The following is a 72,089-nucleotide window of genomic DNA, read 5'->3' on the forward strand; positions in this document are numbered from 1 at the left end:
GCATGGCCTCGTGATATTAGCACTTGTGCAACAAACAGACCAGGAATTGAAGAGGGATTAGGTGACTCTTCATTTCTGTGAATAAGGTATGTCACAGTCTCAGAGACAACTGCAACTTTGATCCCCCTCCTGGTCTTCTTTGAGGGTGCCCACTTAAGGTTCAGGCTCCCAGCCATCACCTCCCTCGGGCAGAGACCTGTGTCTCTCTCCCACCAAACTGAGGTTAGGTACTTCAGTGCCACTGCACTTCATTTGATTTCCCCAGCAGGTCTGCCCAGCATCTAGCACTTCTGATTAATCTTTCTTGAGGGGCAACAACAACATATACCTGCTACCAACCAATCTTCCAAAAGCAAAGCACCTTTGTTCCTAGGGTGAAAGCATTACAGAGGAAACATATACAAAACAATAAGTCCCTATACACATGCTAAAAGCTTTCCAGAGGTAACCCTCAGTCTTATGGGGTCCTAGTAAGCCCAAGGCTTCCCAACCCTTCCACAAAGGTTAGTGCCCCCTTGGGCAGAAAGCCCTGTCCATTTGCTGGATCACAAGAAGGAAAAAGAAGGCTGGATCAGTTCAGACTCAGCCTGTTGATGCCAAAAGCCCTTTCCTTGTCTGTTAGCCTCTGGAAACCCAGTTGGTACCAGTACGTTCAAACCTACCCCACGGTGGAACCTCTCTGGATGTTTTTTACAGCTTGAGTGATTCACCTCAATGACCCCTTACTGATTATAGTTCCTGGAGCTGCTGAGGTGACCCTCCCCACCTAGAATTGCATACAATCCTTGGCCCACAGTTATACATAAACGACTCACCGCCTTGATACAATATGGTCCCCAAAGATGCTGCATCCGGTTGCAATGTCTGTCATAGAGATGACTGATTCTAATAAATTATTTGTTTCCCAACCCTGCAAACATTTCAGATTGAGGCCCTAATCCCTCTGCAATGTCTTTGTACTATTGAATCACTCCCATTACTCCTTGCAAGTCTCCCCAAAAGACGTTACACACAGTGTTGTGGTCACTGTAACTAGCTGAAGCAACTTATTTCAGTCAGCTGGGACTAAATTGAGAACAGCTTCTCCACTCGTGTCTCCTAGAACTGGCATTGAAGGTGTCAAGGCTGCTTCCCCACTTTGAACTTTAGGGTACAAATGTGGGGGCCTGCATGAAAACTTCTAAGCTTAACTACCAGCTTAGATCTGGTCCGCTGCCACCATTCCCAAAGCTAATTCCCTTCCCTGGGAAGCCTTGAGAAACCTTTCACCAATTCCCTGGTGAATACAGATCCAAACCCCTTGGAACTTAAAACAAGGAGAAATTAACCATCCCCCCTTCTTTCTCCCACCAACTCCTGGTGAATACAGATCCAACCCCCTTGGATCTAAAACAAGGAAAAATCAATCAGGTTCTTAAAAAGAAGGCTTTTAATTAAAGAAAAAGGTAAAAATCATCTCTGTAAAATCAGGATGGAAAATAACTTTACAGGGTAATCAAACTTAAAGAGCTCAGAGGACCTCCCTCTAGCCTCAGGTTCAAAGTATAGCACACAAAGATAAACACTCTAGTAAAAAGTACATTTACAAGTTGAGAAAACAAAGATAAAAACTAACACGCCTTGCGTGTCTATTTACTTACAAGTTTGAAATATGAGAGACTTGTTTAGAAAGATGTGGAGAACCTGGATTGATGTCGGGTCTCTCTCAGTCCCAAGAGCGAACAACCCCCAAAACAAAGAGCACAAACAAAAGCCTTTCCCTCCCCCCCCCAAGATTTGAAAGTATCTTGTTCCCTTATTGGTCCTTTGGGTCAGGTGTCAATCAGGTTACCCGAGCTTCTTAACCCTTTATATGTAAAAGGATTTTGGAGTCTCTGGCCAGGAGGGATTTTATAGTACTGTACACAGGAGAGCTGTTACCCTTCCCTTTATAGTTATTACACGCCCCCCAAATCACAGATAGTGGTGGACAGCCAGTTCCACACTGGCTGTGATTTCTTCCTGGAGCTCTAGGAGAAAACAGAGTTAATAAGACACATGTACCTTTAGACATACTACTGATTATATAAAAACTAACAATACGTTCCAGTCCAAGAACAATTTTTAACCAGTTGACTCTGGGAAACTTTCCCGGGAGAGTGCATCAGCCACTTTGTTAGAAGCTCCTGAAATGTGTTGTATTTCAAAATCAAAATCTTGGAGAGCTAAACTCCACCGAAGAAGTAATTTGTTATTCCCCTTGGCGGTATGAAGCCACTGTAGCGCAGCATGGTCTGTTTGTAGTTGGAAACGCCGTCCCCAAACATATGGGCGTAGCTTTTCCAGCGTGTACACAATGGCGTAGCATTCCTTTTCGCTGATTGACCAGTGGCTTTCCCTCTCAGACAGTTTCTTGCTGAGAAACACGACAGGATGGAATTCTTGATCCGGTCCTTCCTGCATTAAAACTGCTCCCACGCCCCGCTCGGACGCATCTGTGGTTACTAGGAACAGTTTGTCAAAGTCTGGGGCCCTTAGCACAGGGTCAGACATGAGTGTCGCCTTAAGCTGGTTAAAGGCCTTTTGACAGTCATCAGTCCACTGAACTGCATTTGGCTGTTTCTTTCTGGTTAGGTCTGTCAGCGGGGCGGCGATTTGGCTGTAGTGTGGTACAAATCGCCTATAATATCCGGCCAAGCCTAAGAAGGATTGGACCTGTTTCTTTGACTTTGGAACCGGCCACTTTTGGATAGCATCCACTTTGGCCTGTAGGGGATTTATAGTTCCTTGACCCAGCTGGTGCCCCAGGTAAGCCACTCTGTTTTGGCCTATTTGACACTTTTTAGCCTTAACAGTTAGTCCTGCATGCCGGATGCGCTCAAAGACTTTTTCCAGGTGCTCCAGGTGTTCTGTCCATGAATCAGAAAAAATGGCCACATCATCAAGGTAGGCAACTGCAGATTCTCCCACTCCCGCTAAGAGACCATCTACAAGTCTTTGGAAGGTGGCGGGTGCATTTCGCAACCCGAAAGGGAGTACATTGAATTCATACACCCCTGCCTGGGTGACGAAGGCTGACCTTTCCTTAGCGGGTTCATCTAGTGGTACTTGCCAGTACCCTTTGGTTAAGTCTAAAGTAGAGATGAATTGGGCATGTCCCAATTTCTCCAATAGCTCATCTGTGCGTGGCATTGGATAGTTGTCAGGACGAGTTACAGCATTTAGCTTACGGTAGTCCACGCAAAAGCGTATTTCCCCATCTGGTTTGGGAACTAGAACCACTGGAGATGCCCATGCACTCTTAGAGGGGCGGATTATACCCATCTGTAGCATGTCCTGGATCTCCCTTTGTATAGCAGTTTGGGCATGAGGTGACTCCCGGTAGGGTGGGGTTATAATTGGGTGAGCATTACCTGTGTCAATGGAGTGGTATGCCCGTTCGGTCCGTCCTGGAGTGGCTGAGAAAATTGGTGCAAAGCTTGTGCACAGCTCCTTGATCTGCTGTTGCTGCAGACGTCCAAGGGTCGCGGAGGGGTTCACCTCTTCCACGCCACCCTTTTTTCCTTCGTAGTAGACACCTTCAGGCCACTCCGCGTCATCTGTTTCCTGGGCTGTAAACTGGCAAACGTTTAATTCTCTGGAATAAAAGGGCTTAAGAGAATTAACATGGTATACCTTAGGCTTTATGTTGGAGGTGGGGGAGGCTATGAGATAGTTAACAGCTCCTAGGCGCTCCTGGACCGTGAATGGTCCTTCCCACGATGCTTCCATTTTATGGGCCTGGAGCGCCTTTAAGACCATGACTCGGTCTCCTACTTTGAAGGACCGTTCTCTGGAATGTTTATTATACCAGGCCTTTTGCTCTTCCTGAGCATCCTTTAGGTTTTCTTTAGCAAGGACTAAAGAGTGTCGGAGGGTGCTTTGTAGGTTGCTTACAAAGTCTAGAATGTTAGTTCCTGGAGAAGGCGTAAACCCCTCCCGTTGCTGCTTCACCAACTGTAATGGCCCCTTAACCTCGCGGCCATACACAAGTTCAAATGATGAAAACCCTAAACTGGGATGTGGTACAGCCCTGTAGGCAAAAAGCAACTGCTGCAACACTAGGTCCCAATCATTGGAGTGTTCATTTACGAATTTACGTATCATGGCCCCCAAAGTTCCATTAAACCTCTCCACCAGGCCATTGGTTTGATGGTGGTAAGGGGTGGCAACCAAGTGATTCACCCCATGAGCTTCCCACAGGTTTTTCATGGTCCCTGCCAGGAAATTAGTTCCCGAATCTGTAAGGATGTCGGAGGGCCACCCTACCCTGGCAAAAATGTCTGCTAATGCCTGGCACACACTTTTAGCCCTGGTGTTGCTTAAGGGTACTGCTTCCGGGCATCGGGTTGCAAAATCCATGAAAGTCAGTATGTACTGATTTCCTCTGGGTGTCTTCTTTGGGAAAGGACCCAGAATATCCACAGCTACTCGCTGAAATGGGACCTCAATTATGGGTAGTGGCTGGAGAGGGGCTTTAACCTGGTCTTGGGGCTTTCCCACTCGTTGGCACACCTCACAAGACCGGACGTAATTAGCAATGTCCTTGCCCATTCCCTCCCAGTGGAAGGACTTTCCCAACCGGTCTTTGGTTCTGTTCACCCCAGAATGGCCACTGGGATGATCATGGGCTAAGCTCAAGAGCTTTACCCGATACTTAGTGGGAACTACCAACTGTCTTTGAGGATGCCAGTCTTTCTGGTGCCCACCAGAAAGAGTCTCCTTGTATAAAAGTCCTTGATCTACAACAAACTGGGATCGGTTAGAAGATCTGAGAGGCGGTGGGGTGCTCCGTGCCGCCGCCCAAGCTTTCTGAAGGCTGTCATCTGCTTCCTGCTCGGCCTGGAACTGTTCCCTTGATGCTGGAGACATCAGTTCCTCCTTGGACTGTGGACTGGGGCTTGGTCCCTCTGGAAGCGATGCAGGTGCTGGGGCTGTTTCCATTGACTGTGAACCGCTGTCCGCTGGTGCACTATGTGGTATTTCAGGCTCTGGCTGAGCCTCTTGGGTAGGGTTATCTGCTGCTTCAGCCAGTTCAGGCTCGCTGGTGCCCTCTGGCGTTGGAGTGGTAGACGGGTTTGCAAGCGCTGGACTCAGTGCTGGCAATGGTTCTGGTGCTGGTTGCGTTGCCAGTTCCGGTTCTGGGATTGGCTTTGACTGGGTCTCTGGGATTGGATCCACTACGGCTGTTGCAGTCGTTGGCAGGGGATCCGGTTCCACCACCTTTGTTTGGGTCTCTGGTAACACAGACGGGGCCCTGGTGGATGGCTCAGGAACAGGGATGGGGGTGAAAGCTTGCTTAGCCTGGCTGCGGGTGACTATTCCCACCCTCTTGGCTAGCTTCACATGGTTGGCCAAGTCTTCCCCCAGCAGCATGGGGATGGGATAATTGTCATAGATTGCAAAAGTCCACATTCCTGACCAGCCCTTGTACTGAACATGCAACTTGGCTGTAGGCAAGGTTACAGACTGTGACATGAAGGGTTGAATTGTCACTGGAACCTCCGGGTTGATGAGTTTGGGGTCCATTAGGGATTGGTGGATAGTTGACACTTGTGCCCCAGTGTCCCTCCAAGCGATAACCTTCTTTCCGCTGACTCTTAAGGTTTCCCTTCGCTCCGAGGGTATGAGAGAGACATCTGGGTCTGGGGATCTTTGGTGTGATTGTGGTGTAATGAACTGTAATCGGTTGGGGTTCTTGGGGCAGTGAGCCTTTATATGTCCCAGTTCATTACATTTAAAACATCGCCCTGCTAAGGTATCACCGGGGCGATGTTGGTTGGTGGAGACTGGTGTGGTGGGGTGAGAAGGCGTCTGGGGTTTCCCTTGGGATGTGGGTGGGGCCTTGGGTTGTCCCCAGTGGTAACGTTTTGTTTCGGCTTGCCCCTTCTGATATTCGCTCCAACTGCTACTAGTTTTTTTCTTTTCTGACACCTCCACCCATTTGGCTCCAATCTCCCCCGCCTCGGTTACAGTTTTGGGCTTCCCATCTAGGATGTACCTTTCTATTTCCTCAGGAACACCCTCTAAAAACTGCTCCATTTTTACTAGGGAAACCAGATCTTCCAGAGATTTAACATTTGCTCCTGATACCCAGGCATCACAATTTTTGTCAATGTGGTAGGCATGTCGGGTAAATGACACGTCTGGTTTCCACCTTAGGGCTCTGAACCGCCGATGGGCATGCTCAGGTGTTAGCCCCATTCTGAGTCTGGCCTTGTTTTTAAAAAGTTCATAACCGTTCATGTGTTCCTTAGGCATTTCAGCCGCCACCTCTGCTAAGGGTCCACTGAGCTGCGGCCTCAGCGCTACCATGTACTGGTCTGTAGTGATGCTGTATCCAAGGCAGGCCCTTTCAAAATTTTCTAAGAAGGCCTCAGTATCATCGCCTGCCTTGTAGGTGGGGAATTTTCTGGGATGGAAAGGGGTACCTGGAGAGGGGTTTCTAGGATTGGCTGGTATATCCGGCCTAGCCCTTGCTAATTCCAGTTCATGCTTCCTCTCTTTTTCCCTCTCCTCCATCTCTTTTTCTTTCAGCTCCATAGCTCTCTTGTGGGCCTCCTCTTTGGCTTTCTCTTCAGCTTCTTGCTCGAGTTTTTTTAATTGAAGCAGTCTCTGATGTTTTTTTTTTCATTTTCTTCTGCTTCTAGTCTGGCCAGTTCTAGTTTGTTAGCTACTTCTTTGGTAGTCATTTTCCTGTTTTCTTGTGCTGGGCCACACCCCTCTGCAGTTGACTGAAACTGGGATGCACTCAGCTCAGGCTGCTGCTGAGGTAACAGAGACTTTCTAACTAGCTATCCCCGAGAGGTAGAAAGAAAACAAACAATTCAGCTTGTAAATTCCTTTTACCAGCTGTTTGCTCACTGACTGAACCCTTCTCTTAACAAAGACCCTTGTTAAAAAAAACTTAACACCTCTGCCTTCAGGCAAGGAGAAATAAGATATGCATCTACCTTCAGCTCTGCTTTCCAAGCAGCTAGAAAGGAGAAAAAAAAATCTTACTTGCTTTTGGTTTAAAATGATCCCACCGCTCTGCCACCATGTCAAGGCTGCTTCCCCACTCTGAACTTTAGGGTACAGATGTGGGGGCCTGCATGAAAACTTCTAAGCTTAACTACCAGCTTAGATCTGGTCCGCTGCCACCACTCTCGATGCTAATTCCCTTCCCTGGGTAGCCTTGAGAGACTCTTCACCAATTCCCTGGTGAATACAGATCCAAACCCCTTGGATCTTAAAACAAGGAGAAATTAACCATCCCCCCCTCCTCCCTTCCACCAACTCCTGGTGGATCAAGATCCAACCCCCTTGGATCTAAAAACAAGGGAAATCAATCAGGTTCTTAAAAAGAAGGCTTTTAATTACAGAAAAAGTTAAAAATCATCTCTGTAAAATCAGTATGGAAAATAACTTTACAGGGTAATCAATCTTAAAGAGCCCAGAGGACCCCCCTCTAGCCTTAGGTTCAAAGTTACAGCAAACAGAGGTAAACACCCTAGTAAAAGGTACATTTACAAGTTGAGAAAACAAAGGTAAACTAACACGCCTTGCCTGGTACTTACAAGTTTGAAATATGAGAGACTTGTTCAGAAAGATGTGGAGAGCCTGGATTGATGTCTGGTCCCCCTTAGTCCCAAGAGCGAACAACCCCCAAAACAAAGAGCACAAACAAAAGCCTTCCCCCCCCCCCAAGATTTGAAAGTATCTTGTCCCCTTATTGGTCCTTTGGGTCAGGTGTCAGCCAGGTTACCTGAGCTTCTTAACCCTTTACAGGTAAAAGGATTTTGGAGTCTCTGGCCAGGAGGGATTTTATAGTACTGTACACAGGAGGGCTGTTACCCTTCCCTTTATAGTTATGACAAGTGATAACTACACAAGCAGGGCTAAACCAACAAAACATACATTATTAAAGGTTAATACCTAAGGTAGAAAGGAAAACAGAGAGAGAGAGAGAGAGAGAGAGAGAGAGAGAAGGGGATCTCACCGGTCCCTGAAGCTTGAACTGGTCGGGGTTCCCAGGTGATGGTGGTAGCTGAGGGCAGGAGACAGGCAGAGTCCCCAGCACGATCAGTCAGGAGAATATGGAGTCCCAGTGGAACTGATGCATAGTTTGGATCTAAGCATCAGAACCCTGACTAGAGGGTGAGTAGGGATTTTTGTAGAGAAAATACAATGGTTCAAGGAAGAACACTAGATTTGTTTATGGGTAAACTGATGACTCAAGGGTTTTCTTTAGGCTAGACCAGGGGTCGGCAACCTTTCAGAAGTGGTGTGCCGAGTCTTCATTTATTCACTCTAATTTAAGGTTTCGCGTGCCAGTAATACATTTTAACGTTTTTAGAAAGTCTCTTTCTATAAGTCTATATATTATATAACTAAACTATTGGTGTATGTAAAGTAAAGAAGGTTTTTAAAATGTTTAAGAAGCTTCATTTAAAATTAAATTAAAATTCAGAGCCCCCCCCCCCCCCCCGGACCAGTGGCCAGGACCCAGGCAGTCTGAGTGCCACTGAAAATGAGCTTGTGTGCCGCCTTTGGCACCTGTGCCATAGGTTGCCTACCCCTGGGCTAGACAATAGGATCTGATCACTCTTGGCTATGGGTGGTGTTTTCTTCCAGGGAGCTTACAATGCAACTAGGCTGCTTCAGTATTTTGGATATCAATCAAAGATTCATTACTAGAATTGGTCTGATAATTGCTGAGCTGGGTGTGTGCAGGTGTAGGTTCATTAGCATCTGGAGCAGAGATTACCATGATGCAGTACTTTCCTGCTTTTTCTGGTCCCAGAGTTTAGTGCGGTTCTGTGTTCTCCATTCCGTATGCAAATTGAGATGTCTCCCTGTCCCATCTTTCATGCAGATGAGGCTAAGGGTATGTCTACACTACAGGATTAATCCGAATTTATATAATTCGAATTTAGGAAACCGATTTTATAAATTCGAATGTATTCGGCCACACTAGGCACCATTAATTCGGTGGTGTGCGTCCAAGCTACCGTAGTAGCATCGATTTCCAGAGCGTTGCTCTGGAAGGGCTCTTTAATTCGAATTAAAGGGCTCTTTAATTCGAATTAAATGGCTTCGTTGTGTGGACGGGTCAAGCGTTAATTCGAATTAAAGCAGCTATATCCGAATTAAAGTCGTAGTGTAGACCAGGCCTAAGGGAGTTGTCTCTGTTCTTCATTCTGTATGCCCATCACATTCACCGCACCTGAAGCGACAAGACAAAGGAAGTATTCACTGGATTCTTGGGAGAAAGGGTCCTGACCGAAGAAGTCTGGTCAGTGAGACTGCTGAAGCATTTGGATCTAATGTAGCTTCTTAAGTAAGGCAACAGTAAACATTTTATCTCTATTTTTCTTGTAACCATTTCTGACTTTTATGCCTCATTACTCGTAGTCATTTAAAATCTTCTTTTATTGTTCTATCTAATCCAGTGTATTTAAATTGAAGTATTTGGGAAATTCCACTTGGAGTGGCAAGTTATGAGCATATTATTAATGATTAAGTATTTATTAATTATTATTATTCTGCATTATTATTTCTGTGGGAACTTTAGAATTAGTTGAACAGCTAAAGTGAATGTTAAGCTACTCCATGAACAGGGAGATTTCCTAGAATGGATGCAGCTGAAAGAAATCGGAGCTAGCTCTATTACTGCCATAATATAATGAACTTGTACAGTTAGGTGACTGCTTTGAGATTCAGAAATGTGCTGAGCTGCAGCCTGCCCAGGTGCCCAAAGGATTCATTTCTGTCTTTCAAAAGGAGCAGAGACCTGAAAAGAGAAATGTGTCACAATTGTCACTTTTAAGAATAAAGAGTTTCAAATTTGGTGTTCGATTGCCACTGGTCAACAATAATTTGCTAATACTGCAAAACCTGGGTGAAAATCATTGTGCTGTGCTGGTTGCACTCCCAATGCCAGTATGGCACAGCGTCAAGAGTGTGCATGGCCCCATGATATTAGCACTTGTGCAACAAACAGACCCAGGAATTGAGAGGGATTAGGTAACTTCATTTCTGTGAATAAGGTATGTCCCAGTTTCAGAGACAACTGCAACTTTGATCCCCCTCTTGGTCTTTTTTGAGGGCGCCCACTTAAGGTTCAGGCTCCCAGCCATCACCTCCCTCGGGCAGAGACCTGTCTCTCTCTCCCACCAAACTGAGGTTAGGTATTTCAGTGCCACTGCACTTCACTTGATTTCCCCAGCAGGTCTGCCTGGAATCCAGCACTTGTGGTTAACCTTTCTCGAGGGGCAACAACAACATATACCTGTTACCAACCAGTATTCCAAAAGCAAAGCACATTTGTTCCTAGGGTGAAAGCATTACAGAGGAAACATATACAAAACAATAACAGTCCCTGTACACATGCTAAAAGCTTACCAGAGGTCACCCTCAATCTTATGGGGTCCTAGTAAGCCCAAGTCTTTCCAACCCTTCTGCAAGGGTCGGTGCCCTGTTGGGCAGAAAGCCCTGTCCATTTGCCGGATCAAAAGAAGACAAAAGAAGGCTGGATTAGTTCAGATTCAGCCTTTTGATGCCTTTCCTTGTCTGTTAGTCTCTGGAAAACCCAGTTGGTGACAGCACATTCAGTCCTCCCCAGGGGTGGGACCTCTCTGGATGTTTTTACAGCCTGAGTAATTCACCTCAATGACCCCCAACCCCCCACTGATTATAGTTCCTGGAGCAGCTGAGGTGACCCCTCCCCTCGGAGTTGCATACAATCCTTGGCCCACAGTGATACATAAACCATTCACAACCTTAATACAATATGGTCCCCAAACATGCTGCATCCATTTGCAATGTCTGTCAAGGTGACGACTGATACTAATAAATGATTTGTTTCCCAAACCTACAAACATTTAGGATTAAGGCCTCAATCCCTCTGCAATGTCTTTGTACTCTTGAATCACTCCCGTTACTCCCGGCAAGTCCAGGGGCTCACTAATTCCAGCGCAGGCGTCCTGCTTTCCCTATACTGAAGGAGCATCTCTCTTTGGCTAACTGCTCTTTAAAGTCTCTCGAAACCCTCCAAATGCCCGTTGTTACATTCAGCTGCCATATTTTATGTTCCTTTCCATTGACTTCACTGGAGTTGGAAGTCGGCTTGTTTAGTTTGAAAAACCTCTTGATTCTTGCCATTTAACCCTTCTGCTTCCTTTCTGGTTTAGGGCTATGCACGCCTTCTGCAGCTCTGTGGTATAGGTGAGTAACCTCCATGCTGAATCTAAGGATTGTAATTCCCTCACTTTTGGCTGTAGGGTCTTTACTGTGAGCTTCCCCATTTTTAACAACCTCACTCCCTCCAAATGTCAGTGTCATCAGGATAGTTCTGGCAGAATCTCTCCCCTAAAGATCAACAGAGAGTCCCGTGGCACCTTTAAGACTAACAGATGTATTGGAGCATAAGCTTTCGTGGGTGAATGCCCACTTCGTCGGATGCATGTGAAGTGGGCATTCACCCACGAAAGCTTATGCTCCAATACATCTGTTAGTCTCAAAGGTGCCACAGGACTCTCTGTTGCTTTTTACAGATCCAGACTAACACGGCTACCCCTCTGATACTTGTCCCCTAAAGATGTTACATGCAGTGTTGTAGTCACTGAACCAACTTCTTTCAGTCAGCTAGGACTAAATTGAGGACAGCCTCTGCACTCGTGTCTCCTGGAACTGGCATTTACGGTTACAGAAATGTCCAATCCCCTTGTATTGTTTTTATCATTATATTACAATAGCACCTAGAGGCCTCAACCAGGTTGGAGCCTCACCATTCTCTCTGGGACTCTAAGCAAGGACTTGCCATAATGAGCTTCGTATCTCTCTGGCCATTTTATATGTGCATCCGAAGAAGTGGGTTGTAGCCCACGAAAGCTTATGCTCTAATAAATTTGTTAGTCTCTAAGGTGCCACAAGTACTCCTGTTATTTTTGCGGATACAGACTAACACGGCTGCTACTCTGAAAACTGGCCATTTTAAGTTTAGCTGGGCAAAGAAGAAGCTTTCAGCAAGAGTTGCTTTAACTGAAAAATAGAGTCCTCAATGTACAGAGCAGAGATTCTGTTTCAGCATAAACCCCCGATGGCTTGGAGGAATTAACCCTTCGTCTCCCATTGACACCTATGGTGTGTCTCAAACTCACTCTTTAGAAGGGGCTGAATTTCCTTGTTAAATTATGGTCCTTGGGTCAGGAAATAAATGTCAGACTCCACACTCCCCTCGCTCCACAGCAGAGCTCCCACTGATGGCAATGGGAGGTTGGCACAGAGCTCAAGGGTAGAATATGGCCTTTAAGTAGCAATGATACCAACCAATGAAAAGTTCTGTTATTATTTCTTCAGTATCTTCCTGTCACATTCAGTATCACTCACTGGACAAATCTCCTCTCCTTTAGGACTAGTTCTTATTTCTGTCCTTTGTTTATCTCTCCCCTTCACTGTCTGTGTGTCTCCTCTTTTTTTCCTTGTATATTTCTTTCCCTGTATTAACTCCCTGTGACACTCTGTACCTCAAAATAGCACCCTGGAATGCCTGTATTCACCACTGTGATATGATTATGCTATGCTTTGTACAAAGTATGCTTTGTGAGGTATCATTTAAAAAGTATTGATCTGTTGAGCATTACTATCCTGTTAAAGGTATGTACTATCATTGCATGCATAGACAACTCCTGCCTCCTGATACTGTGTGGGCACAATGTAAAGGGGAGGACACATGACCGCTCTATATGACTCCTGTGGAAGGACCTTCCAGCCCTCCCTGGGTAATTCCTGGGGCCACAGGAGCAGGGAGCGTGTGCCTCTGGGCCAGCTGGGGCCAACTTCGGCCCCAGCTAGGCAGAAGCCTGGGAACCTGTTCCTGGCACCTTCCCCAGCGACCTCCCAGCATGAAACCAGCCGGGGACTGCTGCTCTCTCCCCACCCCACTAGAGTTACCTACAGGGAGGGGTCTCTGTCCTTCTCCCACTATGCCTCCCCTGAGCACATTTGGCCACTCTCCATGGCAGCAGGACCTGGGCAGGGAGCGGTATGCAGCCACTTCTCAAGCAGCTGAAGGTGGCTGCTAAGAGTCACTGCTCGGTGCAGAGAGCCTGGCTGAGGAGCCTGGCCCCTCATCTCCCCACCTGGGCCCACTGTCAGGAACAGGGAGTGAGTGAGCCAGAAAAGTGCTGGGGGGCAGAGAGACCTCTGGCTCGCTCAGCCCCTGTTCCCAGCAACCAGGCCCAGGCGGGAAGCACAGAGCACTGGAGCAGTTGCCATGAGAAGTGGCTGGTCCTGCCCCTTCCACTCCCTGCCGTCCCCACAGCCAGGGGCCAAGCATGCTGGGGGGCAGGCAGAGCCCCTCTCCCTACCTCCCCAGCACACCAAGCAGAAATCTGGGAGGCACTTGACCCTGCATGCCCTTCATACACGTCATCTATGAAATTTGTATGTGAAGTTATGAAGTATTGCTATATTTTTGTTACTGAAATATGTTGTAAGTGGAAAATGCCCACAGCCAGCCTTCCAGTGGCAACAAAGGAGCAACTAACACTGACAAGACAGATTTACATCTAGATTGGCCAGAGTCTCCTCAGAGATGGCACGTACACAATGGGGGCTGTCTAACCCCCACATCACAGCATGGATCTTTCTAGCACTTGGAGAAAAAGTATAAATGAAGGTCAATGACATCACCGCTTGGCCTCTCTCCTCCCCCATGTCAACACCTGGGAGATTGTTTGGAAGACAAAGACTTTGAACTGGTTGCCGACTCATGGTTTAGAATTTAGACTGCGATTCTATTTTTATTTCTTCTGTAAGCAACTTTGACCTCTGTGTCTAACACTTATAAACACTTAAAATCTTTCTTTCTGTAGTTAATAACCTTTTTTTAATGTTTTAGCCTTACCAATGAGTTTGTCTAAAGCGCTTGGGGAATCTGTTCAGATTACAAAGTCAGGTATGTGCCCACTTTCTTTTAACGAAGTGGTGAATTAATTAATGTGCTTGCACTGTCCAAGAGAAGGTCTTGAGTAGTATAAGATGGTATATCACTGGGGTGCAAGTGCTTCCCACTCCCCCCAGGGGTCACGTGAGGCAGCCACATGCCCCCCCTTTAGCTGGTGCAGCGTACCAGTAAGAAATGAATTCTACTTGCACCACTGTCTGCTTCCCACCCGCTTCCCCATTCTATCCCCTAGAACGATCAGCAATGAAATAGCTCACGTTGACATTGAATTGGGGATTTAGAGCTAACACCCCAGAGAGATTACTTAAGGGCAGGGTTAGCATTAGTGTTCACACCTCCCAGGGTCCTCAGGCCATCTGCAGACGTAGTCAGACATCGCTGCTTCAGTGACACTCGTTTCACATACAGGAAATTCTTAGCCTCATAGTTATGAAGAAAAAGTTATTTTTAAAAAGTCAATAAAGAAAAGCTAAGATACCATAGAATCTGAGTATGTGATGCAGCAACAAAAATACATCACATGGGCCAGGAGTTTAACACCCCAGCTTTAAAAGGGAAATCAGTTCCCCCTTAAAATCTTTTACACTATTAAGATTCCTTTAAGGGAGTCAAAAACTGTCTCAAGATTTGTTAATACTCTATATGGCCTTTTATCAACGAGTGAAGCCAATATGTAGCAATGCTTAATAGCAGAACAAGTCCAACCTCCCAACAGTGCATCACAAAAATATTCCACATCATTTCTGAACTCCGAGACGTTAGTCTGCAGATGAATGTATGACACTGAGATAGAAGACATTCCATTCTCCTTGTCCTTGTACCTGGGTTCTGATGGCTGGATGCTGCATTATGCACAATCCACAAACCAGGTTTTATCTTCTGCAAAACTTCCAATTCTTTGGTTGTTATTTCATCTATGTGGATTTCTGACAAACTGTGAAAACAAAAATGAACAATGACAAACAACTATCAAGCTAAGTTCAAGCTTGTAAATATTTATCAACTTCTTAATGGAAATAAAGCTTAATAGAGCATTGCAATTTTAACCACAGATGCCACGAAAGTCAGTGTTAAAGTTACAATAAGACAAAACAACTTTAGAAAGTATAGAAATGCAGAATTAAGGTCCCCCAACAACACTAACCCTGCCCTCCTAACCCCTGCCATCCTGTGCACCCTCCATGTCAGGTAGATGTGTGTCTAAAAGCATCACAGAGTAATGTGTTAAATCTCAGACAGCTTGGCAGTTCAGCCAGGAATATCTCAAACCCCACGTTACTGTGGAGTTTTGTCTGCAAGCATCTTAAACCCTGGCCAACACACGTCATGCAGCTGAATGTACCTAACCAAACGGCAAGGAAAGAGGAGATGTAAGATGTTCACTACAGTGAGGAGCTGGATCACTGTGGAAAGTGAATGGTCAAAACGGTTGTCAAATATCCAGGGACTGACAGGAGGAATTTCTATCAGGGAGTTGAGGGACTTGGAGAGACCTTTGGTGCTTATAGGAAAAATCAAACCACTGCTTCACTTTTCTATTTACCATCTAGGCTTACTGTACAAACATGAATGAATTTAGCCCCCAGCACACCTGTGAGACCCCATTTAACAGACGAGGTAACTGAAGCAATAAGAGATGACATTTTCCAAAGCCTGTGCAGCCAAACCTGGCAGGCTGGGCAGCTACAAGCATTTCCTTTTTGCTCCTCTGGAAGCTCAGAGTGTTATGTAAAAGAAGAGGGGACGTTAGTCATACATCAGGGGTCTGGGGGGAGTATGGAACAAAAGGAGAGAACAGGGTGTGGTTAAGGGCACAGCGGCTCATTCTGAATTTTCAAAGCCCTCACAGGGGTCCCATGTTCCCAGACAGATGCTGGTCTCATCACAAGAGACATGGAACTAACTCACAAGGTGCAACTTCACACCCTCAGCTCCTGGACAGGCATTAGTTAGACAAGATGCTCCACACCCGGAAACCCCCCACTGTACACTGATTATCAAGGCCCAAAATATACTAGACAATCACAGATGCACAAGGAGTCAAGACACTATGGAGAACAACACAGATAGAGCAACTGTGGATTCCTGGAAGAGAATTGGGGAGAATGAGAGGGAGGGGAGCCAGAAAGGAGCCCATCAGCAAGTAGAGGAATATTGGGAGGTGCTGACCAAGGCTTTCCAGCAATGGTCTGTGCAGCAGCACCAATTTCAGGACCATTCCCCATAATCAGTATTAAATGTAGAAATGTAATTGTATGTACCACACAGACAGCCATGGGCACAAGCCAAAGCCTTCAAATGGCAGCTGGGAACCACCAGGCACTCATGTGTTTCTACACAAAATCATTAAGGATATCTGGGAAGCTGAGGAAATTCCTCAGGACTTCAAAGGTGTCATAATTACACTATGAAAAAATGAAGGGAACAAATTATCAAGGTATCTCCCTGCCATCTGTATCTGGCAAAATCCTAGTCCCATTTTGCTCAACTGGGTTTTCAGAAAAGTATCAGAGAAGTTTCTACCAGAGACCCAATGTGAATTTAGAACAGGTCAGAGCACCACAGACATGATTTACTTTTGTGAAACAGATTACAGAAAAATGCATTCAGCAAAACATGGAACTGTCTGCTGTTGTCATTGATCTTTAAAAACTGTGATCAGAAATGGCCTCTGGAAAATTCTAGAAAAGTTTGGCTGCCCCACCAAATTCATTAATATCACTGGTCTACAATTTTTGAGAAGTCGTCTGCTTCAGAGATAAAATGTGTTATTTATAATGTATTTTGATGTGCTGAATTCAAATATGACAATTAAAACAACTGATTGGCTACTGTTTCTAAGATATTTAAGTTTTTACATTTTATGTCTATGTATATTGTGTAGATAGTAGAGTTTTAATCATAAATTGTAAACCTAGGTCTTTTCATGTGTTTATGGTTGCTTTACATGATAATATTTCACCTGTCCTGTTTATGTAACACTTTAAAAATCAGCAAAAGGGTTATATAAATAAAATGTATTATGAAATAAAAGGCAAAAAACTATTATGTACATAGTTTAGTCCTATTCACTGTCTACTCGGCGCTTCTTGGCTTGTCTCTCGTATTTATTAAATGGAGCATCTCTTGTCACTGTCCAGCAATAGTCTGCAAGCATTGATGGGCTCCATTTGCCCTGATAGCGTTTCTCCAGTGTTGCAATGTCCTGGTGAAATCGCTCGCCGTGCTCGTCGCTCACTGCTCCGCAGTTCGGTGGAAAAAAATCTAGATGAGAGTGCAAAAAATGTATCTAGTGACATGTTGCAACCAAGGCTTTTGTATGCCTTGAGGAGGTTTTCCACCAACAACCTGTAGTTGTCTGCCTTGTTGTTTCCGAGAAAATTTATTGCCACTAACTGGAAGGCTTTCCATGCCGTCTTTTCCTTGCCACGCAGTGCAGTGCATGGTCAAATGCATCATCTCAAAGAAGTTCACGAATCTGAGGCCCAACAAAGACACCTTCCTTTATCTTAGCTTCACTTAACCTTGGAAATTTTCCACGGAGGTACTTGAAAGCTGCTTGTGTTTTGTCAATGGCCTTGACAAAGTTCTTCATCAGACCCAGCTTGATGTGTAAGGGTGGTAACAGAATCTTCCTTGATTCAACAAGTGGTGGATGCTGAACACTTTTCCTCCCAGGCTCCAATGACTGTCGGAGTGGCCAATCTTTCTTGATGTAGTGGGAATCTCTTGCACGACTATCCCATTCGCAGAGAAAACAGCAGTACTTTGTGTATCCAGTCTGCAGACCAAGCAAGAGAGCAACAATCTTCAAATCGCCACAAAGCTGCCACTGATGTTGGTCATAGTTTATGCACCTCAAAAGTTGTTTCTTGTTGTCATAGGTTTCCTTCATATGGACTGCATGACCAACTGGAATTGATGGCAAAACATTGCCATTATGCAGTAAAACAGCTTTAAGACTCGTCTCCGATGAATCAATGAACAGTCTCCACTCATCTGGATCGTGAACGATGTTGAGGGCTGCCATCACACCATCGATGTTGTTGCAGGCTACAAGATCACCTTCCATGAAGAAGAATGGGACAAGATCCTTTTGACGGTCACGGAACATGGAAACCCTAACATCACCTGCCAGGAGATTCCACTGCTGTAGTCTGGAGCCCAACAGCTGTGCCTTACTCTTGGGTAGTTCCAAATCCCTGACAAGGTCATTCAGTTCACCTTGTGTTATGAGGTGTGGTTCAGAGGAGGAGGATGGGAGAAAATGTGGGTCCTGTGACATTGATGGTTCAGGACCAGAAGTTTCATCCTCTTCCTCTTCCTCGTCTGACTCAAGTGAGAATGATTCTGGTGCATCAGGAACCGGCAGTCCTTCTCCGTGGGGTACTGGGCATATAGCTGATGGAATGTTTGGATAATGCACAGTCCACTTTTTCTTCTTTGACACACCTTTCCCAACTGGAGGCACCATGCAGAAGTAACAATTGCTGGTATGATCTGTTGTCTCTCTCCAAATCATTGGCATTGCAAAAGGCATAGATTTCCTTTTCCTGTTCAACCACTGGCGAAGATTTGTTGCACAAGTGTTGCAGCATATGTGTGGGGCCCACCTCTTGTCCTGATCTCCAATTTCGCAGCCAAAATAAAGGTGATAGGCTTTCTTAACCATAGTGGTTATACTGCGCTTTTGTGCTGCAAAAGTCACTTCACCACAAACATAGCAGAAGTTATCTGCACTGTTCACACAAGTACGAGGCATCTCTGCTCACTTTGGCTAAACAGAAATGTGTCCCTTTGCAAAATCAAACACTGACAAATAAGAGAGCACGACACTGTATGATTTCTAGAGCTGATATAGGGCAATTTGTTCAGCAGAGTGATGTAAGCTTCGTTATGATTGCATCATCCATGACTTCTAGGAATAACATGATGCAATTCATATCATGTAAGACTCAATACCAGCTTCAGATTGCATCATTCATTGTTTTGCCTAAAAAGCAAGTACTGTCCAAACCCAGTCATAGATTTATTCATAGATCCAGTCAAAGATGTATTTTAGTCATTTCTGGTTTAAATTGAGATCCCTTCCCTTTATAACTCACTTGTCCTCCGCCATTCCCACGTCAAGGGTCGTATATACTGACCCAATAGCATATCTTGAAAACTAGAGCCAATCAACAATTTTAAGCATCATTTTCATTCTCAGTGACCCAGAATTAGTAAAGTTTGACTACATTTATTTCAGAAGCATTTTGGCTGTAGAGCAGTGTATCATGTCAATTCCATGAAGACATGACTGGTCAAGTACTCTCTGATGGTGGTTTCTCTAAACCATTTCCCATATCTAATGGGGTGAAACAAGGCTGGAAGCTGGCACCAGCCCTTTTTGGTCTCTTACTTGCAACTGACAACCTTTAAAAGGGCATCTACACTAGGTACAGATTGAATGGAAAACTCTTCAGTCTCCAAAGGGATACTGAAAAGACAAAAGTTCTTGAGAAACTCATACATGTAGCTCTTTTTCCAGATGAATGTGCTCTATTTAATCAGAGTTAAATGTGACCTACAGTTTATCCTTGATAGGTTCTCAGAGGCAACTGTAAGAGTCAGAGAGAGCCTGGTGCAAGATCTGAGGCCTGAGCCAGAGGCTGTGAACCAGCATCAGGCCATGTAGTAAAGCAATGCTTACAAGATCACTGTCAGGTACATAAACTTGGCAAATTTGCTGCTAGCATTGCAAAACATAGGCGCTCCTAAGAAGTGCTAGGCCCTAGATATTTACATAAATACATTCCAGAAGGCCATTACAAATACACCTAGCATAAGATAAGATGTATTGACAGAATAACGAATAGGGATGTTTTGTCTGAGATATCAGGAATAAGGTAGAAGGGGAGGTAACGTATGTAAGTTGTGAATCCCATTCGCTGTTCCATTTAAGGCTCTTGACTAACTCCACAAACATGAATGAATTTTGTCCCCAGCACACCTATGAGATAATCCCATTTAACAGACAAGGTAACTGATGCACTAAGAGATGACATTTTCCAAAGCCTGTGCAGCCAAACCTGGCAGGCTGGGCAGCTACAAGTGTTTCCTTTTTGCTCCTCTGGAAGCTCAGAGTGATATTGAAAAGAAGGGGGACATTAGTCATACATCAGGGTCTGGGGGGAGTATGGAACAAAAGGAGAGAACAGGGTGTGGTTAAGGGCACAGCAGCTCATTCTGAATTTTCAAAGCCCTCGCAGTGGTCCCAGCTGCTACTTGCCACAGGGCACTCATGTGTTAATGTACTTGTGCAAGTTGTGCAAGTTTTTAGGACTGTGCCTTGAAGGCAGTAAACCTGGCCAAGTGCCTTTGTTACTCAACCATGCCTGTGGTCCTTCTCTCTGAGTAACATTGAGGTCTGCTGAATTAGCAGGCTGCACTCTCTGCTAGCGCTGATAACATCGGAGCTCCAAGGACAGAAGCACTGAGCACCTGTAACAGCTTAGCAGCCTTGACAGCGTCTCAGCAACAACATTCCACCCTTCAGCACTTAACTACAAGAAACATCAGATAGAATGCAAAAGGCAACCCAGGCCTTCCGAAGACTTCGCCATTGGATACTCAACCAGCACATCAAACAGTCAACAGAACTGATTATATACAATTAAGGGTATGATTCTGTTACAGAGGCCATGGATCCTGTGACTTTCCCAGACCTCTGTGATTTCTGCAGTGGCACAGCTGAAGCAGCTGTCATCCCTGGGGCCTGCCGGAGCAGCAGACTCAGGACTGATGTGGTGGGGGGATTGGGTCAGCAGGGCTGGAGCAGCTGTCACAGCCAGTCCCCAGGGCCACCGGAGCAGTGACCGGTCCCAGGCCCCCTGTAGCAGCAGGCTGGTGCGCAGTCCTCTGGAGCAGCTGGCCATTGGCTAGCCCTGGGGCCCCCAGAAAAGCTGGCCAGTGGTTGGCCCTGGATCTGCTAGAGCAGCAGCCCCCAATCACTCCCCCTGCAGCACTCCCACTGTTATTCCCCACCCCCAGGGTATTTTTAGTAAAATTTCTGTGAATTTTTGTTTATTGCCTATGACCTCTCCCTCACTTTTACTAAAAATACCCAAAACAGAATCTAAACCTTATATATAATGCAGCAGTGACAAGAAAGCGTCCCTTTCATATGGATGTGAAACATGGACAGCTTACCACAGACACATTAATCAACTTTAAAAATTCCACATGTGCTCTCTCCATCCACTCAGAAGATCAATGGCAAGACAAAGTCTCAATCATTAACATCCTTGAAAAAGCAAAAACCACCACTGAGGCAATAATCAGCCAAGCTCAGCTTAGATGGAAAGGTCGTATTATCATAACTGGCAATGATAGACTTCCAAAGAAAGTTCCCTATTGTGAGCTGAAACTCAGAAAGCTCAGGAGGAAGAGTCAAAGGAAATGTTTCAAAGACATCCTTAAGCAGAATCTGTGGCATAAATATTGATAACTTTGAAGACATAGCCAAGGACACACATGAATGGAGAGCTACTGTCAATAACAGTTGTAAACAGTTTGAGGAAGACAGACAAGAAAAACTGACTGAAAAAAAGGCCCAAGCATCATGCAAAGTCTTCCATGGGAGCCTGCATGTTTGTGTGTGACATGTTTGCGGTCTTGCTCCTCATGGGTCTGGCTATACAGCCACATGAGAACATGTGCAATGCTGTGACATCATCATCGGATAGGACAGACAGCCATACATAATTTCCTAATAGATTTAGCAACAATTCACTGGTTTGGTGTTAGGAAGGAGATAACATTGCTACTGTGTGCAGTACTCATTGGAGGGGTGGGCGGAAGGGTAACCCAATTGCGCCCTTATATTATTTGGTGAATAGTTTAGAAATCCAGATAAATAGGTTATTTTAATTGTTCTGTAAAGGGTTCACTAGTCAAATATTGACCAAAATTCTACAAATTGGTAGAGAATATTTTAACTAGAGCTGGTTAGAAAATGTTTTCCTCCCTCCCTCCCCTCATCCCCCAAATGTTCACCTGTTAAATTGGGGGAAGAAACCCTGAAAAAAAAATATTTTGGTTTTCAGCTGAAAGTTTTTGAGTTTTCAGTGTTCTGTTTCCTGAAGAAAGATTGAGAATTTGATAAGAAAGCAGATATTGTATGTGAAAATTTCCATTTTGTTCTAAACTCAATTTTCTGTCAAATGATCCTTTGATAAAAAAAATTTCAACCAGCCCTAATTTCAACTAGTTCTGCTGCTGACTTCTACTTGTTAAGCAGGGAACTCGCCCACTGGAGCTGCTGCTGTGTCTCTTGGAATACCTCCTGCCTCCCTCTGCCCCACTGGCATGGGCACCATGGCCTGACTGTTTCCCATGATGCACCACAGTCTCTTCCTGTGACTGAGCTCTGCAGTGCAGGCCCATCATGGGGGACATATGCTGGAAGGGGAATGCAGCTGATAAGTGAGAATGAGGGGGATGAGGACCCAAACTACAATTCCCACGGGGCACTGCGGCAGTTCAGACAGACACAATGATTAATGTCAGCCTGACTTGATATGAAATGTTTCCTAACCAAAAAAAAAAAAAGTTGAAAATAAGTTGAAAGAGCTTTGCAAAAATCAACATTTTCCCATGGAAAATTTCATTTCTGAAGAAACCAAAATTTTCTATCAAAAAAATATCAGTGGGAATTTCCAGACCAGCTCTACTAACCGCTGTACAAACACATGGGGAGACACTATCCCTTTCCTGAAAATCACACACACATGGAGGAGAATTCTCCCTCCTTCTACAGCCCCTGCACACTGCTGCAGCAGCATACAGGGCAGCAACAGCCCCTTAGCTGGTGTGGGGAGGGAAATTCCCCCCATACTAGCATTGTGCCGGACAGTCACAGGCTGTATTGTGCAAGCCCCGGTGTAGGAGGTTGGAGGAGGCAGGTTGCCTAAGTTACATTGTCAGCTGTTTAAGGCCCTGACCAGCCTGGAGTCAGAATGGCTCAAAGGAAGGTTAAAGCCACTTTGGCCCCCTCCCTGTGTTGCACTTGTGTGTGCAGCGCCTCCTGGAGGCACAGAACACACTCCAGCTCTCAGCCCATACAGATCAGCCCAATTCACCTCATTGATCCATGCAGTCCATACATAGCTAGGTGATTGGAAGCCCAGCACACAATGTGACAGATTCTTTTGATACAGAAACCAGAAGTCACTTACTCAAGCTTCTCTAACTTGCAGTTTGGATGTTTCAGTCCTTCACACAGAAGCTTCACTCCTGAATAACTCAGGTTATTACCGCTCAGGTTCAACTCTCTCAGCGACTGGTTTGTGCTGAGCAGAGAGGCGAGATCTCCACAGCAAGCATCAGTCAGATGGCAATCCCAAACCCTGCAAAGATGGAGATGGGCACAGTGAATAGACAGTAGGGTGGCCAGATGTCCTGATTTTATAGGGACAGTCCCAATATTTGAGGCTTGGACCAGTAGAAAATGAATTTTCATGTGGCTATTATGAACGTTTGTGTACAACCATAAGATGTAATGTACAAAACCCACATTTACCTGCCCAAATGTCTGTGCACACAATTTAATGATTGTATATCCAGGTGCTCCTGGAAATGCAGGTGATTTCATAAGTGAAAATAGGACCTCAAAATATTCTCAGTGCAAAATTCAGCACTTTTGCAAAGGCTGGTGTAACAAGGAAAGTAACAAGGAACCCAGCAATGACTTACACTAATTTCTGCAGTTTACAGCTGGGATGTTTCAGTCCTTCACACAGAAGTTTAATTCCTGAATCTCCCAGTTTATTCCCACTCAGCTCCAGCTCAGTCAGGGACTGGTTTGTACTGAGGGCAGCAGAGAGATCCCCACAGCAAGCAGCTGTGAGACTGCACTGCCACAACCTGCAAAGTAACAGAAAGAAGAATAGCCATCTCCTTCCATAAAGGGGTCAGTATTCACTTCACTTAGCGCAGTGACACTTCCTTCTTTCTGGTAACTTGGTAGTTCCAGTGTCTATAAAGCCTGTATGCATATCACCCAATGCATTGTAATTATTAAAATTAATTACATGATGAATTCCTGACTCAGATTTTATTTGTACACAATGCAAGAAGATTTTCAGACTATTTCAGATAGTGTCTGGCTCATCATCCGAGACTGCTATAACACTAAATATATGGCAGAATGTAGGTAAAACACAGAGCAGGGGACATACAATTCTCCTTCAAGGAGTTCAGTCACAAATTTAATTAACGCATTACTTTTAACGAGCGTCATCAGCATGGAAGCATGACCTCTGTAATGGTGGCCAAAACATGAAGGGGCATACGAATGTTTAGCATATCTGGCATGTAAATACCTTGCAATGCCAGCTACAAAAGTACCATACAAATATCTGTTCTCACTTTCAGGTGACATTGTAAATAAAACGTGGGCAGCATTATCTCCTGTAAATGCAAACAAACCTGTTTCTCTGAGCGATTGGCTGAACAAGAAGTAGGACTGAGGAGACTTGTAGGCTCTAAAGTTTTACATTGTTACAATCTACATTTGTAAGTTGCGCTTTCACAATAAAGAGATTGCACTATGGTACTTGTATGAGGTGAACTGAAAAATACAATTTCTTTTGTTTATAATTTTTACAGTGCAAATATTTGTAATACTAATATAAAGTAAGTACTGTACACTTTGTATTCTATGTTGTAATTGAAATCAACATATTTGAAAATGTAGAAAAGCATCCAAAATACTTAATAAATGTCAATTGGCATTTTATTGCTTAACATTTCGATTAACACTGCCATTCATTTTTTTAATTAGGATTGATTTTTTTTAGTTAATCGCGTGAGTTAACAGTGATTAATTGACAGCCCTAGTATCAAGCACGTTTACACCTGTATGACTGCGTCCACCCTTGGGGGATGTGTCTGTCTTGGTAAAGTGGAGAGTGAGCTGGGGACAAGCAGGTAGAGGGAGGAGGCAGGTCACACTGGATTTTAAGGAAGGGTTACAAGGTGCCTGAGTTTGTGGTTATGGGATTACATGAGAACGGAGAAGTCGAGCCGCATGGCTAAGATGGTGGCAGAACTGAAGGACGTCAGCACAGTGGCAGGACTCCCACCACAGATGCTCAGTGAAGGATCCATCAACACCACTTCCTGCCCTGCATGTGCTGACACATCATTCTCCTGCTGAGTTGCAAGACTGGATGGATCTCAGCTCATGGTAATTATTACTGATTAATAAATATTTGCATTGCAGTAACATGTAGTGGCTTCAACCAGGTCTAGGCCCCAGTTTCCCAGGTGCTGTACAAAAATATGACAATCTCTGCCTCAAACAGCTATTTGGCTAAAAGCTAGGACAAAGCAGGTGGGTGCAGGGCCGGTGCAAGGATATTTTGCGCCTTAGGCGATACTTCCACCTTGCACCCTCCCTTCCCCTTTCCCCACCCCAACCTCTAAAAACTAGTAAACTTAGCATTTTAAACAGCCTGTCAGAATGGGTAAGAGCTTTGTAATGTTTCTTTTTTACCTTTAAGGAGTTTCAATTGTTTGCCATTGCCTCTGATGGTGTTCCAGTCAAAGTCTTACTATTGTGCAAAGCTAAACAATCTCTTCCTTAAAGAGCTATTAGGCTAAAAGCTGCGACAAAAGAGGTGGGTGAAACAACACAGAGATTAGTGAAAAAGTCACATACTAACAAAATACGGCACTGGGTTACTTACAGCAGTGTCTGCAGTTTACAGTGTGGATGTTTCAGTCCCTCACACAGATGTTTCAGTCCTGAGTCTCCCAGCGTGTTAGCACTCAGATCCAGCTTTTCCAGGGACCGGTTTGTAAAGAGGATCTTAGGGGAGAGGTGCTCAGGGAAAGCAGATGAGAGTTTGCAGCTGGACAAGCTGAAGGGAAGAAATGGACAGATCTAAGTTACCTCTGCACTGTATGAAACGGTTACTAACCATATAGTGGGTGAACTCTCCATTCAGAGTAGCTAGCCTTCTGCCCTGCCTGAGGCTCACTCCTACCCCACCCTCGCCAGAGCCAGAGTAGCCCTGAGCCCCCCATTGCAGCTTGAGCGCCTCCAAATCCCCCACTGCAGCCTGAGGGCCGCCCGCTGCCCGGGTCCCGAGCCATTGGGCAGCTTGGGCACCAAGCTCTGGACCACTGGCCCAAGCTGAGCCCACACCGGCTTCTGGGGAGAGGCGGAGCGAGGACGGGGCCACAGCCTGGGTGTAGGGAGGCATAGCCTCCCCTGGCCTATTATACCTGTGGTCCATGTTACTAACTGTTCTGTAACGGTTGTTCTTCAAGATGTATCGCACATGCCCTTTCCACTTTAGAAACATCTGCAGGCCCAGGGCACTGTTGTCAGAGATTTTTCCATCAGCAGGGATGGCGTATGTGTCCTCTGCTGGCACACGCTGCCGTGTGATGGTATAAAGGCTGGTGCTGCCCCCCTGACTCTCCTCAGTTCCTTCTAACCAGAAAGACTCAATATAGAGGAGTAGGAGGGTAGGATGTGGAATGGACATGTGCAACACATCTTGCACAACAGTTACAGGACAGGTTAGTAATTTTTCTTCTTCTTCAAAACAAAGTGGAAACCTAAAGTGGAACGCACATGTGCAATCACTCAAAGAACCACCACTTAGTGATGGATTCCAGTTGGAGACTTCCATAATTTCACAGTGTTAAAGGCCAGAAGGGACCACCCGATCATCTAGTCTGACCTCCTGTAGATCACAGGCCACTAAACTGCACCAGGTTAGCCGTATATCAAACCCAAAGGCTTTAGTTAGCCCAAAACATTTTAGTCCTCAGGAAACTAAACTGTTGTGCCCCACAGGCAGAGAACAAGAGAGACTGAGGTGCCACCAACGGCTGAGGCCCCTGCAAAGGCAGGGAAGTGATTTGGTGAGATATACCCAGACGATATCAGCAGGTGATCTGAGCCCCACACTGCAGGAGAAGAGTAAATACCCCCAAAGTCCCTGCCAATCTGACCAGGGGAGAATTCCTTCCCGACCCCAAATCTGGAGATCAGTATATGACTGAGAATGTGAGCCAGACACCCCAGCCAGGCATCTAGAGAGAAGGACCTCTATACCATGTCAGAGCACCAGTCCACTCCATCCAGTGTGACATCTCCAGCTGTGCCTAATCTCTGATGCTACAAAGGAAGGCAGAAAAAAACCCAGACTACACCAAGTCAGTTGTGCATTGAGAAAAAATTCCTTCCTGACCCCTGCAGCATGAGATTTGATTTGATTATAGTCGTTAGCTGAATGCAGAGCTGCAAGTATTATGAGCATGTTGAGGGTGATGCAGGCAATCCTGTTGCCATGGACCAGAAAGGAAGGGGATGAACAGGGGGACCCCACAGATTTGCAGTATCCAAGACCAGAAGGGACCACCACAACCACCCAGCTTGACAGCCTGAACACACAGGCCATGGAATTCCTTCCTGGGACCTGATTAAAGCGTGACTTTTAGAAAACTAACTAGTCTTGTTTTAAAGACTCCAAACAATGGCAGGTCCTTCCCCAGCTTAGCTGCGTCAATGTTTATATTCTCTTGGGCCTTAATCAGTGGCTTATGTGAAGCACGTGATGTACAAAATATAAAGACCAAAGCAGGAAAAGTGGTTTGGTAAATGCTCTCTGTTGTAACCCACCAGATTATTTCTAATTTCCAGTTACAGACATGTCATGTGACAATATTCCCTGTGTCTGCAAAGGGAACTCCTAAAGGCCCTTCTATGGGGGCTCTACTGAAGATTTGGGTGCCTAAAATACAGGGTGTTTTCAAACCAGAATGCTTGTTCTTTGAAAACCTGTTCTCACTATTGGATGTCCAAACTGCCCAAGTCCTCAGGCTTCTGCTGGGTGCCCAGCTCCTGGGATTTTCAGACTTCCCTGCTACATCAGAGGTTTTCAAACTGCGTGGGAGGTGTGACAAGGGTATCGGGGGGGTGCAAGGTCTCTATTGGTGCTGGAAAGAGCTCCATGTTTAAAAAAAAAAGTGCAGGGTGGCAGTGCCATTCAGGTTTGGCCAGGTCACCTCTCAAATTTGAGTGAGTGGCGTTGTGACCTGGTATACAGGGTTACAGGACCAATCACTCAAATTTAGACCGGCTAACCCCTATCATGACAGAGGAGCGGCCGGGCCAGACCTGAGTGGTGCTGTGACCCCATGCACCAGATTGAAGCAGGGAACTGACCCCAGCCCTGCAGGACACAGAAGCTGCTGGTGCCTGGGGAGAATACAGGGCAGGCTCCACTTTCAGCCCCCTGACCCTAGGTCAGGGCCTTGTCGCACTCACCAGGGACACGGGCTCAGAGAGGGGTGCACGTGATGTGAATCTCTGAAGGGTAGCACAGCAACTATAAGTCTGGGAACCTCTGAGCTATGTGATGCCATGTTCTCCCAGCAGGGTACTGCTGTTCTCCCAGCACGGCTGTGCTCCCAGTCGCTAAGGGCCTGTCTGTGCTGAAGGTGGAGGTGTAATGTCCAATTTGGGAAGATGTATGTGGCTAGCTGTGATTGAGCTAGTGTGCTAAAAGTAGCAGTGTAGCCATGGAACAAGAGGTGGGCTGGGCTAGCTGCCCCGAGTACAATCCCATCCAAAGCCCTACGTACTCAGGCAGCTGGCCTGTCCCACTGCCTGCGTGGCCACAGCTACGCTTGCTTTTAGCACATTCTCTAAGGGCAGGTCTTCACTACAGGGGGGGGGTCGATTTAAGATACGCAAATTCAGCTACGTGAATAGCGTAGCTGAATTCGACCTATCGGAGCCGACTTACCCTGCTGTGAGAACGGCGGCAAAATCAACCTCCGCGGCTCCCCGTCGACGGCGCTTACTCCCACCTCCGCTGGTGGAGTAAGAACGTCGATTCGGGGATCGATTGTCGCGTCCCGACGAGACGCGATAATTCGATCCCCGAGAGATCGATTTCTACCCGCCGATTCAGGCGGGTAGTGTAGACCTAGCCTCAGTTAAAGCTAGTGTGGGGATGTCTGCCTGAGCTGGACATTACACCCCCAGCTCCAGTGTAGACACACAAAGTGTCACTGTGTTGCCCCCGCCCCTGCCCAAGGTCCTCCCCTCTCTGCTTCTGTCCCTCTGCCCTGTCTGTCTGTCTCCCACCTTCACCCCTCTGCAGAAGGGATGGTCACCATCTGTTGGTCACAGATAAGCACAGCAAGGGATTGTATTGAGCAAAAGGGTAGTTGTGAGGGAAGAGCAGTAACAGAACAATGAGCCTGAGTCCTGCAAGAACTGATCTGAGAAGGAATCCATGCAACATTTTTAAAGTGCTTCCAATATATAGGGTGAAATTCCGGCACCTCAGAAGTCAATGGGAGTATTACCATCAACTTAAGTGGGGCCAGGAGTTCAGCCAGGATGTAAAGGACAGACACACAGCACACAGGATGTGCTGGATTGGTTAGTGATTTTTTAAAAAAAACACATTATAAACTCCTTTTCTGTAGGGGGGCATGTGATCTGGTCTAGAGGAGCTTTACCCGTCTGGCCAATCCAGGGGTTTACTGCTGAGGCACTCTGACTCCCAGAGATTTCTTTCAATGCAGCCACTTCAAGCCTATCAGAAAGCAGGAGGCTGCTTCCACTTCTAGGGAGTCTAAAATTTAATTCTGGGGGACTGAAAACTATGGATACAACCTCACAGTACAGTTACACTAGGGAGACAGGACAGCTTAATGACACTTCAGGAAACAGAGGCCTGCTAACTAGGGGCCTGATCCTGCAGTCCTGCCTCACACAAATAGTTCTTACTACAAAATAATTAATTACTAAGTAAAGCAGTGTCCCCTTGACTTCCCGGAGACTAATCACATGGAGACGGTTTTACAGGATCAGGCTGTAGCAGCATTCTCACACCAGAATACATAAATGAATAATCTTGATGATTTACAGTTTTTTGCCTAGAAAACAATACACCCTTCCTACAAAATACCTTACCTTCAGAAACATGAAAAATATGGACAAGATTGATTAAGATAATTGTGACTGTAATTTCTCCTTGTCCTTTCTCTCCCTCCCCCTCCCCTTTCGATTCTCCTCCTCATGATCTGTTTGTTATGCCCACTTATAGTGCCTGGTCTTCACCCAGATCGCTGTTTCCTTGAAGCTGGGGAGCATGTTCAGGGGAGTGGGGTGGATGGGGGTCAGATGGCTGAGAAGTACACACAGCTGGACAGGTGCTGAGAGAGGGACAGAACAGACAGAGGTGGGGATGAAATGAGAAGCAAAAACAGAGCAAGTGTGATTAACTTGGGAGGGAGGGATAGCTCAGTGGTTTGAGCATTAGCCTGCTAAACCCAGGGTTGTGAGTTCAATCCTTGAGGGGGCCATTTAGGGATCTGGGGCAAAACTCTGTCTGGGGATTGGTCTAGATGACCTCCTGAGGTCCCTTCCAACCCTGACATTCTACGATCCAATAAAAGACAAAACAGGCATAACACTAGAAAGATGGTTTAAAATAACTGACATGATGCCCTCGAGAGGGAGGGTCAAAGTGCGCTATGAAACTTTACTGTGCAGCAGGAGGCCCCACACAGCCAGTTGGTGCACAGCTCCCCTGCTCACTGCACATTAACTCTCAGCACAGAAAAGCCCTAAGTGAGAACTGTAGCATTATTAGTAGCTGCACAGAGCCATAGTTCAGACAGGCCACCAGGGGGCCATATGTGAGAAGCATAAAAGCTCTCATTTACCCTAGTGACCCATGTCTCTGTGCATTCAACAATCATCCCACTGTTCCCAGGAGACAATTTAAGAAAGAGAACAGAGGCCATTTGTTGATTGGGCAAATCTAGCACTTTCCCAATGGCCACAGAGCAACCCTTTATTCCTCTGTGCAGGGGTAGGCTGGATGTCTGGAGATGCTGTGCAGAGGGTGGGTCTCTCTCTCTCTCTCACCGTTAGTGTTAGGCTGGATTCGGCTCCATGAAGAAACTCCACAGCCACTCCATACCCTGGGTGAGGAGGATTCCACCACCTTGTGCATCAGCCCAGCACCTGGCCTACATACTGACTGGGGGCAGAAAAGAAGGTTTGCCACCTGATTAATTTAGTTTAGTTTTTCATGTAAAATGCAGTTTTATTCTTTAGATGTTTACTATGATTTCCAGTTCAAAGATACATTTCAAATGGAATACAGAGTAATACCAGACAATGGGCAGAAATGCATTGCTGCCAAACTCCTGGCATAGTAGCAGTAACAAAAGGGCTGTAAGAGAGGAGTTTGCTTACAATATTGCCTTCAGTTTACAATTAGGATCCTTCAGTCCTTGCAACAATGAGTATGCAGTTGAAGTTCTCGGATCTTTCATAAGTGGGTTCCTAGAAGAGAGAATGGAAGTTTTAAATATAATTTCCGAAAGACAGATTTCCCATCTCCTTTCCTGAAGATGGTGGGGTAAGGTTTATTCCACAGCAGACATTTATTATCCTCTTTAAAAAGAAAACAAAGAGAAGCATCTGAAGACATCGCAGTTTATTGTTCTGATGTCATGTTAGCTATTCATTCCTAACAGCCATGTAACCCACACTACCCCTGTGCAGCATTTGTCCCAATGTAGTGGTTGGGCCATGTAAAAGAGGGTTATGGGTGAGCTGCTGCTTTCAGTGAAAATCCTGTTTCACCTTTTCAGTTTAGCATGGGAGAAGGAATATGTCCCAGAAAAACAGAAAAGAGGGTTCTTAATCAAACTCCCTTAAAAAGAAGATTTAGAATCATAGAATCATAGAATATCAGGGTTGGAAGGGACCTCAGGAGGTCATCTAGTCCAACCCCCTGCTCAAAGCAGGACCAATTCCCAACTAAATCATCCCAGCCAGGGCTTTGTCAAGCCGGGCCTTAAAAACCTCCAAGGAAGGAGATTCCACCACCTCCCTAGGTAAAGCATTCCAGTGCTTCACCACCCTCCTCGTGAAATAGTGTTTCCTAATATCCAACCTAGACCTCCCCCACTGCAACTTGAGACCATTGCTCCTTGTTCTGTCATCTGCCACCACTGAGAACAGCCGAGCTCCATCCTCTTTGGAACCCCACCTCAGGTAGTTGAAAGCAGCTATCAAATCCCTCCTCATTCTTCTCTTCTGGAGACTAAACAATCCCAGTTCCCTCAGCCTCTCCTCATAAGTCATGTGCTCCAGACCCCTAATCATTTTTGTTGCCCTCCGCTGGACTCTTTCCAATATTTCCACATCCTTCTTGTAGTGTGGGGCCCAAAACTGGACACAGTACTCCAGATGAGGCCTCACCAATGTCGCATAAAGGGGAACGATCACATCCCTCGATCTGCTGGCAATGCCCCTACTTATACAGCCCAAAATGCTATTAGCCTTCTTGGCAACAAGAGCACACTGTTGACTCATATCCAGCTTCTCGTCCACTGTGACCCCTAGGTCCTTTTCTGCAGAACTGCTACCTAGCCATTCGGTCCCTAGTCTGTAGCAGTGCATAGGATTCTTCCGTCCTAAGTGCAGGACTCTGCACTTGTCCTTGTTGAACTTCATCAGGTTTCTTTTGGCCCAATCCTCCAATTTGTCTAGGTCCCTCTGTATCTGATCCCTACCCTCCAGCGTATCTACCACGCCTCCCAGTTTAGTGTCATCTGCAAACTTGCTGAGAGTGCAGTCCACACCATCCTCCAGATCATTAATAAAGATATTAAACAAAATCGGCCCCAGGACCGACCCTTGGGGCACTCCGCTTGAAACCGGCTGCCAACTAGACATGGAGCCATTGATTACTACCCGTTGAGCCCGACGATCTAGCCAGCTTTCTATCCACCTTACAGTCCATTCATCCAGCCCATACTTCTTTAACTTGACAGCAAGAATACTGTGGGAGACCGTATCAAAAGCTCTGCTAAAGCCAAGGAATAACACATCCACTGCTTTCCCCTCATCCACAGAGCCAGTTATCTCTCATAGAAGGCAATTAGGTTAGTCAGGCATGACTTCCCCTTGGTGAATCCATGCTGACTGTTCCTGATCACTTTCCTCTCCTCTAAGTGTTTCATAATTGATTCCTTGAGGACCTGCTCCATGATTTTTCCAGGGACTGAGGTGAGGCTGACTGGCCTGTAGTTCCCCGGATCCTCCTTCTTCCCTTTTTTAAAGATGGGCACTACATTAGCCTTTTTCCAGTCATCCAGGACCTCTCCCGATCACCATGAGTTTTCAAAGATGATGGCCAATGGCTCCGCAATCACATCCGCCAACTCCTTTAGCACCCTCGGATGCAGCGCATCCGGCCCCATGAATTTGTGCTCATCCAGTTTTTCTAAATAGTCCCGAACCACTTCTTTCTCCACGGAGGGCTGGTCACTTCCTCCCCATACTGTGCTGCCCAGTCCAGCAGTTTGGGAGCTGACCTTGTTTGTGAAGACAGAGGCAAAAAAAGCATTGAGTACATTAGCTTTTTCCACATCCTCTGTCACTAGGTTGCCTCCCTCATTCAGTAAGGGGCCCACACTTTCCTTGACTTTCTTCTTGTTGCTAACATACCTGAAGAAACCCTTCTTGTTACTCTTAACATCTCTTGCTAGCTGCAACTCCAAGTGCGATTTGGCCTTCCTGATTTCACTCTTGCATGCCTGAGCAATATTTTTATACTCCTCCCTGGTCATTTGTCCAATCTTCCACTGTGACTGTGTAAGCAGAGTCAGGATGAGCTCTACTTTGATGGGGACAGGTATTCAAGAGCCAAAGGGAACGGACACAGCCCAATTTGCTGGGGTGGGTTTTGCTCATGGTTTGTGTTTGTGGTGTTTTTTCCAATTTTATGCTGATGTCGTTTACCTCATGTTATTAAACATTTTCTGCTACACTCAGACTCCGTGCTTGCGAGAGGGGAAGTATTGCCTCTTAGAGGTACCCAGGGGGGTGGTATGTAATTGTCCCAGGTCACTGGGTGGGGGCTCGAGCCGGTTTTGCATTGCGTTATTGAAACGGAACCCCTAGATACAGAACCCGGCCCTTGTTGCTGCCAACTTAGATGGGCAGAAGGGTTACAACTGTAACAACAGGCACAAGATTACACTGCTTTCAGTCCCAGGGAAAGTTTTCTGTGCTGTCATCTTAAAATCAGAATTAACTAAAAGTGTGAATTTGAAGTGGATAAATTAAGCCACATTAAATCCCTGTGTGGACACTGTTATACAGAATTAAAATGGCCTTTGGAAGTGAATTAAACTAAATCTAACTAAGGCCACTTTAATTCTGCATAACAGCATCCACACAGGGATTTAATATAGTTTAAATAATCCACTTCAATTTTATGCCTTTAGTTATAGGCCGTAGAACAAAGTAATAAATGGCAGCTGCCAGTAGTCTTGAATTTTGTAGGTTTCAAAAAGGCATTTGGCAGTGTAGATAGGGAATCATGGAGGCAGAGAAAATCATTCAAACTATTATAAGTTTATGTCAGAATGCTCTGTGTGCAATAAGGATAAACCAAGAGTCAGCAGACTGGTTTAATGTTAATGCTGGTGTCAGGCAAGCTTGTATCTTGTGTCTCATCTTGTTTGGAAAAACAACAAGGAATCTGGTGGCACCTTAAAGACTAACAGATTTATTTGGGCATAAGCTTTCGTGGGTAAAAACCTCACTTACACGGCTGCTCCCTGATACTTGACATCTTGTTTGGAGTTGCTATTGACTTTGACCGACTGTCAGTATGGAAACGGGCCTTGTGTGGATACATGGGGAGCTTGGAGACCTAGACTTTGCAGATGACATTTTTCTTACAAATAAATGAGTTGAAGATATGCAGTGAAAGAGGTTTTGCAAATTCTACCAAGCAAGAATTCTTATTATGAATCAATTAAAGACAGAAGTTTCCAAAATTAATTTATGTACCAATAATTTTATCAATTTGAGAGATGAAGCCTTGAAAAACTGAATAAATTAACTTATCTGGGTAGCCTCATTCATGATATTGGTGATTATGTTTCATGTAAAGCCCAGAATAGGTGAAACGAGTGCTGTATTTCAAACACTAACTACAATATGGAAGTCAATGTGATTAGCAAAATTATCAAAACTGGAATCCATCAATATGGAAGTCCATTCAATGCAAATTAAACAGAGTTCATTGCTGGTGTCTGCATAGACTATTCAAAGTAAAAGAGGTGGACAGAATAAGTAGTGAACAGGTCCTAGAATGGGCACAACACAACAATACAATATGGAAGAAGAGATGGACATACTTGGGACATCTTTTAAGCATGTTCATAAGAGGCTACCCAGACAGGCCTCTTTGTCTACTCCAGGGCAAGAGACAAAGAGACTGACCTAGAGGCACATTCTGTAGTTCAATAAAGGCTGAAGTGGCATTATTACAGCTGAATATAAAAGACCTGGAAAACAAGCCCAGCATAGGGAGGATTGACATTGTTTGAAGTCTGCCTTCTGCCCCGACAGTGTGGGAAGAATGATACTTTCAGGCTAATGGACCTGATCCTTTAATTTGGAGTCAAGGGGACTCATCTCTAGTGGCACAGAGATTTTACAATCCCTTTCCACACACACAGCTGTTACCAGTAGCACTGGATGAAAAAAAGGGTAGACCTTTCCATGAAAAATTTCATTTCACAAGACAATTTTTTGTTTCAAATCAGGATAAAACATCAAAACCACAGGCACTCCGCCTGTCTATCTCCCAGAGGTAGGTGAGAGGTGGGGATGCACTGTGGGTCCTCTGCCTTCCTCTCCCCCAGAGCTAGGGGGTGGCAGAACAATCCTGTACACTGCCAAGGCAGCCCTCTGCGAAACTTTTGTCAGTTTCACTAACAGAAAATGAAACTGATAAGAGCCTTCCAGGCAGGCAGCCACTTTCTATTTCCTCAAAATAAAATCTCTCTCTTTTTTTTTTTTTTTTTTTGTGGCAAAATTAAAATCCTCATGGAAAATTTCAGTTTTACAAACAGACCATTTTTCATCAGAGGGAAAAAAAAATTTTCTTCCAGATCTAGTTACCAGGACCCAGTGGGTGAGAGACAGTTTCCCTTATACTACATTGATCCCTGTGTGCAGTTTTGGCCTCTTGGGTCCATTAGCAGCTGGGGTAAATTAGTGCGCTATTTGGTGGATCTTTGGATCCTCAGATCTGAGAGCAGCACTGGAAAGACCCTAGAGCTTTGCTTTGTAGTGACAGCAGCCTGTGAATTGCTCATTGCTGCCAGCACCTGCCCCTAACTCAGGAGCTGGATCTATACAGATGGAGACTATCCCAAATAATGCCCCTTTCACATTGTCCCATAACTGAGCTGAGGGAAGGGGATTGGGTAGGAAACATGAGGCAGTTGGGTGCTGCACACATTACTACCCATAAGAGAAAAAACTAAGGATACTGCCCAGCAGAGCCCATACACAGAGCGATCTCTCGCCTCTCCAGGAGGGCGAATGCAGTGGCACTGCCTCCATCAGCAGCAAGGTGGTGCTGTATTGTAAGATGTTGACTAATGGCTGGGGAACACCTGTGACATGGCCAGTAACTGGGCAGTGCAGGAAACAGCATGGCTTGGATTGTAGCTTTCGGAGGGCAGCTAGCTGAGTGACAGCACAGATTCCAGGAGCAGCAGGAGCTGAGCTACAATCAGCTTCCATTTGAGGGTCTTCTGAATTCTTTCTTGCTAATCCTGCTGTGAGGGACTGGGACGTAGGTGGTCTGGCCTAGCAGTCACAGCTGGGCTGAGATCTGCTCACTAGGGATGGTAGTTGCCAGGCAGGAATTGGAGGAATTGCAAGAACCAGGTTCCATAGGCTAAGGTCAGGGTCAGAGTCAGGCTGGAGTCAGAGACCAAGAGATCAAGCAAAGTCTGGCATTTTGGCTCCCCAGACAACTTCTTGGGGCAACCCCTGGGGTTAAATAGGGCGCTTGGCCAACCAGAGGGCCACAGGGTACCTCACTCTGAGTCTCTTGGACAGTACTTCCTGCAGCACCTATTCTCCATAGAGCTCCCTGGCTGTGCCTCTGCATGGCCTCTGGTGGCACTGTGGGAATATCAGCTGTCCCAGGCTCTACAGACCCAGGTTCTTGTCTTTATACCTTTTCCTTTTGCTGTTCAGCTGCTCAAGGGGCTGGGCAGGTCTAACTCATTTGCTACTGTGACTAGGCCGAAGGAAAAGACAGGTCACTTATATAGAGCTCTCTGGATCTCTAGGTAAACTGGTCCATACAAACAACATGCCCTTTGATAGGGTCAGATGCAAGGAGCAAAGGATATGGGCCATACCTATAATATGGGACTATATTTTGAAAAGCAGCGACTCTGAAAAGGACTTGGAGTTATGATGGAGAACCAACTGACCATGATCTCCCAGTGCAATCTGTGGCTGAAAGGGCTAATGGGATCATTAGATGTATAAACAGGAGTATATTGAGTAGGAACAGGAAGGCTACATTTCTCCTCTATACAGCACTGGTGAAACTAAAATGTTTGTTGCAGTTCTGCTGTCCAGCTTAATCAATGCAGACAGGCACTTAGCTATGCAGCCACTCCCAGCCCATACTAGCTAACTTCCTCATTCTTCTATTTGATCCAAGCAAGTTTCCTAGGAAGCAAATGTGCTCGAGCTCTTTCTCGGTCCTTCTGATTAACCCTTGCTTCCCTATTCCTGCCTACCCTACAATCATGAGGTATTCTGACCCAGCTACCTTGACCCAACCAGGCCCAGAGGGATAGCGTAACCTCATCTCACTGGGAAAGACCAAGACAAATATAGCTTGTAAACCTCTGAAAAGGGGGATTATAATGGTGACATGACGAGATGCCATTCTAAGGATTTATGGATTTCTATTAAATAAACGGTGATACTTACAGAGGAAATAACCATTTCCGTAGCTTTGCTATCCATCCTTCTTCTCGTTCTCCAATCCCAAGCGTACAATTACACAGGTAAAGTGACTGCTTACTAGAACAGTTCTTTACACAGAATGAAAGAGCAATTTCATCCATTGTTGTAAGCCTGATGTGTTCCAGTCTAATTTCTTGGAAATTATCCATTGCGCTTTTCGCAAACTCTTCTTCCTGATTCTCATACAAACAGTGAAACAACTCAAGCTGGTCACACAGTTCCTCATAGGTCTTATAGGGCAGAGAGGAGATGTTTTTAGCTTCTGCTTCAAACCACTTCAATAAATCCTGCTTTATTTTAGGGGTTGTTTTAAAATTTAACATTTTCTCTATGTCATTTAGTCTCTCTTTATTTAAGAGACCAAACAAGAAACGTGCCGTTAACATCAAATAATTATTTTTAGATGTTCCGTAAGTTTTTAGCAAGAGGTTCACATCTTTCTTAGAAGTCAATGATTTTTTCATTGTCTCTTCATCTTCCTCTAGCACATAGAAAAGAGCTGCAAAAAACTCTTGGAAACTCAAATGAATGAAGCTGTAGACACTTTCACTTTCAGTATCTTTTTGAAAAATACTTTTATTCAGAAAGAGAGAGTGAATGTTACACAAGGATAAATTGTGTTTCTTCAGGTCACCTTCTTCAAACAGTATTTTCCGTTCTAAAATTCCATCTGCAGCCAATGAGCAAAGCTTCCACAGGGTAGTTTTAGACTGTTGTATTGAGTCAGTGAAATCATCACTTAGCAGAGTGGACAGAAAGAGCAAATATACTGAGGTTGTTGTTTTTGAAGTTTGTGCAAGATCTTCCCCTCTTTTCATTTGTTGCTTCATAACCGTGCAGATGATCCAACACACAATGGGGACAAAGCACATGGTGAAGAGCATTTCATTTTCTTTCACAAAATTATAGGCTTGTGTTGCTTTCTTTTCATCACAAAAGAATTTATGAAAATATTCTTTCCTCTCATCTCCAGAAAAACCCATTATCTCTGCATAATATGGTGACTTCAAATTGTGCTGTAGTTTCTCCAGAGCAGTTGGTCTTGTAGTGATCAGTAAGAAGGATTTTTGAAGAACTTTCTTTCTCAGTAAACTGCACAGGATGGTTTTCACTGGCTTCGTCTCAAATGGGTCAGTGCACAGACTAACTTCATCAATATCTAGCAAGGAATTCAATTCATCGAAACCATCTATTATGAACAGGAGTTTTTCTGGCTTCTCAAAGATTTCTTTAATTGGTCCTTTTCCATTAGGACAACTGTTTAAAACCAAATCAGCAACACTTTTCTGTGCAGTAACACGATTTATTTCTCTGCAATTTATATAAAAAACATAATCAAACTTTTTCTGATAAAGTTTTCCAGCTGCCCAGTCCAACATGATCTTTCTTGCTGTCATTGTTTTCCCAATTCCAGCAGCTCCCTGCAGCACAACAGTTCTTGGGCCTTTCCGATTTCTATCAGGGTCAAATAAAACACTAATCTTAGTGAGACTGGGTTGTTGAGCCATCAACTCTGCGTGTCTCCTTCCTCTGGTGATTATTTCATGTTCTTTCTCCTCCCGCTGCCGATGTTCCTTTACAATAAGCAGTTCTGTGTATCTTTTGTCTAGACTCACACATTCACCTATGCGAGCATTCCTGTCTTCTATTATTTGGTATTCTTCTTGTATATGTTCTCTGTACTTCTTCTGGTAATCTAATTCAATGACAATGGTATGAAGCATTAGACATACTGAGTACAGTTGATCAAACAAAGGTCATGTGAACTGCCATTCATTGGTTATATCCTGAAGTTGGACAGGACAGAATATTGGTGGCATTCTACTCTTTCCGTTCTCCCCCTCCCTTTCACCCAGCATTCCCACCATCATGTGACTTGACATTTTGCTAGAATTTTACATGTTAAAAAGTCTCTTGTCTTTTACAGTTTAATTATTTTGTCCTTGATCCTCTATCATCTTGGTTCTGATTCAGCAATGCCCTTAAGCACAGATTTAAGTTCCATTACAATAAATGAGATTTGAGCATGTGCTTAAAGTTAAGAATTTGCTTAAGTACTTTTCTTAATAAGGATTATTTGGCTCATTCCTTTTTTTGTTCCTTCTGATCTTTTGTATTAGTTTCTGTGTTATTTCTCTATTCCCCCCCACCCCCAGTACCCTTTGTCTTCTTTTGTTATTTTTAAATACTTCTCTTCTTGCCTCATGGTTGTGTTTTCCCTCCTCTTTTAATCCCTTTCTGTTTTTTCTCACCTCTAGATTCACCCTCCACCCCCATTCCTTGCTACTGCCACTCCAATCACTGGAAGATAGGATTGGACACTGCTATTTAGTTTGCGCCCATCTCTAATCCTGAGTAGTGCAGTATGGGAAGTGGAAGTGTCTCCTCTATGGGCCAACATCCCTAGCTTGACTACATCTTCCATGATGCACCACAATTTTCTCTCTTGCTGAGCCACATGGTGCATCATGGGAGACGTAGTCCAGAAAAGGAGTCTGGTCCATATAGAAGAAAGGGGTCATGAGGCACCTGAACTATGACTCCCATACAGCACTCCAGCAGCAGTTCAGAATGCTATATTTAGAGTGTTAAAACATCCTTTAAAATGGACCAAGGGCACCACTAAACCAGTCTACAGGCTGTGTGCATAGGGCCAAACCATCTGAGCACATTTTAAAAACAAAAAAAACCATGTTCTAGCCTGAGTAGGAGCACACAGACCAACCAAAATGCATTAAATGATTCAGCAGTATTCACATGCGAATCATTTCTACAAATGGTCATCAGACATAATTCCTAATACAGTGTAAGTTGATCCATTAGTGAACAACAAATGGGTTCTTCCTAGGAAGCAGCCATGCATGTGTCAAAGTGGAATTCTTCCCACTATAATATTTTGGCCATAACCCTTTAGTTTATTTGTTCTTTCTTCATAGGTCAATAGTGCAGTCCTTTAATTACATTTACTGTTGGTCTCTGAGTTCTCCTCATTTGGGATGCATCTTTCTGGCATAAGTGGACTAAGAAGTGAATGGCAATATTCTAAGTTCAGTTTTACCAGAGCCTTTCAGAGAAGGATGATCTTCTCCCCAGGGCCGGCTCCAGGCACCAGCCCACCAAGCATGTGCTTGGGGCGGCGCCTGGAGGGGGGTGGCGCGGATGGGCCCTGGCCGGACTGGCCGCCCTCCCCCCAGTGCTCCGGCGGGTCGGGGAGAGCGGGGCCCCAGCCGGGCTCGCTGCCCTCTCCCCGGCGCTCCAGCCGGTCGGGGAGAGCGGGGCCCCGGCCAGGCTCGCCACCCTCCCCCTGGCGCTCCGGCCGGTCGGGGAGAGCGGGGGCCCCGGCCGGGCTCGCTGCCCTCCCCCCGGCGCTCCGGCCGGTCGGGGAGAGCGGGGCCCCGGCCGGGCTCGCCGCCCTCCCCCCGGCGCTCTGGCCGGTCGGGGAGAGCGGGGCCCCGGCCGGGCTCGCCGCCCTCCCCCCGGCGCTCTGGCCACCGGGGAGAGCGGAGAGCCCCAGCCGGGCTCTCCGCCCTCCTCCTGGCGCTCCCGCCGGTCGGGGATTGCGGGCCCACGGCCAGGCTCGGTGCCCTCCCCTGCCGCGCTGGGGGGGGGGGGGCGGCGGGTGGCTTTTTTGCCTAGGGTGGCCCTGCTTCTCCCTGCTCCTTGGCGTGGTGTATCTCTGTACATGTTCCCTCTTGTTTCTTCTTCAAATTTTGCTGTTTTCTCCTTTTCCTTTGAAAAAACTAACAGGGGGGATTAATTGCAATAATACTATAGCGTTTAAGGCCAGAAGGGAACCACCAGATCATGTAGTCTGACCTCCTGTTCATCACAGGTAACCAACACCCCCCAGCACTTGCACATGAAACCCAACAACCAAAATGAGAACAGAGTATTACAGCCCACAGGAGACAAGACTATTATGTGCCACAGGCAGAGAATAGGAGGGACCGAGATGAACCAGTGTCTGAGGCCCCAGCAGTGGCAGGGAAATGATTAAGTGAGATCTACCCAGATAATCCTGGCTAGCGACCCGCACCCACACACAGCACACGGAGGTGGAAAAAACCCCAAAGCCACGGCCAATCTGCCCTGCTGTTTTACATGCACAAGTTAGAAAATCCTACCCAGGGTTTTATCATGGAATTGCCACCTCACCCATAGCTACAGTGCCACTGACGCTATTGCTAGAACAGAGCTAGATTGGACCTGGCGTTTATGCAGGTGTGGAGGGAGAAGGCAGAATTGCACACCCTTGTAATTCCCACACAAGAACCAGGGATAATTGCAGTACCTGATCTCAGGGGAGCACGGGAACTGTATCCTTGGGGAAACCCTGCACCCCAAAGGGGCAGTGAGAAGCAGAAAGGAGATAGAGCCCTGACCCTGTTCCCCTCCACATCAGACTGCTGAGCAGGAGCAGCACACATGGGAGAATATTAGAGCTGGTTAGAATTTCTCCCTCCCCTGGGAAATTGTTGAGTTTTTGGTAGAAAAAACAAAACCAAAAAAACCCTTGAAAGCCAAAAAGTTTCGGCTGAAAACCAAAATTTTGATTAAAAAAAATGCTGCGGCAATGTGTTATGGGAATTGTGGTTTGTTCCCCCATGCTCCCATTCTCTTCTAGGGGCCAAGATCCCTAGCTTGACTTCATCTTCCATGATGCACCACCGTTTTCTCTCTTGCAGAGCCACCATGGAGCATCATCAGAGATGCAGTCCAGAGAGGGAGCCCTGCCCACACAGAAGAAAGGGGTCATGAGACACCTGAACTATGACTCCCATACAGCACTCCAGCAGCATTTCACAACCAATTTTTTTCAGTTTTCATATGAAAAGTTTTTTTTCCCATAGAAAGCAGATAATTTTCACCAAAAAAAGAAAAAACCCTGTTTGACAAAAACCCAATTTTCTATTGACAATTTGCTGTACTCTGTTGGTCACACTTCTCATGCATGCCAGGGAGCTCATGAAGATTGTGGTTGCTGGGAATAAAGGACTGAATGTCTCTCTGATCATTGCTGGCCAGGAGCAAGGCTGACAAAAGTTTTCTGAGCCTAAAAGCATTTGTACCAGTCTCTCCAAAGCATTTCTTTGATCCAAGAATTCACAAAACATTGGATATTGAAATGCCGGTGTCACCTAATTTATCTATTACGTTTTTTCAATATTTTTGTTGTTACAATGATGTAAAAGGTCAAAGCTTCACAAATGTAAGCAGTAGTTAATATTTGTCCCTTAGCAGTTTCCCTCTTCCAGCAAAATCAGAGTTCCCTGCTGCTGCTGTCACCGCAAAGAATTCCTGTATCTCCATTCAAGCGGTGTCATGCTGGCCCAAGGAGGCCCAATGATGATGATGTTGCAAAAATCTCTTTGAGACATGCCCTGTGCCCTCCCACCCTGTCCTGCTTCCCCATTCCCTGGCAGCACAGCTCCAATGGAGTCATATTGTCCCAGGGTTCCCCCTGCATGGACAGGGCTAGATTGGACCTGGCATTTATGCAGGTATGGAGGGAGAAGGCAGGGTCCTAATTGCTCTAATAAACAGCCCATACAGCCCCAGGTCAGTTAGTGACGTGTCCAATTGGACTTGGTGGGGAAAACACATTCCCTTCCACATCCCACCCTGGCCTTGCTCTGGCCTTACTCCTACTCCTCAGCTTTCTGCCCTAGCTCATCTCCCCCTCTCTATGGATCCCATGCCCAGCACAAATGCAGCAGCATGCACAGAGCTGACCTCTGGGCTATGGGAAGGGTTAGCCTGTAGGTACATCTCAAACAGATCCATGTAATTCTGTTGTTAAAGCACACTGGGTGTATTAAGGTCCCTTCAGCCTCCTGCTACAGAAATGCTGATAGCTGCTTCATCCTTTCATCCCTCGTGATGGGTTTGAGGTTTAAAGGCTGTCCTCATGGGGAAAAGTTTTAGAAACTACCACTAACAGGAACAAAAAGACACGAGATCTCCCTTTAGGGGCAGGTGCTTTGCTGTGCATCATATCTGCAGCCATAGCAGTTTCTGGCTGTTCTCCTCTCCCTCCCCCGAGATTGCAGCTCCCTGATTCTGAGGCTGGGGCTAGTTCTCAAATGGTCTGAGCTTGAGGGTTTTTCTAAATTACACCAGCCAGCTGTGATCCCGAGGGGCCAGTAGAGCTGCAGGAATTGTGCTCGTTCCACACCTGCTGTGCTAGGGACTGCACGAGATGGTGACACAGGAGCAGCCTCTGTGCTAGCTGGGGATTCCCCTTCCACTTTCTGCTACACTTCTTGTGCCATCGCACCAGGCAAAGGAGTAGAACACAGAGGAGTCTGGTCCTGTACTGCCAGTGCCACAAATCACTTGCTCTCACCCCCATTTCTCATTCTCAGTTTCTCCACTAAGATCCAATCTAAAAACAGTATCCATATAGCAACTTGTATGTTTCCGGAGCATCTAATTTCACATGCACACTAGGAAAATCCTGCGGGCCTGCTTTGAATCACTCTGGCTCCCACTGGCTTTCCCTTGTGTCTTGGAACCTACTCGGTACTATTAACCGACTGCAGCTGTTCCTGCTTCTGCTGTATCTTTGTAGGGGGGTTGGTGGGAGGGGGAATATTGAAGAAGAGCTTCCCAGGAGTCATGGCAACTTTAGATTCTTTACCCGTCTTTGTTTCCTCCATGACCTTAGCAGCAGACTGTCTCAGGTCGATCTGATTGAGGATTTCTGGGGTTACATCCATCACATGTTCCTCACAGCATTCTAACAGGTTTGAGGCACATCTAACACATTGGCTTTCTCTAGCTCACCACGGGGGATGTTATGTTTTCCATCATCATCAGATTGTGAGATTAAAAGACTTAAATACAAACTGAGAGATTGCCCAGTCACTTCACAAGGACGTGCCTTCTTAACAGAGCTCACAGTCAACAACAAATAAATGCTTCCTGCATTGTGCTCTGGGGGATACTAAACTCATACCCTGGGGGACTGTCCAGGGCAGTGAATGCCAAAGGATTCTAGGAAGAGCCCCACTGCCAGCCCTGGAGCGTTCCATCCCAGGGACCCCGGGCAGAACCAACCCAGCTGAGCTCCACTGTCACTGTGGGTGAGAGGAAGAGGAGAGCACATGGGGTCTAACTAAAGAGTGGATCCCCATAGGCACTGGCTCTTACACTCATGTGGGACACTGAAAAGCAGCCAAGGGACTTTGGAACTGCAGCTCTCCAGGTTTGCTGGTCCTTGGCTGTTTGTATTGCACTGGATTTGTTTTGCTTGTTTTCAGTGAAAAATAACCTCGAAGATAAAGTTCCTGCTTGGAATTCCAGAAGGGTCTCCTGGGGCCAGTCAGCTGTTTGGTGAGAATCTACTGGGCCAGACTCTCTGCTGTGATCAGTTTCCAATTACTCATCCTTGATTCTATGTCCCAGGTGCAGCACAGGTTACAGCAGCCTGGGAGCTGTTCTAACTTGCCAGCTCCCAATGGTCCCCAAAGAACAGTCCCCCAGCTGGGGATGCATTCTAGTTACTCCTCCTCCCCACCTCTCTGTCCATGACAATCCCTCTGCACCGCTTTGTTGGCTCTACACCCACTGGGGATGCCCCCCAACTGGGGATTTCCTCAGATGGAGAGTTACAGGCTGACTCTGCTCCCCTTGTGCCAGCTGAGTGGTGAAAAGGGGGGGTGCAGGTCAGAAAATCTGCTGTGGGCATCTCTGCTTTGAGTCCCCCTCATTTCCAGCTGGGATTCAGAATTTGTCATTCCTGCCATCAGCCTGTTTCTCCTTCTGATGCTGCCCTGGGGGAGACTCCCAGGTTTTAGAGTAACTTTAGGTTTCTTACCTTTCTCTCTTTCCTTTCTGAGTTTAGCAGCAGCCTCTCTGAGGCTGATCTGAGTGAAAACGTCTATGGTTACATCCACTGCAGCCTCTGCACCATAGAATTCCATCAGGAGGTTCTTAGTGTCTATCACGTCGACATTCTCCAGCTGACCCCGGGGGATGTTACCTTTCCCGTTGAAGTCAGAGTGTGATAGTTTGTCTTTAAATCTTTTGAAGTCTTTCCGAGGAAGGTTGTCAAGGGCATGTACAAGCAGGTCACTGATTCTGCTTTGGTTTTCCATCACCAGTATCAGGGGAAAAACTAAAATACAGTGTAAAGTCTCATTATTAATAGTTAATATGGAATAACAACTCTTATTCCTATCTGGAGGGAAGAAGGGTAGCCTAGTGGTGAGAGCAGGTCACTGGGACTTATAACTCCTCAGTGCTTTTCCTCACCCCTGTTTGTAAAGCCAGTTGACGTTTTAGGATGAAAGGTGCTAGAATAGTATTTATCATCTGAATGGATTTCCAAACACTGGGGTGGGGATACCTAATTCAGAAAATATCCTAGCAGAGTCTTGAATCTGTGCATCAGAGTCCTGAAGTAAATATGTCCTGAGAACCAGTGCTAGCTTGGAAAGCCTCCGGGGTATTTTGAACGTTTATGACATACTGATCAGCCCCCATAAATCGAATGGATAAACTATAATGACATCAGATTGAAATTAGCCCATCCTAAGGCAAAATGCACAAAATGCAGAGAGTGGTGAATTTACCATTAGCCAGAAAGCTACAAATTAGATCAGAAGCCTGCATCCCAAGAAAGGGGAAAAAATTCAGAGGCAGGAGTTGTAGACCAAGCTGGATGAGCAAGCATCTCAGAGAGGTGATTAAGAAAAAGCAGAAGGCCTACAAGGAGTGGAAAATGGGAGGGATTAGCAAGGAAAGCTACCTTATTGAGATCAGAACATGTAGGGATAAAGTGAGAAAGGCCAAAAGCCATGTAGAGTTGGACCTTGCAAGGGGAATTAAAACCAATAGTAAAAGGTTCTATAGCCATATAAATAAGAAGAAAACAAAGAAAGAAGAAGCGGGACCGCTAAACACTGAGGATGGAGTGGAGGTTAAGGATAATCTAGGCATGGCCCAATATCTAAACAAATACTTTGCCTCAGTCTTTAATGAGGCTAATAAGGAGCTTAGGGATAATGGTAGGATGACGAATGAGGATATGGAAGTAGATATTACCGCATCCGAGGTAGAAGCCAAACTCGACCAGCTTAATGGGACTAAATCAGGGGGCCCAGATAATCTTCATCCAAGAATATTAAAGGAACTGGCACATGAAATTGCAAGCCCATTAGCAAGAATTTTTAATGAATCAGTGAACTCAGGGGTTGTACCGTACGACTGGAGAATTGCTACCATAGTTCCTATTTTTAAGAAAGGGGGAAAAAGTGATCCGAGTAACTATAGATCTGTAGTATGCAAGGTCTTGGAAAAAATTTTGAAGGAGAAAGCAGTTAAGGACATTGAGGTCAATGGTAATTGGGACAAAATACAACATGGTTTTACAAAAGGTAGATCTTGCCAAACCAACCTGATCTCCTTCTTTGAGAAGGTAACAGATTTTTTAGACAAAGGAAATGCAGTGGATCTAATTTACCTCGATTTCAGTAAGGCATTTGATACGGTTCCACATGGGGAATTATTAGCTAAATTGGAAAAGATGGGGATCAATATGAAAATTGAAAGGTGGATAAGGAACTGGTTAAAGGGGAGACTACAATGGGTCATACTGAAAGGTGAACTGTCAGGCTGGAAGGAAGTTACTAGTGGAGTTCCTCAGGGATCAGTTTTGGGACCAATCTTATTTAATCTTTTTATTACTGACCTTGGCACAAAAAGTGGGAATGTGCTAATAAAGTTTGCGGATGACACAAAGCTGGGAGGTATTGCTAATACAGAGAAGGACCGGGATATCATACAGGAAGATCTGGATGACCTTGTAAACTGGAGTAATAGTAATAGGATGAAATGTAATAGTGAAAAGTGCAAGGTCATGCATTTAGGGATTAATAACAAGAATTTTGGTTATAAATTGGGGCCACAGCAGTTGGAAGTAACAGAGGAGGAGAAGGACCTTGGAGTATTGGTTGATCACAGGATGACTATGAGCCGTCAATGTGATATGGCCGTTAAAAAGGCTAATGCGGTCTTGGGATGCATCAGGCGAGGTATTTCCAGTAAAGATAAGGAGGTGTTAGTACCATTATACAAGGCACTGGTGAGACCACATCTGGAATATTGTGTGCAGTTCTGGTCTCCCATGTGTAAGAAGGATGAATTCAAACTGGAACAGGTACAGAGAAGGGCTACTAGGATGATCCGAGGAATGGAAAACCTGTCTTATGAAAGGAGACTCAAAGAGCTTGGCTTGTTTAGCCTAACCAAAAGAAGGCTGAGGGGAGATATGATTGCTCTTTATAAATATATCAGAGGGATAAATATCAGGGAGGGAGAGGAATTATTCAAGCTTAGTACCAATGTGGACACAAGAACAAATGGATATAAACTGGACATTAGGAAGTTTAGACTTGAAATTAGATGAAGGTTTCTAACCATTAGAGGCGTGAAGTTCTGGAACAGCCTTCCAAGGGGAGTATTGGGGGCAAAAGACATATCTGGCTTCAAGACTAAGCTTGATAAGTTTATGGAGGGGATGGTATGATGGGATAGCCTAATTTTGGCAATTAATTGGTCTTTGATTATTAGCAGGTAAATATGCCCAATGGTCTGTGATGGGATGTTAGATGGGGTGGGATCTGAGTTACTACAGAGAATTCTTTCCTGGGTGCTGGCTGGTGAGTCTTGCCCACATGCTCAGGGTTTAGCTGATCGCCATATTTGGGGTCGGGAAGGAATTTTCCTCCAGGGCAGATTGGCAGAGGCCCTGGAGGTTTTTCGCCTTCCTCTGCAGCGTGGGGCACGGGTCACTTGCTGGAGGATTCTCTGCACCTTGAGGTCTTTAAACCATGATTTGAGGACTTCAATGGCTCAGACATAGGTTAGGGATTTGTTACAGGAGTGGGTGGGTGAGATTCTGTGGCCTGCGTTGTGCAGGAGGTCAGACTAGATGATCATAATGGTCCCTTCTGACCTTAAAGTCTATGAGTTTATGACTATAACGTGTGGACTATTTCTAAAAGAACTCTTTGCAACTACAAGCTCATCATCTCTGCTATGTATCTGGACTTCAAGAATTGAACTCATGTCTGTATGTATATTGATCTTTTAACCAACACTCTCTTTCTCTTTTCTTTTTAATTTTTTTTTAGTTTAGTTAATAAGAATTGGTGATAAGCATGTATTTTGGATAAGATCTAAGTTATAATTTGACCTGGGGGTGTGGCTGGTCCTTTGGGATCAGGAGAACCTTTTCTTTTATATGATGGAACAAGATTTTCAGAAATCTTCATCATATTTTGATGTGGGTACCTGGATGGAGGGCTGAGGCTGGGTACTTTAAGGAAACTGTGTTGTTTGGACTTCTGAGTAACTGGTGAGGTAATATAGAAGCTGTTTCAGGCTAGCTTGGTAAATTGGAATATTGGAATATCTGCCAGCTTTTGGGGTTTGTCCGCCCCATTCTGTTTGCTGTTCATCCTAATTGAATGATCTCAGCTGGCTCCTACCGGGACCACTGTCACAGGGCCAGTCAGCTGTCTGGTGAGAATCTACTGGGCCAGAATCTCTGCTGTGATCAGTTTCCAGTTACAGATCCTCAATTCTATGTCCCAGCTGCAGCACAGGTTACAGCAGCCTGGGAGCTGTTCTAACTTGCACCAGCTACCAAGGTCCCCAAGGAAGAGTCCCCCAGCTGGGGATGCATTCTAGCTACTCCTCCTCCCCACCTCTCTGTCTAGGACACTCTCTGCACCGTTTTGTTGGCTCTACACCCATTGGGGACACCCCCACACTAGGGATTTCCTCAGATGGAGAGTTACAGGCTTCCTGTGCTCCCCTTGTGCTGGCTGAGTGGTAAAAAGGGAGTGGAGCAGGTCAGAGAATCTGGTGTGGGCATCTCTGATCTGAGCCCCCCTCATTTCCAGCTGGGATTCAGAATTTGTCACTCCTGCCATCAGCCAGTTTCTCCTTCTGCTCCTGCTGCCCTGGGGGAGACTCCCACGGGTTTTAAGAACTTTAGGTTTCTTACCTTTCTCTCTTTCTTTTCTGAGTTTTTCAGCAGCATCTCTGAGATTGAGCTGAATGAAAACATCTACAGTTACATCTACTGCAGTCTCTGCACCATAGAATTTCATCAAGAGGTTCTTAGTGTCTATGTTGTCGGCATTCTCCAGCTGACCTCGGGGGATGGTACCCTTCCCCTTAAAGTCAGAGTGTGATAGTTTGTCTCTAAATCTTTTGAAGTCATCTTGAAGAAGGTTGTCAAAGGCACTTACAAGCAGGTCACTGATGCTGCTTTGGTTTTCCATCACCAGTATCGGGGGGGGGGGACCTAAAATACAATGTAAAGTCCCATTATTAATAGTTAATATGGAATAACAACTGTAATTCCCATGTAGAGGAAATAAGTGTAGCCTAGTGGTGAGAGCAGGTCACTGGGGCTTATAACTCCTCAGTGCTTTTCCTCACAAGTTATTCACTGGATAGCTAGTTTTGTCTTCCTGTGCTTCAGTTTCCCTATCTGTAAAATGGGGACAATTGTGCTCATCTAAATCACAGGGGTGTTATGCAGCTAAGTTACTGTTTGTAAAGCCAGTTGCAGTTTTAGGATGAAAGGTGCTAGAATAGTATTTAGCATCTGAATGTATTTCCAAACCCTGGGGTGAGGATACCTAAATTAGAAAATAACCTAGCACAGTCTGGAATCTGTGCATCAGATTCTGGAGTATCAGGCCCTATGTCCTGAGAACCAGTGCTGGCTTGGAATTTAATGGATAAACTACAACTACTTCAGATTAAATTTACCCCATTCCAAGTCAAAATGCAGGGAGTGATGAATTTACCATTAGCTAGAAAGCTACCAGTTAGATTTGTTTGATTTGTTTCTCTCAGTTTTCTCGGGGCTCAAACACAGATGCACACACAAAAAATCTAGGAGGAAGAACAGAAAAGTTTTGAGCAAATGGCTATATCCTCAATAAAGAAACTAAAACATCTCCAATTAAAACTGATCTTCAATGCTTCCTTGATTTTTATAACAGGCCTCATACGACGGCATACTGCCCAGTCGCTGCACAAGGACGTCAGTTAGCGACTTCCCTCCACTCATCATGGGATATTAGGAAGGATCTCAAATGGCAAATTAGAGGATTTAAACTAAGATGTGCATCATTTATTTTATTTTTTCTTTGTTGAAAAATTAATGGCATGCGTAGCCCTGTAGGGCACAGAGAGCAATACACAGCATCATGCAGCTATTGGCATCATAAAGTTGCAGGAGCAGCTAAAAAGACGCAATTATAAAAACAAAAAATATTTTCATGTAACCAGTTAAATGGGTTTTGTTCAAGTGGTTTCATGACCTCAGGACTGTAGGCAGCAAAGAGGAAGGAGCTGTGGGGAGGCTACAAACCTATGACTGGAGGTGAGGTTTTCAGGGGCCCGCTCCTAGAAAAATCTGAAATACCAACTGCAAGAGCCTGCATTTTAGGTGATTTTAAGGCAATGCCAAGTCTCATAGATTCATAGATTCTAGGACTGGAAGGGACCTCGAGAGGTCATCGAGTCCAGTCCCCTGCCCTCATGGCAGGACCAAATCTGTCTAGACCATCCCTGATAGACATTTATCTAACCTACTCTTAAATATCTCCAGAGATGGAGATTCCACAACCTCCCTAGGCAATTTATTCCAGTGCTTAACTACCCTGTTAGGAACTTTTTCCTAATGTCCAACCTAAACCTCCCTTGCTGCAGTTTAAGCCCATTGCTTCTTGTCACCTCTGGGCATGTCTGCCCCACTCACGCTCTCTCTCTCCATCTCTCATGTGCATTGTGGAGAGATTCAGACCCCTCTGGCAACCCCGACATGCTGCTCAGACTCTCACCTCCACAAAAAAGGAGAGAAAACAAACAAACAGAGTGCTTATAGTTTACAGGGGAAAGTGGACCAGTCAGTGGAGGTGGAACAATAGACAAGGGATAGGGGGCACAGGGAAAATGGGGAGGGGATGGTGCCTGCTTAGGGCTTAAAACAGGGGAAAGGGACTGGCTGAGTGTCCTGAGAGCAGAGCTGGAAGAGAGCAGAGCTAAGGAAACCCCAGAGGTGGTGAAAATTATCTTAGTGCTGTGTAAATCTTTACACTCCGGGGGAGAAAGTGGTAACTGATGCCCGGGCTTTCTTAGTTGACACTCAAAGCTTTTAGAGGAATGTGGAGGTTGTGTCCTTTGCACTTAACCCAGCAGTGATAACACGAAGCAGTTGGGTTCCAAATAACGGTTCTGACCCAGGGGCTAACTTGAAAAAAAATGTTATTTTTGGAGGAGTGTGTGAATGAGAGAAGTTTGGTCACTGGCAGGTAGCCCTGTCAAAAACCAGGGAAGCCCCGTCATTACTGCTTCTGAGGCACCCCAGGAATGTGCTCACAGTCACCAATATGAGCACTGGTGCAGCAGAGTTCCTTGGTTGAGTTGGAACAAACCCTTGTGTCCCAGAAGGGCTGCTGCAGCTTTTGTTGGAACATAAATTTTCAGTTTTGATCAAAAATGGGAAATAACTTTAAAATTCCATTTTTAAAAATTTGAAAGTGGCCCATGACTGAGAGATTCCTGTAAATGTGTGTGAAAAAGTTGGGAATTTGTGGCATCTGCAATTCTTTAGCCAGAGAGGTAAAACAAAAGTGAGGCCGTTGGGTCAAAACTTCCAAAAGGAGCTTTTTAAAATGTTTCCCCTGAACACATTGCTAAATAGTTTAGGGGGGGGAAATTATAAAAAATTCCAATTGCTTAGGGAGAGGCACTGAGTTTTGAAGATGGAATTCAGACAATAAAGTGCACAGCAAAGGGACTGAAATGCTGTTTTAAGTGTTTTTCTGAATCCCAACTTCCTCCACATGTTTACATTAGGACTACAGTTTTATTTTTCCCATACGTAGATCTGCAAAGATGTTTGCAAACTAGAGCAATATTCACAACACTTTTCTTCCTTAAGGTTTAAATACAAGACATGTACCTGGAGATTAAATAAAGACACAATTATGAGTTTACAGCCACTCTATTTCTAGGAGAAAACAAACAGCTCAGACCTCCTCTTCTCTCCTAATAAGAGATTTAGAATTTCTTCATAAAGCTATACCTAATATGATTTAGTTCAATTGAAATATAACTCAGTCTGTGCTTACCGTGCATCGCTGAAGAGAGCTGGTTTGGGGTGAATTCGACTTTTAAAATTCATCCCCAGAAGGAAGCTTGTGGCTTATAACTGTCGCAACAGAAAACATGTTCACATTTACAAGCAGCCCCTGTTTCCTGTCTATTCACTCAGCTTGAAATAATTTCACCTTGATTTTATCGATACGCTGGGAACGTTCTGTTCCTCTTCTATGTTTTCTTCATGGTGCTCCTTCTGCAGTGCAATAGGATGAATTTCACCACCAAGACCCTTTTGGACTGTGTACGTGTAGGAAAAATAAGGGAGGACGGGAGTAATTAGCTTGTGACACAGGGACATGTCTACACTGCAGCTGGGAACATGTTTCCCAGTGCAGGTAGACAGACGTGCAAGCTCTGCTCAAGCTAGTGTGCTAAAAATAGGAGTGTGGCCATGGTGGCATGGGCAACAGGTAGAGATAGCTGCCTGAATATGTACCCGGGTTCTTGGGCAGGATTGTTCTCGGGAGCTAGCTCAAGCAGAGCTGGTGCGTGTCTGAATACCTGCATTGGGAATTACAGCTCCCAGCTCCTGTGTAGACATGCCCAAAAAGTGTGTTTCTTTTGGGCCAGCTGTACATGTTTGGTCACTAATGTAAGCTTTTGTGCTTTCAGTTCAGTGACACGGTGCAGTCAGACTGTGTCAGTGGCTGTGCAAGTGAAAAAGAACCCGAGAGGTTGAAAAATGAGAGGAGCAAAACTGCTATGGTTGACCCTGACTTGGCCAGGCTATGGTCTTAAATGAGCCAAATACCTTCAACCACAAACAGGAAGTGGGCCAAGCGCCTGCCTGCATCATCTCTCAGCCTCCTAGACTTTGAGGGCAGAAGGGACCATCATGATCATTTAGTCTGACCTCCTGCACATTGCAGGCCACAGAACCTCACCCATCTGCTCATGTAATAGACCCCTAGCCTCTGGCTGAGTTACCAAAGTCCTCAAATCATGATTTAACAACTTCAAGTTACATCGAATCCACCACTTACAGTAGGTTAAACCTGCAGGTGACCTGAGGCTGGGATGAATGTTACAAAGCCATCAGTGCGATGTGCACACAATGTTTGTGTGAGGAACAGGGGCAGCAGCTTGTCGTCATTTGTCATAGACCCCCCCAGCAGTAACAAGCAGCACTAGAGAGCCAGCGTTCCAGATGGAGGCACACTACAGCCCTTATTCTGCAAAGTCTTACTTATATTTTAAATATAAGCATCAGATGGAAACTGAGAACAGAACTCATTTAGACCCCAATCCTGCAAAGGTTTCTATGTACACGCTCAACTTTATGCACTTTAACCCCCATTTTTTCATGTTCTCTGTATATATATATCTTCCTACTGTATTTTCCACTGCATGCATCTGATGAAGTGGGCTTTAGCCCAGGAAAGCTTATGCTCAAATAAATGTTTTAGTCTCTAAGATGCCACAAGTACTCCTCGTTCTTTTTGCTGATACAGACTAACACAGCTACCACTCTGAAAAATATTTATAAGCATTTGATCAAGAATGGAGTGCGTAACCCATATTGGTCGTCTCCAACTGGGTTAGGCAGGTATTAGCAATGAACCCTTTCAGAGATTACTTTTTTATACCCTTTAACCAGTGATATCATTGCTAATTATCAGACCTTAGCTAAGGCTAGATGAAGAAGTTTCTTATGCAGCCAATTATTTATTACACCTGGTTCCCAGTTAACCGTGTTTTATTTATGTTACTTCACCAAACCAAAAATAAGATAAAACTGGTATTTTCAAAGGTCAGTACAAGTTTAATACAACAACTCTTCTTTCTCATGATCCCATTCTTTTTGGTCGCATCCTTTGGGCCTATTTCTCATGCTAATAGCTCAGCTCAGTTTAAAACCATAGTTCCCCCAAAACTAATGTGGGCCTATATTCCCACAGCTACTTACAATACAAAAAATTAAAGCACATTTGTAAGTTTGCACAGTACTAAGCTGAAGAGAGCTCTGTTTTCAGCTTCCACCAGATAATTGTATTTAAAATTATTTTTTATTCTAATGGAATTGTCACTCCACAGCTCTAGGTGTTTTTCAAACTGTCAAATTTTCCATATAAAATAAGTCACCATATATGTATGTTGTATAATATAATAAATATTGTATTGTGTTGTAAGAGAATATATTCATTATGACTTGGAAAATGGAGTGGAGAGTATGCTTATAAAATGTGCAGATGACGCCAAGCTGGGAGGGGCTGCCAGCACACTGGAGGACAGGATGAGAATTCAAAACCATCTTGACAAATTGGAGAATTCGTCTGAATTCATCAAGATAAAATTCAATAAAGTTAAGTCCAAAGTACTTCACTTAGGAAGGAAAAAAAATCAAAATGCACAACTACAAAATGGGGAATAACTGGCTAGGTGGCAGTACTGCAGAAAAGGATCTGGTGGTTCTAGAGAATCACAAATTGAATATGAGTCAACAATGGGATGAAGTTGCAAAAAAGGTTAATATCATTCTGGGATGTATTAACAGGAATGTCATATGTAAGATACAGGAGGGAATTGTCCCACTCAGCACTGGTGAGGCCTCAGTTGTGTCCAATTCTGGGCGCCACGCTTTAGGAAAGATGTGAACGAATTGAAGAGAGTCCAGAGGAGAGCAACAAAAATGACCTGAGCTGTGAGGAAATTTTAAAAAATTGGCATCTTTAATCTTAAGAAAAGAAGACTAAAGGGGGACCTGATAACAGTCTTCAAATATGTTAAGGGCTGTTATAAAGAGGACTGTGATCAATTGTTGACCATGTCCACTGAAGGTATGACAAGAAGCAATGGACTTAATCTGCAGCAAAGGAGATTTAGGTTAGATATTAAGCAAAACTTTTTAACTATAATGGTAGTTAAACACCGGAATAGGTTTTCAAGGGAGATTGCCGAATCCCCAACATTGGAGGTTTTTAAGGACAAGTTGGCCAACACGTGTGGATGGTCCAGGTTTACTTGGTCCTGCCTCTGTGTAGGGGGCTGGACTTGATGACCTCTTGAGATCCCTTCTAACCCTACATTTCTATGATTCTATGATTGAGAGGGTTGTGACGGAGCAGGGAGCGGGGCAGATTTGACCTGGGAATATTGCCTAGGTGTTACATTGAGCTACCTGAGCTGTAACCTGAGCCAGGAGGGGGGTTGGGAGAAATGACACCTTCTGCCCAGGAGACTGAACAAAGGAAAGGAGGAGCAGAGGGGAGGGGGAAGAAAGCTGCTGGAGGGATTGGGGAGTTTCAGTTTTGGGCTGGGTGGTGCAATGCAGGAAGCCCCTAGCTGGGGTCTAAGCTCCCTGAACCCCCCAGAAGGACTTGATTGAGGGGTCCTAGTTGTACCTACAAGCTCTGCTGTAGACTGCGTTCGTATTGTCCAATAAACCTTCTGTTTTACTGGCTGGCTGAGAGTCACAGTGAATCTCAGGAAGAGGGGTGCAGGGCCCTGACTACCCCACACTCCGTGACAACTGGTGGTAGCGGTGGGATCTACTGCACCCTGTGGATGGCGCTTCCTGCAGTAAGTGACTGGGGAGCAGTAAAACGAAGGGGGATTGACGGGGACCAGGTGGGCTGAAGAGTCAGAGAGAGACGGTTTCAGGGAGCGATTAACCCCTGGGAGTGTGTGACCAGAGAGAAGGACTTTTGCAGTAACAGGGTCCCCCGGGGGATCGCAGCGAGTGGTCCCAGGGGCGGAGGAGTCTGCAGCTCGACCCTGGCAGAGAGGTGGTGACCTGAAGGGCTGGCACACTAAGGGTCTCCCTGGAATGCTGGAAAGCTGAGAGCACAGGCCGGCGAGTGGCCAGCAGGAAGATGTATGCTAAACGCCTTAAGAGCGACCTGGTGGAACTGTGCAGGCAGAGGGGGCTGCGCATTGGGAGGTCCACCAAAGAACAGCTAATTGCCTAGCTGGAGGAGAAGGATCGCTTGGATGAACTGAGCCCTGTCCCTAAGGGAAGCCGCCCGACGGATGCAGCGTGGGCCCCGGGGCCTGACCTGGCTAGAAGGGGTCAGACTGCTGCCGAGGACATCCCGAGACCCTGCCTACCTATACCTAGGGGAGGGGTTGGGGGAAGCCCAGTGAATACCGAGGACACCCCGACCCCGGCAGCCAGCAGGGGATCATCCCGGCGGAGCTCCCCGTCCCTGGAGCGGATGCGGCTGGAATATTACAGGGAGATGAGATGGGAAGAGCTCGAGTTAAGGAGGCAAGAACTGAAGCAGCAGCGGGAAGAAGGGGAAAAGCAGTGTCAGCATGAGGCGAAACAGCGTCAGCATGAGGAGAAACAGCGTCAGCACGAGCTGGAGATGGCCCAGCTGAGGAGCAGTGGGGCCCCGGCTGTGGTGAGTGAGGGGGGACCCAAGACTGCAAAGAGCTTTGATAAGTGCTTCCTGGCCCAGCATAAGGAAGGGGAGGACATGGATACCTTCCTGACGGCCTTTGAGAATGCCTGCGAGCTGCACAGGGTTGACCCTGCAGACAGGATCCAGTTTCTCACCCCCTTACTAGACTCCACAGCCGTGGAGGTGTACAGCTGAATGAAAGGGGCGGAGACAGGGGACTATGAACTGTTCAAAAAGGCCCTGCTCCGCGAGTTTGGGCTGACCCCTGAGATGTACCGGAAAAGGTTCCGGAGTCAGCGTAAAACCCGTGAGGTCACATACCTACAACTGGCCAACTGGATGCAGGGGTATGCCCGCAAGTGGATAGCTGGGGCCCAAACTAAAGAAGACCTGCTTGACCTATTCGTACTGGAGCACCTGTATGAGCAGTGCCCATCCGACCTGAGGCGATAGTTGATGGACCAAAAGCCAGAGAACCGCAGCACTCAGGCCAGCTGGCCGACGAGTTTGTGAACAGTTGGGCAGGGGATAACAGGGAGGAGTCCCAAAGGAACAGGCCTGCCACAAAGCAGAGAGAGAGTCACCATGGGACCTCCCACCGGGGAAATATAGAGAACCCCCACCAAAGGGGAACATCCAGTGTCAGGTCCATCCAACCCGCTCGAGGGGACCCACGGGACATGGGCTGCTATCACTGTGGCCAAAGAGGCCACATAGGGGCACAGTGCCTCAGGCTCAGGGACAGACTGAGCAGACCCAACCCACAGAGGGTTGACTGGGTAAAGACCCAGCTGGACGAGGTGCAGCGTTCCCAGCAAGGAGGGCTGGCAGCGTACCACCTGCTAAGGAGGGAGGAGGGCCCCAGGCTAGCTCCTCTGCGGGACTGGATGCTCCAGACTCAGGGATTTTGGTTTACAGGGTGGGCGCGGGGCTGTCCCTCCGGAGAGAGTGCCTTGTTCCCCTGGAGGTGGATGGGAGGAAGGTCAATGGATACTGGGATACGGGCGCAGAGGTGACGCTGGCCCGGCCCGAGGTGGTGGCCCCAGATCGGGTGGTGCCCGACACCTACCTGACCTTGACGGGGGTGGGCGGGACCCCATCCAAGGTGCCCATGGCGAGGGTACACCTGAAGTGGGGAGCCAAGGAGGGCCCCAAGGACGTGGGGGTACACCCCCATTTTCCCACTGAGGTGTTGATGGGGGGGGACCTGGAGGACTGGCCAAGCAACCCCCAGGGTGCCCTGGTCATGACCCGTAGTCAGAGCCGGCGAGGGGCATTGCCCCTGACCTTGGGGAGGGTACCTTGCCCGAGGCGCAGGACCCTAACCCGGTGGGGAGGGAATGCCCAGGGACACGACTCAGAGAGGCTGCGGCCTCAGACCCAGCCAGCGGAAGGGAGCAGGTCCCCATCCCTGTCCCAGCCGCTGAGTTCCAGGCCGAGGTACAGAAAGATCCCTCCTTGCAGAAGATAAGGGACCTGGCTGACCTCAGTGTGGTACAGACCATGGGGAGAGGTTGCCAGGAGAGGTTCCTGTGGGAGAAGGGGTTCCTATACCGAGAATGGGCTCTCCCAGGGGAAGTGGAGTCGTGGGGGATCAGGAGGCAGCTGATGGTTCCCCAGAAGTTTTGCCACAAGCTACTGTACCTGGCCCATGACTTCCCTCTCGCAGGGCACCAGGGAATCTGGCGCACCAGGCAGAGGCTGTTACAAAACTTTTACTGGCCTGGGGTCTTTACTACGGTTCAATAGTACTGCTGATCCTGTGACCCCTGTCAGAGGGTGGGGAAGGCCCAGGACAAGGGGAAAGCGGCGTTGAGGCCTTTGCCCATCATAGAAGAGCCTTTCCAGAAGGTGGCTATGGACGTAGTGGGACCTCTCAGCAAGCAAGCAAGACCCGGTCGGGGAAGAAATACATTCTGGTGGTGGTAGATTTCACCACCCGCTACCCCGAGGCAGTGCCCTTATCGTCCATCAAAGCAGACACTGTGGCAGATGCGCTGCTGACCATTTTCAGCCGAGTGGGGTTTCCCAAGGAAGTCTTAACAGACCAAAGACTGTGAATGGCTAGCCAACTACAAAAGCAGTTTCTCCTCCCTTGGTGTTCACACCTCAATTGCTAGAAGAGGGCCTCATCCTCCCTGATTGAACTAACCTCGTTATCTCTAGCCTTACTCACTCTTGCTTGCATATTTATACCTGCCCCTGAAAATTTCCACTACATGCATCCGAAGAAGTGGATATTCACCCACGAAAGCTCATGCTCCTATACGTCTGTTAGTCTATAAGGTGCCACAGGACTCTTTGCTGCTTTAACAGACCAAGGGTCCAACTTCATGTCGGCCCTACTTCAGTGCTTGTGGGAGAAATGTGGGGTCCGGCACAACTGGGCCTAAGCATATCACCCCCAATCCAACGGGCTGGTGGAGAGGTTCAACGGAACGCTAAAGATGATGCTAAAAACATTTATGAACGAGCACCCGCAGGACTGGGACAAGTACTTATCTCACCTGCTGTTCGCGTACAGGGAGGTACCCCAGGAGTCTACCGGGTTTTTGCCTTTCGAACTGTTATATGGAAGGTGGGTAAGGGGGCCCCTAGACCTGATGAGGGACGAATGGGAGGGGAAGGCCACTCCCGACGGAGAGTCAGTGGTGGAGTACGTCCTGACCTTCCGGGAAAGACTTGCCGAGCTCATGGGCCTGGCCAGGGAGAATCTGGCCCGAGCCCAGAGGAAGCAGAAAGTCTGGTATGACGCACGGCGCGGGCCCGCGCCTTCGCCACCGGGGATCAGGTGATGGTTCTCATCCCCATGAGGAAAAACAAACTCCAGACCACCTGGGAAGGGCCCTTCAAGGTTGTCAAGCAACTAAATGAGATAAACTATGTGGTGGAGCTGTCGAACCGGGCGCACCACTGCCGGGTGTACCATGTGAATATGATGAAGCTATATTATGACAGGGGGAATGTGGTATTGGCTGTGTGTGGACATTGGGAGGAACAGGGAGATGACCCTTTAGTAGATCTATTCCCTGGGACAAGAACTGGATTTCCCCTGGAAGCAATTCCCCTCTCTGATCAGCTGACCCTGGCCCAGCAAGCCGAGATCAGAGGGGTGCTGCATCTGTACCGACAGCTGTTTTCCAGCCAGCCGGGACGCACTAATCTGACTGTCCACCGGGTGCAGACAGGATCGCACCAGCCTATAAAATGCTCCCCCTTCTGAGTCACAGGGAAAACTGCTCAGGACCTGGAAATGGAGGTCAGGGACATGCTGGCTTTGGGGGTAATCCAGCCCTCTTCCAGCCCTTGGGCCTCACTGGTGGTTCTGGTCCCCAAAAAGGACAGGTCGATCCGGTTGTGTGTGGACTATCGGAAGCTCAATGCCATCACAGTATCTGATGCCTACCCCATGCCCAGGCCGGATGAGCTCCTAGACAAGCTGGGAGGTGCTCAGTGCCTTACCACCATGGATCTTACAAAGGGCTACTGGCAACTGCTGCTGGATGCAGATGCCAGGCTGAAATCAGCCTTTATCACCCCTCTGGGGCTCTATGAGTTCCTGACACTGCCTTTCGGCCTCAAGGGAGCGCCGGTCACCTTCCAGTGCCTGGTGGATCAGCTACTGAGGGGGATGGAGAGTTTTGCTGTGGCGTATATTGACGACATCTGTGTCTTTAGCCAGACCTGGGAGGACCACGTGTCCCAGGTTAAACAAGTGCTGGACCAACTCCAGGAGGCTGGGCTGACCATAAAAGCTGAGAAGTACAAGGTGGGGATGGCTGAGGTATCCTACCTAGGTCACCGGGTGGGGTGCAGCTGCCTAAAGCCGGAACCAGCCAAAGTGGAGGTGATCAGAGACTGGCCCGCTCCCCAAACCAAAAAGCAGGTCCAAGCCTTTATTGGGATGGTGGGGTACTATCGAAGGTTCGTGCCCCACTTTAGCTCCATAGCCGCCCCCATCACTGAACTGTGCAAGAAGGGGAAGCCAGACAAGGTGGTCTGGATCGAGGAGTGCCAGGAGGCTCTCCGGGCGTTGAAGGAGGCTCTGGTCAGTGGCCCAGTTCTGGCAAACCCAGACTTTGACAAGTCCTTTATGGTGTTCACCGACGCCTCAGACACGGGACTGGGGGCGGTGTTAATGCAGGAGGATGAAAAGCGGGAGAGACACCCGATCGTGTACCTGAGCAAGAAGTTACTACCCCGGGAGCAGAACTACGCAGCCATCGAGAAGGAATGCCTGGCCATGGTGTGAAACTAGAGCCATATCTCTTTGGGCGACACTTCACCGTGCACACCGACCACTCTCCCCTGACCTGGCTACACCAGATGAAAGGAGGCAACGCCAAGCTCCTGAGGTGGAGCCTGCTCCTGCAAGATTATGACATGGACGTGGTCCATGTGAAGGGAAGTGCCAACCTGATAGCGGATGCGTTGTCCCGGAGAGGGGGCCCAGAACTTCCCCAGGTCACTGGTCAGAGTGACCCCGCTCAGTTCAGTCTCGAAGGGGGGAGAGATGTGACGGAGCAGGGAGCGGGCCAGATTTGACCTGGGAATGTTGCCTGGGAGTTACATTGAGCTACCTGAGCTGTAACCTGAGCCAGGAGGGGGGTTGGGAGAAATGACACCTTCTGCCCAGGAGACTGAACAAAGGAAAGGAGGAGCAGAGGGGAGGGGGAAGAAAGCTGCTGGAGGGATTGGGGAGTTTCAGTTTTGGGCTGGGTGGTGCAATGCAGGAAGCCCCTAGCTGGGGTCTAAGCTTCCTGAACCCCCCAGAAGGACTTGATTGAGGGGTCCTGGTTGTACCTACAAGCTCTGCTGTAGACTGCGTTCGTATTGTCCAATAAACCTTCTGTTTTACTGGCTGGCTGAGAGTCACAGTGAATCTCAGGAAGAGGGGTGCAGGGCCCTGACTCCTCCACACTCCATGACAAGGGTACCAAAACATGATTTACTCCTTGTGATGGGTGACTTTAATGCTAAATTAGGATGTGACAACCAAGGAAGGGAAAGAGCAGTGGGGAAGTATAGGTTGAGAATCATCAACCAAAATGGCAAAAGAATCATTAAATTGTGCTTGGTGTCTGAGCTAGTTGTTGCAAGCAGCCTGGTCTTCCATAAAGACGTACACAAAGAAACATGGAATTTGCCAGATGGCAAAACAAAAAAAACCCAGAGTGGTCACATCTGCATCAGCTTGAGATACAGGTCATCTGTGCAAGACGCAAGGGCATATCAAGCAGCGGATGGCAGAGGTAACTAGAATTTTTGCATTGCCAAACTGAAATTAAGATCAGCTTTAAACAAAAAGCGGCAAAGAAATTCAACAGTACAGAACTAAAGACAAAAGAGTACTGTGAGAAATTCCAGCTTGAACTAACCACAGATCTGTGACACTTCTAGAGGCACAGGAAGGTAAGACACTGACTGGATCTGAAGAGAAATAGGCAGTTTTCAAAGACAATATGATTCAATATTGATTTTAAGCTGCAGCAGTCACAGTTGCCTATCAACATAGAGCAAGAATTGGATAAAGCCAAGAAACGTGGTGTCTCATTGAGGAAAGAAAAGCACTAAAAGGAAATCTCCTGAATGCTAAGACCCAGGATATCGTGGGGAAAAGAAAAATAGAACAAGAATGCAGACAAAGCAGTGAAAAGCAATGCAAGGAAAGATTAATGGAGATGTGCTGCAGACCAGGCAGCTGAAGCTGAAGCTGCTGCTATGCTAGGAAACCACAGTCATTTACCAAATCACTAAAACATGGCGTGGAAACTGCAAAACAGGAAATGGGTCAATGAAAAGCAAAGATGGAGAAATGCTTACAGCTCAGGTAGAACAAATAAAAACAGCTTAGCAGAGCATTTTGAAGAAGTCCTCAACAGACACAGCCCTACTTTAACCCCAAAGTTCAATGAAATGTGCAAATCTGATCACCTTGATATTAGCATGGGTCCAATAGAGATGTCAGAAGCACAAGCTTCAATCAAGAAGTTGAAAAATAACAAAGTGGTGGGAGATGATCAAACCACAGCAGAAATGCTAAAAGTGCCACCCTTCTAATGAAATTAGCATGGTTATTCAATGAACCCTGGGGAAAAGAGACCTCTCCTGACTAGTGAAAATATTGTCAGAATACCTAAAAAGGGTGAACTGACTACAACAACTGGAGAGGAGTTACACTATTCTCTGTTGTAGAGAGAGTTTTCTGTAGTGTGATACTAGACAGGATGAAAGAGGCAGTGGATGCCAAACATAAGGAAGGACAGGCTGGATTCAAGACCAAGAGATCTGGAGGATGGCGTGGACTGCACTCTCAGCAAGTTTGCAGATGACACTAAACTGGGAGGAGTGGTAGATATGCTAGAGGGTAGGGATAGGATACAGAGGGACCTAGACAAGTTAGAGGACTGGGCCAAAAGAAACCTGATGAGGTTCAACAAGGACAAGTGCAGAGTCCTGCACTTAGGATGGAAGAATCCCATTCACTGTTACAGACTAGGGACCGAATGGCTAGGCAGCAGTTCTGCAGAAAAGGACCTAGAGGTTACGGTGGACGAGAAGCTGGATATGAGTCAACAGCGTGCCCTTGTTGCCAAGAAGGCTAACGGCATTTTGGGCTGTATAAGTAGGGGCATTGCCAGCAAATCAAGGGACGTGATCATTCCCCTCTATTCGACATTGGTGAGGCCTCATCTGGAGCACTGTGTCCAGTTTTGTGCCCCACACTACAAGAAGGATGTGGAAAAATTGGAAAGAGTCCAGCGGAGGGCAACAAAAATGATTAGGGGTCTGGAGCACATGATTTATGAGGAGAAGCTGAGGGAACTGGGATTGTTTAGTCTGCAGAAGAGAAGAATGAGGGGGGATTTGATAGCTGCTTTCAACTACCTGAAAGGGGGTTCAAAAGAGGATGGATCTAGACTGTTCTCAGTGGTACCAGATGACAGAATAAAGAGTAATGGTCTCAAGTTGCAGTGCGGGAGGTCTAGGTTGGATATTAGGAAAAACTTTTTCACTAGGAGGGTGGTGAAGCACTGGAATGGGTTACCTAGGGAGGTGGTGGAATCTCCTTCCTTAGAGGTTTTTAAGGTCAGGCTTGACAAAGCCCTGGCTGGGATGATTTAGTTGGGAATTGGTCCTGCTTTGAGCAGGGGGTTGGACTAGATGACCTCCTGAGGTCCCTTCCAACCCAGATATTCTATGATTCTATGATTCTGTGTAGATAAGTTATTTATACTAAGGACCATCACAGAAGCATGTATAGAACAGCAGGCTCCCCATATTATCAAGTTAATTGATTTTCAGAAAGTATTGGACAACTTGTATAGACATCCATTGCAGAATATTCTTCAGTCCTATGGAATCCTGGCTAAAGTCTTCATCGTCACCAAGGCTATGTACAAAGATGCAAAGTGTGTGATAAGGGCGAACAACAGAGTGGTTCAATGTACACTCTAGTGTGAAATAGAACTTCATTCTATCTCTGCTGCTGTTTGGCATTGCCATGAACTGGATAATGAAGAAGTGTAATAGCAATACCAACATTGGCATAGCATGGGTTGATGGCAAATGCCAAGATGACCTAAACTTTGCTAATGACATTGTGCTACTCCATGACACACCTGAAAAGCTACAAACGAAGACAGACATTCTGGCAATAACAGCAGGTGAAGAAGGGCTGAAAAATCAGTTATGGCAAAACAAACATCCTTGAAACCCAGACATCAAGCAGTTATACCATATTAGAAAGCAAAAACGTCAAGAAAGAAGAACAGTTCATCTGCCTCAGCAGCACCATACTGGCCAACAGAGACCTCAAGAAAGAAGAAGTGACATCAAGGATAGGAAAGGCATCCACTAAACTCAACAATGTATGGGAATCAAAGCTATACAGCAATAGAACAAAACCGAGGATTTATAATTAAAATGTGATTTCAGTGTTAACAAATGGCCACAAAAGTTGGAGACCTACTGAGACATTAGACAGAAAACTAGATGGCTTTGAAAATAAATGCCTAAGAAAGATTGTGGGCACTGGATGGAGAGACTTTATCATCAATGAAGAGAACCACCAGCTCAACGCCACTAAAATGAAAAGGAAGCCTTGGATGTATTTGGGGCATGTACACCAGATGCCAACACACAGACTATCGCAGGAAGCTGTCAAGTGGAAACCAATTGGTGTGAGGAAAAGAGGGAGATCAAGAGAAACCTTAAGAACACCACTTAGCAGAGAGAGCAGAACACTGGATCTCAATACCACGGAGCAAATGGAAGTAGGCGCAAATGACACAGAGGGATGACAGAGATTGGTTTCTGGCCTGTGCCCCAACACTGGTGTGACAAAATGTAATAATAATTAATAATAATATAAACTATCTGTACAAAATGTAATAATTACCTCTAAGAATACAATGACTCCACATTTATAATTTATATAAAAAAGTGCCTATGCCAAGTTCTAGGCACATTTGCCATACATTAAAAATACAATTGCACCATGAAACAAAACCAGCAGCTGCTCCCCATCCCAAACAGAAACTAATCAATCCATAAGCGTCCATGATGGTGGTAAGTTTCAGAGGGGTAGCCGTGTAAGTCTGTTCCAGCAAAAACGAGGATCTGGCACCTTAAAGACTAACAAATTTATTTGGGCATAAGCTTTCATGGGCTGGAGCCCACTTCATCAGATGCATGAAGTGATGGTGATGTGAGTGGTCATGCCCAGTGGTCAGAGCAGGAATGAGGCCTACTTGTTAGAGCAGGAGTCGGTATTCAGGAATCAGCACCCAGGGTCAGAACCAGAGCCAGAGATGACATGCCAAAACCTGAAGGCAGGGATAAAACCAGTTTACCTGGAGTGAGGCAAGACAGGGGCAAGGCCAGGGCAGGGAACAAGCAGGTTCAGGTGAATGCTTTGAGCAGCTGCTGAACAGCTGCTGCTACTGGGCTGAAGAGCCAATTCTGATGATTCTACCAACAAATCAGGCTCTGTAGTCAATAAGGCAGCTTAGTACAGGCCAACTGTGCTCATTAGGTGGCTTGGAGATTTGTTCTGCAGCAAGCCCTGATTCCTGACAATGAGCAGAGTCCCAAACAATAACCCACCTTGTCCTCAAAAGGCAGCCTTTATCAGAAGGAGCGATTACTTACAGTATAGATACAGTAACTTGAATTCTTTGAGATGTGTCTCTGCGGATGCTCCACTTCAGATGTGCGTGTGCCCCATGTGCCTTCCATCAAAGAGTTCTTTCCAGCAATGTCCAGGCGGTCTGCACATGTGCCCTAGCTATCCTCATGCCCTGTACTGAGGGCATGTAGGGCAGAGCCAAATGAACCACCACTTCAGTTCTTTCTGTACCAAGGAATCCCCACCTGGGTAGGGGACTCCAAAGCAAGGAGGGGAAGGAGGATGGATAATGAAGCACCCATAGGAACATGCATCTCGAGGAACTCCAGTTACTATTCAAGGTAAGTAACTGTGACACCCTGTACTCCATGTTCATCACTTTATAAGGTTATGATATATTTTGTACAAAGTAGGCCTTGTGAGGTATCATTTGAAAATTCAATCTGCTGAACATCATTGTCCAGATAAAATATGTGTATCAACATTGTATGTAAAGTTGTAAGATTCTACTGTATAACGTTGCTGTAACATGTGCCAAGCTTTGAAAAGCAGGCACAAACCAGTTCCTCAGAAACAAAAGAAAAACCGACATCTAAGCCAGGTGTCAACAAAGTCAAGTGGACTGTCACCTAGTCAGTCAATTTTTGGCAGGAAGAAGGATGTAATCGAGAAATTTACATACTGTATTGGCAAACAAACAGTTGGGGTATCCCATCCCCCACACCTCATGTCGCCTGGACCCCAGCTGGAAATAATCCTCAAAGTGGAGAGTATAATAAAAGAATGAAGAAACACTGAACTGAGTGGAGGGTCTGGTTTCGAGGCTTCCAGCCAGTTTCAAAGAGCATGTGGTGAGAGAAACCTTGGCTTTGAATCCATTTAGCTTGCTAAGTTAGGTATTAGTTTGCATTTTATCTTTTATTTTCTTTTAAACCAATTCTGACTTTTATGCCTCATTACTTGTAATCACTTAAAATCTATCTTCTGTAGTTAATAAATTTTATTGTTTTATCTAAACTAGTGTTTGGATGGAAGTGTTTAGGAACCTCCACTTGAGATAACAGGGTTTGTGCATATCATATTCCACTGATGAAATGACAGACTTTCTATGAACTTGTATCAGAAGGAGAGAGCTGGGCAGTACAAGACATACATTTCTGGGGACAGGTCTGGGACTGGGAGTTTGTTGGTCTCACCCTGTATGTAATTCAGGAGTGGCTGGCCACAGCATTCATATAATTCATCTGGGAGTGATTTTGCATGCTAAAGACTGTGTGTGAACTGGCCAAGAATGGTTGTTCTCACAGCAAAGCAGTATACAAGGCACCCCAGATTGGAAAATTGAGGGGAGACAGCTGTTCACAGTCCGGATTGTACCCTGGGTTAAAGTAACAGTGGGATACGTCAAACTGTGGGGGGGAGGGGGGGAAGAAACAGGCCAAAGCAAACATCAACTCTTCAAAAATCCCTCCAGAAAAAGCAGCAGCAAAAATCAAAATGGTATAAAAGAGCAGGCTGCTTTGTGCCTTTACAGTGTAAAGCGGTACAAGAGGAGAGAAGAGGAAATGCAGGGATAACATCGCCAAAGAAGCTGAAGTGGCTGTTGAAAGAGGTGATGGAAAAACATTTTATCAGCTCCACCAGGTCCATTTTATCAGCTCCAGCAGGTCTTTTACACCAACTGGGGGGCCTGTCAAGGATAAACAAGGAAAGACTTTCACCAAAAAGGAACAAAACAGAGCAAGTGGTAGAAGCACTTTCAAGAGATGCTAAACAGACCAAACACCACAAGATGCTGACAGAGAAGTTAAATACACACTCAATCTCTCCTGCTGAAGCTGGCCCACTTTTTATAAAATACTTAAATAGTTCATGGTGCTAGTGTGAGAGAGAGAGAGAATGACAGCACAGCCTGTTGGCTTTGGCACTCACCTGGAGGGGGCAACTAAGCCTAAGTCCCCTTTGTGGATCTACCCATAAATGTATATTCTGTTCATTTATGATATGATGAACTTAGCTGAAATAACTGTAGTGTGTGTGATATTCTTCACCCCATATTCACCATCATAGGTGCTGATACTGTAGGTGCTCCGGGGCTGAAGCAGGGGTGGGAAGAGGTGGAGAGTGGGTTGAGCACCCCCTGGGAACTAGGGAAGTTGGCACCTCTGTTCACCATAGTGGTATGATTATGACAATTATGATGCACCTTGTACAAAATGTGTCATGTGAGGTGTCAACGGAAAAGTTGCGATTTGCTGAATATGATTGTCCTGTTTGTATTAATGTATCATTTTGGTATCTGAAGTTATGAATATTGACTATGCATCTGTATTTCAAATGTGCTTGCTCCTGGGTAACACCCACAACTTTAAAGAAGCTAGACAGTGCTAATGACCCATCAGCGAAAACAATGGGCCATGAAAAGGGCTTGTCCTCACCTGGGGGATGCTTCAGACAACCTATGGATAATGACTTATCCAGCATGCAGGGGTATGTGACTAGACCACATGATACTGAACTCCATTTTGGTACCTGTACTTTTCCCAAAAACTGGGCTGGGAACTTGGCTTGGAACAAAGGAGTTCCCTCCCTATGGAAGAAACTACAAAAGGGGGAAGTGACATCACCAAGGGGCCTCACTCCCCACACAACAGAACACCTGGAAACACTTTAGGAACAAAGATTGAAGTGGGGAAGGCTGGTCCCAAGCAGGGAAGAAGAAATCGTGCCTGTGTATGTGCTTAATGGACTGTTTGTGGTAGGTAACAGGGTGAGACACTGCTTGATTCAAATACTATCTAGTGTATAAGACTTAGATTGTGATTTTGTTTATTTCTTAGGTAACCATCTTTGATCTGTTTGCTATTATTTATAATCACTTAAAATCTATTTTATACTTTTTACCTAAAACAGTCTGTTGTTTGAAGTGCAAAGGGAAATCTGCTGAGGAACAGGGGGCAGGTACATTGTCCTTTCCACATCGAGGGAGGGGCAGACTGGGTAATAAATGCATACTGGTCAGGCTTTTGACCAGGGCAGGATGGTAGAGCTCTGGGCTCTTAGGGTGGAGAGCTGGGGGTATTTTAGCTGGAATCTTTCTATCATTGGTTCATGCCAGGGCTGGCCAGAGCATTCATGAACACGGCTGGGTGTGGCCCCTGCCTGTGAATGTTTGTGGAAGGGCAAGCTTGAAGGGCTTTGCAATTTATCACATCACAGTGTGAGAGGGAACCCAGATTGGTAAAACAGAGAGCTCAGCGGTACCCTAGTAAGTTCCAGGTTGCACCCCGGAGTGGGGGGAAGGGAACCCATCACAGTGAGCTGCCGCCATAGTGTAACTATCCTGAATGAAGTAACTGTCTCCATAGCAGAGTTGCACAGATGCTTTCACAACAGCAGTTAATGGAATCACTGACAGTGGATATGACATCATAAAGAGATCCAATGTTTGAACTTTGTTAACTTATCACCTAAAAAGTGAAAATGTAAGTTCCCTCTAAGCTGCGCGGCCATGCAGCAGCCTATCAAGGGCCATGCAGGTGCTCAGAGCTGCGGTGGGGACACACGAAGGCGTCTCTCCCGCAGCCCCAGCCCCACACCTGCTGCAGCCAGGGAGAGGCGGGTAGAGACATTCTCTCCCAGCCCCAGAGCTGCCGCAGCAGGGAGAGATGAGGAAGAGATGCTATTTCCCAGCTCCAAAGCTGCTGCAGCTGGGGAGAAGTGCCCTCCTCCCACCCACCCCCAGCCCAGGCGCTGCTGCAGCGAGAGAGGGCAGGGGGAGTCCTCTCTCCCCGCCACAGCCCTGGGGTAGCCGGCATCCCAAACCCTTCATTCTCGGCCCCACGCCAGAGCCCACATCCCCAGGTGGAGCCCTCACTCCATGCCCCCCCCAACCTCTGCCCCAGCCCTCCCACACTCCGACCCCCTCGACCCCACCCCCACCACACATCACCTCCATATTGATGCACATAACAAAATTCATTCCGCACCTATTTACAAACATTCACCGTCTTATGTGAAGTCCTTCAGTGTAATTTCCAAAAGCCTTGCATTAGGTAGGCTCACAATCTTTTTAAGGAGTCTTTTCCAAGGCCCGTTCTCCTACATTCTTGGATGTAGCCAAATTTTGAAAATACTCTCTCCACGGCAGCTGAGCCAGGTGAGACACTGAGAATGTGAGAGGCAGCATGGCTCAAAGTTGGAAAGTCAGTGTGGTGAAAATTCTGGAATTTTCCAGAATTCAAGAGGAGTGATGGAGCGGTTGTCCAGAGAAGGGATTGCCATGTAGGCATGGGATTCACTTTTCAGTTTTGCACTTTCTTCGTTACAAGCCACAAAGGGGGAGATTACATGAACACACTCTTTAAATGAATCAGCTGAGGCCACACTTTTATGATGAGGGTTAAACAGCACAATGACTTTCCAGAATGATGATTCGCTGAGAAAAGCTTCAGGGGATATATTGTGAGTGACAGCTTCCCACGTCTTTGACAGCTCTTCGTAAAAACTTTTGAAACCTTTTGCAAGGTTGTCCTTCTCAGTGACTGGCAACACAGACGTGAAAAGATTTTTTTTTTTCTGGAATCTCCCCAGATGTGCTTTTGCGAGAAAGTTCTGCAGAGATATCGTTAACCAGAATGCCATACACCTCTGTATTAGAAAATGTGCCATCTGGTAAAGAATTGGATTCCAATTTCTTCTGTGCGTCATGTAGTGGTTGAAGTGTTTCAATCAGGAATTCGAGTTTTTGATGAAGGCTTTGCCTAATTCCTTGTGTAGCTGCTTGAGATTGCAGCTTTTCCACTGTTGAACTCTTTGTGATCTAAAAGTCACATTGAGATGGCCCATGCCTTCGGAACATTCTATGCAGCCAAATACAGACTAAACCATCTTGCCTGTACAACTGGAACTGAAATGCTGCATTCAAATGCAATCTCTTTGCCATCATAGAAGAGGGTTTTGTGTTTTACTTGAATGCTTGAAAACTGCACCAGCATCTATTATGAACTTTTTTTTAATTAAGCCATTTTGGGAACACCTGTTGCATGATAGACAGCAATGTGCAGCAGGTGAGCTGGGCAAGACAAATGAAGCAATTCAGGTTTTTCATTCAGCTTTACATCTTGTGAGAACTTTGTGCAGTAAGAAGCAGAGGTGGAATTCAGTGTTGCCACATCCTTCCAGCTAAGTGCATATTCATTTTAAAGTTTTACTGACACAAGCTGCAACTGTTTGACTGTTTGCTAACTTTACAAACTCCAAATCTGCCAAAACAAGTGCAGGTTTCTCCACAACAAAATAAAAAAATTAAAACAAAAATCACCAGGACAGGGCGGTCAAGAATAATGGTGATTTGTCAACAATCAAAGAACTATATTTCCTGCCTTCTTCTCTTTAATTTTGTTGGTCAGAGCAACATCATTCTCCTCCAAATATTTCTTGGTCAGATTGAATTTGACAAGGATTTTGCAGATGCACATAAATTTCATAAAAAGTTCACCAAAGGACCAACAGCAAGGCCTAACGGCTGCCCTGAAAAGCAGAGGGCAC

At 46.1% G+C, this 72,089-nt stretch overlaps 1 protein-coding gene across 1 annotated transcript; it reads right to left on the reverse strand.

Moving 5' to 3' along the window:
- Positions 1-23,183: 23,183 nt before the first annotated feature.
- On the reverse strand, positions 23,184-45,970 carry LOC135877384 (NACHT, LRR and PYD domains-containing protein 3-like). The gene is given in 8 exon segments (XM_065402815.1): positions 23,184-23,358; positions 23,705-23,875; positions 31,254-31,343; positions 37,836-39,567; positions 40,930-40,961; positions 41,526-41,555; positions 41,557-41,611; positions 45,691-45,970. Coding segments are annotated over 8 exon segments (2,565 nt in total).
- Between the last annotated feature and the right edge of the window lie 26,119 nt (positions 45,971-72,089).

Source organism: Emys orbicularis, chromosome 4, assembly GCF_028017835.1.
Source record: "Emys orbicularis isolate rEmyOrb1 chromosome 4, rEmyOrb1.hap1, whole genome shotgun sequence".
In the NCBI taxonomy this organism is placed as follows: Eukaryota; Metazoa; Chordata; order Testudines; family Emydidae; genus Emys; species Emys orbicularis.